This window comes from Hyaena hyaena, unplaced genomic scaffold (assembly GCF_003009895.1).
Source record: "Hyaena hyaena isolate Hyena2069 unplaced genomic scaffold, ASM300989v1 scaffold_1152, whole genome shotgun sequence".
Lineage (NCBI taxonomy): Eukaryota > Metazoa > Chordata > Mammalia > Carnivora > Hyaenidae > Hyaena > Hyaena hyaena.
Genome location: NW_024081780.1, coordinates 479,884 through 551,972, shown reverse-complemented (window position 1 = coordinate 551,972; position 72,089 = coordinate 479,884). Strand labels below are relative to the sequence as shown.

The window sequence follows — 72,089 nt, the reverse complement described above, 5'->3', positions numbered from 1 at the left end:
CGATCAATCTACATGAAGAAAATCTGGCCTCACACTGATATATAGTTGAAAAAAGAGAAGTATGTAAAGCAACTTTCAGATTCATTGTGGATATCATTCTTTGACACTAAACCACAACTTGGCAAGTTATTCTTTCGTAAAGGTCATTTGCAGTGTGGAATCTGAAGCCATATTAATGAACTTTTCTTACCATATCACATTCAAATCTGTCAGTCAATCTTACACTTTGGATTTTTAAACATAACATTATGTTTCAATGATTTGGAAAATACTGGTTCACGGAGTTACATAGATCTTTTAAATATCTACACATTTCATTATATACTGTAAAAAATTGTACTCAATATCACCACCGATCTAAACAGAAAAATCTTTCAAAATTGGGAAGTGGATTTACGTTTTCTGAAACCTACTCTTTGCTTGAAAGCACGCGGTCTTATTGGCAACAAACACCGTCAATGGTTTTCATTGAAGCGACAGACTCCCTTTGTTCATGATTCAGCAAATGTCTGCCAAGTCTGAGTAACTCTCTTTTATCTCCCCATTGTTGTCACACGTCAAAATGATGTTCCATGGGGCGGCTAGTGCAGTCCCCAACTCAAATCTTTAAGCAAGTGCTTTTCCTTGAGACAATACGGCGCTCCCACACATAACAAGTGTTCCTGTCTGCTTCCCATTCATTGCACGTGATGTTGAAAAGTTGCACTCAGGACCGAGATGTAATCAAATCAATCATTTATACTCATCAGGGACATTTTATTTATTTATTTAAAAAAATTTTTTAATGTTTTATTTATTTTTGAGAGAGATAGAGAGACAGCATGAGCAGAGGAGGGTCAGAGAGAGACACAGAATCAGAAGCAGGTTCCAGGCTCTGAGTTAGCTGTCAGCACAGAGCCCGACACGGGGTTCGAACCCACAAACTGAGAGATTGTGACCTGAGCCGAAGTCGGACACTTAACTGAATGAGCCCCACAGGTGCCCCAGGGATATTTTAAAATAAACAAAAAAAAAAAGTTTTAAACCCCTTAGTACCTATGTGGAAGTGAAGAATACAGTGACCCCTGGTAGGGTTTGGTGCCATGAAGTTGTTTTGTGCTGAGGCAGCAGCAGTTTTGGTACTGGCATCATCTGTTCCAAGTTCAATGGTGCTGTTAGGGATCTAGTTTTGACCTTACAGACTCTGTGAGAACAGCCGCATTGAGGGATTCATGCTGAGCCCCTCTAGGAGGTGGAGTGCGGGCTCCCAGAAGATGCTTCTGCTCCAACAGAGAAGCAGGAAAGCCTCTAACTGAGGAAGAGGCCCAATGCTGAAGGAGCTTGATGGCAGAGGCAAGATTGCAGACTCGTGTTTTACTGAAAGAATTCAAACTCATGAAAGTGAAAGGCAAAACCAGAAGTATTAGACTGTATACAAGTCAGAAATGAAACTAAAGCCTAACAAAGCACACCTTTTTTTTTTTTCATTTCAGAGAGAGAGAGAAAGAGAGAGAGAGAGAGTGCATGCGCAAGTGGGGGTGAGGGGCAGAGAGAGACATAATCTTAAGCAGGGTCCATGCCCAGTGCGGAACCCAATTTAGAGGTCGATCCCACGAACCTGGGATCACAATCTGAGCTGAAATCAAGAGTCCCACGCTCGACCAACTGAGCCACCCAGGAGCCCCATTACAAAGCACAGCTCTTGACAAATCCACTTAGAAAAGAGAGGTGTGACAATATTAGCAGGAGGCAGAGAAAGATTATTATGAAGTATCTCTATACTACTGCTAGAAATGTAATTTTTGGCATTTTTTTTACAGTAACCAATTCACATAAAGTTTTGGCTTAAGATCTCAATGCCCATTATCCACATGCTTTTAACTTTTTCCTGGTTTGGTTAAAGGCGAGAGTGACTCTTGCTTCCTTTGGCTAATTGGCATTGGTATGGTTGTTGTACTTGAGTTCAGTGTTATTGACACGTTCCCTTTTTAATTATCTGTATCAGAGTGGTAAAATGCCAAGAATGCCTTTGGTGAATTTTCATGGAGAATGTCACATGTCTTTTGCTTGAGTGCCATCTGTGGCTGAGGCTTGTCTCTTGCTGAATTCCCAAGAACATTGTTGTGCATAGTGAAGAAGGATCTTCTGCTTCTTAAGAAGTGGGGATGGAAGGTCCTTGTGAATTTGGAAATCCTTCACCAACAGTCTCCATCGGGCAGCTGGCACAAACAGATGATATTCACTGTCCTTGTCTGCCAGATTGCCTAGTCATCATGAATAAAATTAAGTAGAGTTAGAACTGCATTTGTTTGAGAGAACATTGTTTGTGCTCAGATCCCTAGATTGCGTTCATGACCCTAAGCGTTGCTCGTGTGTAAGAGAAGAAACGATGCTGGCCTTTTGGGGTGGTTACTAAGGTCTGCTGCCTCTAATAGAGTATTTTGGTATATCTTCGCTTTTACAAGTTGCATTTTATAGAATATTTAAGTTATATGTAGTATGCCTTCTCTTTTCATTTCCTTCTTGACTTTTTCCATGTATCACCCCTCCCCCATGACATTCTCCTGCCCCCACCCCCATCTTGTGTCCTTTCTTTCCTTGAGGTGATGGCCTCTGTGTAGCTGGGAGAGGGAATGATGAAATAGCTCAATTCTGCTTGCTCTTGTCCTCTCAAGCTGTGGTACGTTTCATACGATCTGCTATCTACCTGTTTGCTTGCATGCTGAGCCACCTGTCATGGCTTCTCCACACTTGCAGGGTCTGTATCCATGGTGGTTAGTGGTCCTGATGCTTGGAGCAGGATCAGAGGACTATTGTATCTAGGACTAGAGGAGATTTAGGGCATCACCTAATCTACCCTTCCCCAGGTTTGCAAGAGAGGAAATTGAGGATCAGGTTGGTGAGGTGATTGGTACAAGTTCACAAAACAAATAGCAAACCCCGATGCCCTGCATGAAGGAATGAGGAACCACCATCTACTGTGTGGCTTCTGTGTTTCAGCTGCTGTGTGATTGTGCCCTCATGTCAGCATGGGAAGCACCCCCTACTTTTGTAAATAGCAAAATTGAGGCTCTGAAGACATCTTCCCGACCCTAAACCACAAAAACACCGGTTGGCTGGACTGTGAATTCTGCATCTGCTCTCCTATTTCCTAGATGTCCTGCTTTCAACAGGACCAAGTAGCAATGTGTCCCATTCATTTATGGGAGGTCTATTTTTTTTAATGTTTATTTATTTTAGAGAGACAGAGTATGAGCAAGGGAAGGGCAGAGAGAGAGGGAGACAGAATCTGAAGCAGGCTCTAGGCTGCTCCCCGATGTGGGGCTCCAACTCATGAACTGTGAGATCATGACCTGAGGTGACGTCAGATGCTTAAGTGACTGACCAACACCCCAAGAGATATTAAAATACTATTTAAAAAGTAGCAGAACTCTGTTCCTTTAAGACTTAGAAAACTGATCTGTAAAAATACGCTTTCTTGGAGACCTCATGCACAACCTGGAAGTTGATTAAAAGTATCTTTGGTACCACCCCACTTATCCGGGTTTGTGCTGTAGAAGAAAAATTTAAGTATAAAATTTATGCATCGGGATTTTAATCAAGTCAGAAACCTCCTTGGCTGCTCAACATGGGAGTTAAAAATCTGCATTTAAATTGTGGTTCTAAAATATAAATCCCAAGGACCCAAGAGGCCTGTCCCAGAGGAACAGTATACAGAGAGTATGAACTTTTTGCTTATCTTTGATTCTGCCAGCTCTCAGAAAGTTCAGGGATGAGCTGGAAGGAGGAACAGCTTTAGGAAATAACAAGAAAATGCCTAGGGATTTGGTATAGAACTTCATTTAATGATAAAATTTGTCCAGTTATTCATAAGGGCTGAATCGACATGATCTGACATGAATTATGGTGTGGGACTGCTAATAGGCAATTTATTCAACAGCTGTAGGAAGGATTATTGCTTTCTGTCAACAGTACCACATATTTGTTTTGTGGTGACGCCGAACAGCTGCTGGAGAAGGAGTAGGGTCCCTTAAGTGATGTGCACATGGGCTTTTCACTCAGGCTTTGCACGCAGGAGTGGAGCCTGGTGTGATTCTCATCCCAGAGTAGAGGAAACCTCAGTTTAGGAATAGCTTTCATTGTAAAGAAAAATCGTGGGGCATATATGCATGAGAGAGAGAGGAAAATTGCCTTGTTACCCCACCAATTTACCCCCAAGGTCCTGCCGAGTCTCAAACTTCTCCACTTGTGTACCATCTATACATCTGATCAGATTCATTTTTTAAAATTTTATTAGGGGGGGGAGGACAGGGGCAGAGAGAGAGAGAGAGAGAGAGAGAGAGAGAGAGAGACTCCCAAGCAGGTCTTATGCTAAGTGTGGAGCCTGATGCGGGGCCTCGATCTCATGAACCATGAAATAATGACCTGAGTCAAAATCAAGTTGGATGCTCAATTGACTGAGCCATGCAGGTGCCCCAGATTAGTTTTCTTAAAGTCACCTCTGAAGGCGTGTGGTTAGCGTGCACACATGTACTCACTCACCTGACATTGCCTGGCATTCCTCTACAACAGGGACCTCACCTACCTTTCCATCTTGATCTCCTCGTTCTTCTCTGGGTAACCGATGCTCATCCAAATCAAACAACTCTTTTCAAGTGTACCTTGTCTTCTTTGGCTTCTGCCATTGTCCGTACGGACTCCTCTCTCTTTGTCTTCCTCTCCTCCTCCTTCCTCTCCATTGGCACTGCCATAACCTTGAACGGACTCTTGCAAAAAACGAATCGTTCAATGATGGCTGTGAATTAAATATCTCACTTTGTGATTCAGTTTCCTCATTGGGATTGTGATTAAGATCAAAGGATATATGTGGAAATGCTTTGCCACTGTAATAAAAGCACGGATTTTGTTTTGATGCTTTTGATGGTGAGGGTGGTGGGTAAGAAGGCAATGAGAAGCCAAGGTTGGACCTTAGTTTTCAGCATGGACTAGGGTGGCCAAATGTTTCATTGGGAGTGCAGTCAGTAGGAGGCAGTGCTATCTTCCTCTCTTCTGTCATCCCCTCTGTTCAAAAGGGACATTCAAAGCTATTGGGAAATGTTGACACAACTTTTGGGGCTAGTCAGATCCCCCCAGAAGTGGGGGACTGATAACTAATCAGATGGGAAATGCTGATCTCCCCACTTCCTAGTTAATTGCCGTCATCACAGACGCCTGTGCTTTATTACCACTCTTTCCCAAACCTCATTTCATCTACTGCTTTGTGTCTTTTGTTCTTTTTTAAACACTTCACAGAGCTGCTACCACAGAAGCTTCTTTCCTGCGCTTATTCAGAACACTACAGATTTCACTTTGCAGGTGAATATAAAGATTTTATCTGGCAGCACAATAGGTCCTTTCAGTCCAGGGTTCACATTAGTTAGGTGTTTATTACACCTGCTAGGGATCGTAAGCAGCTCCTTGACTGGTCGGTTAAGTTTAATATTGGTCCCTCCCCGTCCTTGCTTTCATCTCCTGCAGGAACTAAGTCCTTGGAAGCTGACCTGGTTACTACGCCTTGATTAATTCCGCACTGCAGCCCTGCCTCGCTGTAATTGCGGCATGCCAAAGCAAAAATCTTAATGATTTACACCAAAATCAGATGCTGGAAAATTGCTTTCGACATTGCTGTTGAAGACGATTTCTCAGGGGCTCTGTTTGTGGTAAACATTACTTAAATGTATCAGAATGTGTGATCTGGGTTTAGGAACGTCAAGAAAGTGATGACTGGAAAAGTTGGCTGAACCGTTTACAGGGGATAGGGTAACACTTTTTGTTTTGCGTTGTTGCGTATGTGTGGTGTGTGTGGTGTGCTTACATATCTTCTAATGTATCAGGTTCAGTTTTAGGTTTTGCTTCACATAACATTAGAAACTGATATGAAAGTCTTGAACAATACAGACATTATTTCTTTCTTCTATGAAACGAGATAAATAGTAAGTAGCATAGGCCTGGTATATGGCCCCATGAAGTCCTCAGGGACTAAGGTTTCTTCTAGGACTGACCAGCCTCAGGTTGTGTGTTTCAGCCCCAGAGACAAAGATGGCTGCTAAGGCTTTGAGCTACACAAATGAGTATTGGTACAGGATGGAAGAAGAGGAGGGTGTGCCGCCTTCTGTTTACAGAGCCTTGCTGTAGTCCACGTGACACTTCAGATAACATTCCACTAGCCAAAACAGAACTCTACTGGATGCGCTTACCTTCTAGAAAGGATGGGAATGTAATCTCGTAGCGAGACAGCAAGGAGACCAGCCAAACTCAGAGTTCTGTTATGAAGGAAGAAGGGGGTGATGGAAGTTAGGAAACAACTAACAGTTTCTTTCACACCAGTCGCTATTTCCCATCATTACCTCAGTTCAACTTACCTCTTTAATCAACTTGTCTCCTGAACCCGTTTGCATCTCCCCACTTTTCCTTTGCTCCTGTGGTGTTTTCTCCACTTGGAAGGTATGTCCCGTGCTGCCTCCAGGTGTGGCAATCACTTTTCCATGAATCTTTCCCTGTGTGCTCCCCTGAAAGAAAGCTCTGCCATCTTGAGATTCCTACAACCTTGTTTTCTTAACCATTTAAATAGTATTCACCACAGCTTACCCTCTGTGACAATCATTTGTATACCCTTATTATATGTTTTTTATTGGTAGATGGTTATCACAGTCTATACACTAGACTCCACAGATCTGAGGGTCTATTTTAGGCGTGATTGCATCCTCCAATCTGTAAAACTTTGCTTAGATCAGAGTCACTCTGATCTAACAAATTTGATCTAACAAATTTTTGTTGTAATTTTTGCTGTTTTGTTTTGCTGAATGATTCCCACATGCCAGGATCCTGTGACAGGAGGGATTGGAATGGCTTTGAGGGGAGGCAGGCCAAGACGCAATTGCAATGGAGTATTTCCTCAATAAAGGACTTGTCAAAGAAATCAATGAGTCTTAACCTCTTGCTTCACTTATTTCATAGTTCTAACTGGAAAAATGTAAGAAAATTTAGAACAAACACATTTTTGGAAAACCTCAGTGCTGGGTTCTGAATAACTTGAAGTAACGTGATAGCCCTGTTTGTGAGAATGTCATTTGTAGTCAGTAGATTCTACAAAGTCTTCAGAGAAGATGGAAAAGTTGAGCTCCAGTTGCTCTAGAGCACTTTCTCCTACTTTCTTCCTTTTTCCTCATCTTTTTCTTTCTCTTTCCTTGTTCCTATAAAGGATGTGGGGCAACTTATAAAAAATATAGATAGCTTGGGGCGCCTGGGTGGCTTAGTCGGTTAAGCGTACGACTTTCGCTTAGGTCATGATCTCGCGGTTCGTGGGTTCCAGCCCCGCGTCGGACTCTGTGCTGACTGCCGGCTCAGAGCCTGGAGCCTGTTTCAGAATCTGTGACTCCCTCTCTCTCTGACCCTCCCCTGCTCACGCTGTCTCTCTCTCTCTCCTAGAAATAAATAAAAAAATTAAAAATTTTAAAAAAATATATATAGATAGCCTGGAACAAGATAAAGTGTAACTGAGTAAAAGAGACTAGAACAGTTACATTAAAAGAAAAATTGGGACAAAAGATGACATCAGAAATGAGGTTGGTAAATAGAATTAAGCGATAAATGCTTTTTTAACTTTATTTTACTTTATTTTTTAAGTTTACATCCAAGGTAGTTAGCATATAGTGCAGCAGTGATTTCAGGGGTGGATTCCTTAATGCTCCTTACCCTTTAGCCCATCCCCCCTCCCACAACTCCTCCTCTGTTTGTTCTCCATTTTTAAGAGTCTCTTGTGTTTTGTCCCCCTCCCTGTTTTCATATTATTTTTTCTTCCCTTCCCTTATGTTCATCTGTTTGGTATCTTAAATTGCTCCTAGGAGTGAAGTCATATGATATTTGTCTTTCTCTAATTTTGCTTAGCATGATATCCTCTAGTTCCATCCATGTAGCTGCAAATGGCAAGATTTCTTTTTTTTTTTTTTTTTTTGATTGCTGAGCCACACCCCATTGTATACACATACCACACCTTCTTTATCCATACATCCATCGATAGACATTTGGGCTCTTTCCATACTTTGGCTATTGTTGATAATGCTGCTATAACCACTGGGGTGCACGTGCCCCTTCGAAACAGTATACTTTATCTCGGGGATAAATACCCAGTAGGTTGATTCGTGGAGTCATATGATATTTGTCTTTCTCCAATATTGCTGCTTAGCATATCCTCTAGTTCCATCCATGTAGTAGCAAAAAGCGGCATTTTTTTTTTTTTTTTTTTTTTTGATTGCTGAGCCACACCCCATTGTATACACATACCACACCTTCTTTATCCATACATCCATCGATAGACATTTGGGCTCTTTCCATACTTTGGCTATTGTTGATAATGCTGCTATAACCACTGGGGTGCACGTGCCCCTTCGAAACAGTATACCTGTACCCCTTGGATAAATTCCTAGAAGTGTGTTTGTAGAGTCATAGGTAGCTCTAGTTTTAACTTTTGGAAGAACCTCCATACTGTTTTCCAGAGTGGCTGCACCAGTTTGCATTCCCACCAACAGTGCAAAAAAGATCCTCTTTCTCTGCATCCTTGCCAACATCTGTTGTTACCTGAGTTGTTACTGTTAGCCATTCTGACTGGTGTGAGGTGGTATCTCATTGTGGTTTTATTTTATTTCCCTGATGATGAGTGATGTTGAGCATTTTTTCATGTGTCTGTTGGTCATCTGGATGTCTTCTTCGGAGAAGTGTCTATTTCTGTGTTTGGCCCATTTCTTCACTGGATTATTTGTTTTGTAAACTGATAAATGTTTTAAGGAGCTTGTAAGTTTTGCTAAGAGCATACTCTAAATTTATGCTTAAACATTTTAGCAGCCAATACAGGGAATAGCATGATCAGTTACATGATGTTCTGTCTGTTCTTAGATATCATGAGTAGATGAAAAGTCTGATGAAAGCATCTAACAGCTAACTGTCAGTTTATAATTACCTGTAAGGACTGTGGAGGGTCACTGCTGATTACTGTTATTGTTGTTTTTTTTAATTGTTGTAGTTGTGTTCCAGCTTTGGTTTGTTGGACATGCAGATGACTTGAAGTATCTGTTGGTAGAGGCATATTCCTCAGAGCTCCCTCCGGACTGAGATTCTTTGGTCCACTGTCCCCTGCCCCAAACTGTCTAAACCAAGTTCATTGTTTCAGGTTGCCCTTTAGGGCAACTCTGCCTTCAGACAGTTGCAGACATTCCTATGACTGCTGTTTTAGTTGGAGTGGAAGCCAGGGTCATTGTTTCATTGGTGTTTGATGAGCCTGCCTCAATGATAAGTGTAACAGGAAGTGGAGGAGGGTGGCCTTCTCTTGTATTGTGGCTTTTCAGAGAGAAGAAAAATCATAGTATGAATATAAGCCATGAAAACTGAAAAATGTTTATTAAAACATAAAACTAAGCCTATTACTACCATATCCAATAAACCTTAAGTTTCCATTAGTTGGTGGTTTTTTATGAGTATAATTGACAAGTAGGTTAACTGTACTCGAGAAAAGTGGTTCACAATTCTAGATTTGCATCAATAGCTCCTTTATGGCTTTTTAAAAAGTGCATATGTATTTGGAGATTCTGATTCAATAGGGCCAGATCTGGGAATCTGCATTTTAATAATATTCAACAAGAAGCTTCTATAAACTGCCAGGGTGGAGATGTGCTGTCCTGGACCTCACTAGATGTCCCTGACATATTTCTTAGGATGCCAAGGAGATTGGCAACCAACCCAGTTGGTTTTAATCTTTTCTTTTACTCCAGGAAACAAAGTCCTGGGGTATGTGGGCCATTGATTTAAATCCCTCAATCTTCTTGGAGAATCAGTGCATCAAATGGGACTTAGTACCTTAATTTATGGAAAGGCTTCAGCTTTATGACCCTGTGCAAAGTTGTGTCTAGAAAAGGGTTAGGTGAGTTTCCTGCTTGGGCAGATGGTAGAACCCGAGAGACTTTAGGTTGTCAAAATAATTATTATTTAAGATCTATCATGATATTTTCTTGAAAACACATTGGCTTCCATCATTTTTAGTTCTGGAAAAACTCATTGATTATTAATTTAGCGGAGAGTCAACCTTTTTGACCTAGGTCTCCTTAAATTTACATAGTTAGATATAAATTAGCCTTAAAAGTTATGCTTTGCCAATAATTGAACATTTCATCAGATTTCAAAATTAATGGACCAAAGCCTTTTCTTCTAGAATTTATTTTAAAAAGAGTCATATCCATAGAACAAGAGCTTGTTTTTCTCCCCTGCATTTTCTTCCTAAGGAAACCAGGTAATTCATTGAGTGTCTATAATGGTTACCAGCTGATCAGTAAAAATGAGGCAGATTGGTAGACCTGAGTGCTGTCACACGTCTGCTCATCTGGTTTGTGTTAAAAACATCATTTACAAAGGCATTTTACTAATGAGTTCACTTGATCATATCTCAGGGACAGGGCAGAATCGAAGGACTGGGTTAATCAACTTTAGTAAGGATTCCTGAACGTGATTCGTGTGTATTTGTGTTTTAGGAGCCCGAGGGAGCCTTGAGATACAGGTTTTGGGAGGTTTTCTATCTGTTATCAAAGCTGAATATTCAGGAACTGGCTTACATAAATATTTTCTTTTCTTGAATTTGGCCTATATGTAAATTTGGAATGTGTGTGTGTGTGTGTGTGTGTGCTGATGAATAATTTTTTTTTCAATCTGTTTGTGAGGAATCTGCTGTTGTGAAAGAATGAGAGAAATGTACTTCCTTTTCAGTGCAGCAGATAGACCTCCCCATTAGCAATGGAGAATTGGAATTCTCTTGGAAACATTTTTCCATGATAGACTTTTGGTCATGCCTGAATTCTGTCACTTGGAATTGCAATGATTAATAGCCCATTGTTAATGAGATAGGTAGCTATGACTAGAGTTTCAGGTCTGCTCACAGAACAGAGGAGCTACGACTGCCTGGTATTTTTAAAAAATGTTTATTCAGTTTTGAAAGGGTGTGAGCAGGGGAGGAGCAGAAAGAGAGGGGGAAGGGCAGAGAAAGAGGGGGACAGAAGATCTGAAGTGGGCTCTGTGCTGACAGCAGCCAGCCTGATGTGGGTCTTGAATTCATGAACCATGAGGTCACGACCTGAGTTGAAGTTGGACGCTTACCTGACCGAGCCACCCAGGCACCCCCACCTGGTATTCTTAACCTCATTATTACCATGCCAAAAAGTGTATCTACTGGCCGGGTCATTTCTGTACCCAAATAAAAAATGGATTCAAAATATACATCAAAAAACCTTTGGGACTATGAATTGATGGAAGCATGGTTTCCTAGGGGGTGTCTGCAAAGGCCGGTCACCTTTCTTACTAACGGTGGTGGTTCTATCACTGGCTGACCTTGGGATCAGAGGAACTAAGGGAGGGCTGGGACTAGCAATAGGACAGGGTCAGAGGTCATGGCCAAGGAGAATGTGAGGGAAGAAGGGTAAAACCTAACTCCTGGATAAGGCCAAGATGCAGCATTAGAACAACTGCATCCCTCCTTGTGTCCAAGGAATTGAAGATTTTGCATTGGAAGGAATCTTGCCGATCATACTCTAAGCCCCTCACTTTCCAATGGAGGAATTAGAGCTCCAGATGGGTAAGGCACTTTCCCTAAATCAGATATCTAGTCACGGCAGAGCTGTGACCAGAACACGGTCCCCAGTCATCCACCTCACCAACGCCTTTTCCACTGATGTTATCATCCCTGGACACTCTGTCTCTGTATGACAGGTTGCTCAGTGAAAAACTGTTCCATAGAAAACCAAAAGCCTCCACATTCAGTAGGTATCTATTGAGTGCTGTCTGGGTGCCACGCTACTCTAGGCACTGATGTTTTTATAGTGACTTATTCATATTCTTCATCTTCCTCTGTGACTGTTTTTTCTTGGGATGCTTTAAAATTGGTTTCAATGTTTATTTATTTTTGAGAGAGAGAATGAGAGAGAGAAAAAAAGCTAGCAGGGGAAGGGCAGAGATGGAGAATCCGAAGCAGGCTCCTCTCTATCAGCATAGACCCTGACATGGGACTCGAACTCACGAACTGTGAGGTTGTAATCTGAGTCAAAGTTAGATGCTCAAAATGACTGAACCCATGTGCCCTGGGACACTTTTCTTTCATCAGCTCCCATCTGAGACTCCTTTTCACTGCATTTAGTTTCCTGTTAGTTCTTCGGTCATAGCGGTGGTAGGTGCCAAGGACAGTTTTAGGGGTGGTGGTGTCTGAGGTCTATCAGAAGTGATTGCTTATAACTTTGAATTAAAAATGTCCAGAATACCCACAAAGGCTTGTTTTCTTGAGTCTTTTAGAACATCAAACGGGCATAATAGATTTTCACTGAGGAAGGAGAACCTATGAATCTTGCTTGCAAAGACTGTTTTCTCAATAAGAATTTGCATCTAGATTTCTTAAGAAATTTTAAAAAGGAAAAGAGTTTGGGAATGAGCTTGGAATAGAGTTAACTTTTATATTGCAAAAAGTAGATAGATGATTATTTCCTCCATACAGTAAATATGATGCTATTTATTTTTCAAGGAGTCTCGTAAAATCCCATGTGGAAGATTATTTTAACACTTCACAAATGACCAGACATAAGCATTCATCATTTCTACCTGCTGCAGAAGAAATATGGATCTCTACTACTTCAAACTGAAGAATATAAATTTGCATTGATAGGGTTATGGCAGACATTTAGTTGATATAGAAGTAAGTCACTTCCATAGCCGAGAATTTGAAATGAGAATGATCTTAACATTTTGAAAAAATTTCCCATAGATGAGATAATTACCTACCATTCAGATCAACCCAGGACTCATTTCACAGTCAATGAACACTCTTTAATTTTCCATCTTCAGGAGAATTCTACAAGTAATATTGTGATTGTTAATTCTACATAGATTTAGCCTTCATAGAAGACCCAATTGGATCCAGGATTAGTTGTTTTGTTGTTAGAAATTGCATTAACCAACACAAAATTTTAGGGACAGGTTTTTGCAAGGAGAGCTTTAATCTTGGCCATCCAACCAACATCTCTTGCAGAGAAGAAAATCATGCAGAGAAGGAGAGGTGTGGTGTGGCTCACTGTAATTTTGTTTATCCTATCTGATACACTTATACTTAATTTATTTTTTACACTCTTCAAATATTTTTGAGTCTATCTTCATGACTTACCCTAGGTTAAGGAAGAATCATTGCTATTGGTGGACATGGCATATAGCACACCATGGTATATAGGATTATATATATGCCACACCCCCATCACCCCAAACCTGTGAATATTTTACCTTATTTGGCAAATGGGAATTCACAGTTATGATTAAGTTAAGAACCTTGAACCTTAAGAACCTTGGGCAGATTATCCTGGATATTCTGGAGAGGAGGGGTGCCCCATATAGGTCCGACAATATAGGTCCTAAAAAGAGGAGATCCTTTCTCAGCTCTGATGAGAAGGACACGTGGTGATGGGGATGCTGTGTTACTGGCTTTGAAGATGGAGGAAGTGAGCCATGAACCATGAAGTGTGGGCGGCCTCTACAGCTGGAAAAGGCAAGAAAATGGGTCACCAATTAGAGTCTACACAAGGTAACATAGTCCTGCTGACATCTTAATTTTCATCTGCCGAGACCCGTGTCTGACTTCTGATCTCCACAACTGTAAATAATACACATGTGATGTTTATTAAACAAAAGTCACCAAAATTTGCGGCAATTTGTTATAGCTATGAGGAAAACCAATATGAGGAAGATCTGATTTAATAAGAGAAAATGGGGGGCAGCGGTCATTTTGATGGAGAAGGTTGTAACATGGGACCGTAGGGATTAGTAGTGGGACACGAACTTGTAAAAGTAAGGTTTTGGGGGCATCTGGGTGGCCTCTTTCATTAAGCGTCTGACTCTTGATTTTGGCCCAAGTCATTATCTCACAGTTGGTGAGACCCAGCCCCGTGTTGGGATCCATGCTGACAGAGTGGAGCCTGCTTGAGATTCTCCTTTTTCCTCTCTCTCTGTCCCTCCCTTGCTTGCTCTCTCTCTCAAAAAAAAAAAATTAAAAGTAAGGGTTTTATAGATAATTCAGAATTAGGACAACACAGTGAAACTCCAATTTCCTTATACTTATGTTCTTTTCTAGCTAGTGAAACGTTGATCTTGGCAAAAGTGGGAGATGCGCTTCTGGGTGGGTAAGGGGCAGACAATACCATGAGCAGAAAGTGACCCAAGGTAGGTCGTGATAATAACCTTCAATTATATGCTTTATGAACGTCTTTCAGCTTCTGACCTGGTCTCTTTAATACAGATTTTGAATCTAGCTACCAAGTGTTTCCACGGCAACCTGCACAAAAGACTTTTACATGAATCTTAGTCACTGTATGCCTCCCACACCGGTAATCGATGCAGAAGAGCAGTGGGCAGTTGTCTTCTCCATAGGGACACAACCCTTTTGGCTGGAAGGAAACTAGAGGAAGAGAGAGATCCTGTACTCAAGAAAGGCCGACATGACTCTCCCCAGAATAAACCCTGTGGGGAAAGAAAGAAATAGATCTCCCTCCAGGGCTGTGCCACTGAACATGGGGTAAGAAGACATTTAGGGGTGAGTGGCCGATTCCACGAAGTGTAGAAAGCTACAGGAATGTTGTGGAACCTCTTCCTGGAAGTCAATGAATGGAATTGTTTTTGGAAAAGCATTTTGTTTTAAATGTGAAGCAATAAATTATGACACGGGGGGTATAATTTGTACTAGTGTTCAAAGTAAAGACCTCAATGGGATTTCACGTGGCCGCAGACCACAGAGGCTCACTCTGCTCCTAGAGAGATGGCAAGACATAGGACGACTGGTGTAAGGCACCTCCTCTTTGACATCCCTTCCGTGGGGAGTGTCGAATGACTGGGATTTTCTGGATATTTCCTTCTAAATTATAACCCAAAGTATATTTTATGAACCAGTCCATCTTGCATGTTTAACTATAGTGTGTGTGTAATAAATACTCTTTTCAAGCTTGCCTGAATCTCTCTCCAGACTACCCTCCCCCCTTTATTGTTCCCCTTGTGTTCTAGAAAACTGTTCTTTATTCATTCTCAAGACACTGTCCTATGCTGGGATTCCAGGAAAGCTGACTTGAGGTGGGAGATTAGTGTGTAGGAGGTTAATTCAGGAATGTTCTCTGGGATTTGTGACTAATCCAGGGAAGGGAGCAGGACTGGGCAGAGAGAAAAGCCGGGCTGGGATGCATTCTCTATGGCAAACCCAACTCTGAAACTAGAATAGCACTCTGTGTTGGAGTGAGGATGCTGGGCCCTTCTCTCTCTGTGTAGAACAATTACTGGGTTCTGGCTGCCTGGGAATATGATTGTTAGATTTAGCAAATAAAAATACAACATGCCCATGGGAGCCTGGGTGGCTCAGTCAGTTGAGCATGTGACTCTGGGTTTTGGTTCAGATCATGATCCCAGGGTCGTGGGATTGAGCCCTATGTCTGGCTCTGTGCTGAGTGTGGAGCCTGCTTAATGTTCTCTCTCTCCCCCTCTGTCCCTCCCCCCACTCACTCTCTGTCTCTCTCTAGAATAAAAAAAAAAAAAAAACTACAACATGCCCAGTTAAATTTGCATTTCAGATTGGCAATGAATAGTTTTTTTAGTACATATGTGTCTCGTGCAACATTTGGGACATAACTTTACTAAAAATATTTGTTGTTAATCTGAAATGTGAGTTTAACCGGATATCCTGTTATTATATCTAGCAGTCCTGTCAGAGAAGGGAGCAGGGCCATTCAGAGAAGGAAGGAACATTGCTGGGGAATCTGGAAAGGCCTCCAGAAGAAGACGATATTTGAGCAGGGTCCCTGATGGGCAGGCTAGATTTAGATGTGCAGAGGTGGACAGCTGTGGAGAGTTCTCCGAGGATGCGTGCATGAGGGTCATTGTGCATTTGGGCCAGGTACAAGTTTTCTCAGCAGAAGCCATTCCCAAAGTGGCTGACAGGTGAAGACTGAATGTGGGCAGCAGCCCCAGCAGTTGGGGACAGGAATATTCTAGTTCTCCTGGGGGATCTGTGCTGAGCATCAGCTCTAGGCACCCATCACATCCCATTTTGTATCGCCATGAGATGTCAAGGTGAGAGTCAGGTAGGTGTGCCTGGGCTTTTGTGAATCAAATAATAGTACTTGGTGGGACTGAACCAGGGAGGTTTTGTGGTTCTTTGCTCTCACTTAAAAAAAGAAAAATGGTATCACTTCAAGATAACCTGGGTGAATGACCTCCCCTTCCCCAAACTCCAAGGGAAAGAAAAAGATCTTCTCCTAGATGCCAAATATAATTGTCAGCAGCTGGGACTGATTGAAATGACAGCTGATTCTGTTGGATAATAGTTTTAGAAAGAGTTGCTGCAGAGCAACTGTAATCAACCTAAAGTTCTCATAGTTGTGTATGTCTCTGGATAGTTAAGTCCTGTATGGAAAATATCTCTATCCAGGAAATAAACTTATTTGCTTACGTGTATATCCCGCAATTACAAGATACTCTAAGTGCCTGTTCCTTTATTGGACACTTACTAAGATGGTTTGTGGTTCAGACGGGCAACTGGGTATCCTGTGTGAAGTGTTTCCTAGGCTAAAAACTCAACAGCTATTAAACTATAGCATAAGCATTTGAGACCATCATCATCGAATTGTCTTTATGTTAACACGGACACCTAATCATTTTCTGCTCTGGCTGGGGATTATCCCTTGGCCTGTCCCTGTGGGCACCAAACCTATTTTCAGTTCAGGCATATGTTATGTTTCAAACTCCAGCTTAGCTGAACCAAGCCGTAGAGCTGTGTGCTTTGCAGAGATCTGGAACACCTCTTCTCTAAGCTCTTTCAGGAAATCCAACCCCAGTTTGCAGCTTCATTGCAGTGATCAAACCTGTATTTATAAAGGATCACCCAAAACTACAGTTGATTCCTTTAGATGTCATAATAATCCTATCTTGACTACTGAAAGCTGCGTTCTTATACTACATTGTTGTGACTTTCACAGAATTGCCTTTTTAAATTTTAACTTCTTTTAATTTTACCTTTACCCTGAAGAATATTATATAAAAGAGTTCTGTGAGTCCTGATAATACTATCTTAATAATAATAATGATAATTATTTATTGTATGATGGTAATTCCTGAAGTTCACTCATTCTTTCAATAAATATATAGTGAGCAATTTTCACATGCTTGATATTCTTTTAAATTCTGGGAATGCAGATGAATGAGGGAGACAAAATCTCTGCCTTCGTTGAATTTATATTTTAGTGGGGGAGGGGGAGACAGTGCAAAAGAAATATAATAGGGGCGCCTGGGTGACTCAGTCGGTTGAGCATCTGACTCTTGATTTTGACTTAGGTGGTGATCTTATGTTGCGTGGGATGGAGCCTCGTATGGGGCTCTGTGCTGAGAGCATGGAGCCTGCTTGGGAGTCACTCTCTGCCTCCCCCCCCCCCACTCATGCACATACTCTCTCTCTCAAAATAAATAAATAGTTTAAAAAAAGAGATAAAGGGGAACTTGGGTGGCTGTCGGTTAAGCGTCCGACTTCGGCTCAGGTCATGACCCTGTGGTCTTGTGAGTCTCAGCCCCGTGTCGGGCTCTGTGCTGACAGCCCTGAGCCTGGAGCCTGCTTCGGACTGTGTGTCTCCCTCTCTCTCTGCCCCTCCCCTGCTCACACTCTGTCTCTCAAAAATAAATAAATGTTAAAAAAATTTTAAAAAGAGAGAAATTGATAGCAAGTGCTACGGAACCAACAGAGCTGGGAAGGGGGATGGGGAGTGGTGACCTTACGTACGTGACCGTTGAAGACTTCTCCAGTGATGGGTAGGATGACTCAGGTACTCCGCTGAATACTTTATATCAGAATGTTGCTCATTGTTATTATTAATTTTTTAATGTTTTTAAAGTAGGCTCTCTGCCCAGCATGGAGTCCAACGTGGGGCTGAAACTCACAGCCCTGAGATCAAGACCTGAGCTGAGATCAAGAGCCCAACGCTTAACTGACTGAGCCACCCAGGTGCTCCTATTATTATTATTTTTTTAATGGAACACTACACGAATTTGCATGTCAGCCTCATGCAGGGTCCAGGCTAATCTCTGCATCGTTCCAATCTGAGTATTTGTACTGCCAGAGAGAGCACAGGATTTGTTCATTATTTAATCCCGTGAAGATGATGTTCATTATATCACACAGTGTCTTCTTCATGAGGACCCATGGGGGAAACTTTCTCTTTGGTGGTAGAACTAGCAATAGTTGGGCTTCTCCTGAGTAACTGGTTTCTTTTTATCTTCTGGGCCATAACACTCATGTAACAGATCATGTTTACCTCTTTATTTAGGCTACAAGGAAACTTAAAGCTTTGGCATAAACTGAGAGTATTGACCTTACTCTTGGCTTGGTCTTACTTTTTCTACCTCATTTTGGCCTTTGTCCCAGTTGACTCACTCACTTAGGTTAAATTTTATGTTATGTTGTTCTACTTATTTTGCTAAGCTTCCTCAATTTGTTTTTTGAGCAAGGGAAAGCTTGAATAAAAATACTCAAATGCTCACATGCACACACACACATACATGTATACAGACAGAAATAAACAAATTGTCCTGGGAAGGTGTAGTACCTTGTTCTCATTGTCCTGTACCTTGGACTAGGAAATTCTTTTTTTTTTTTTAATGTTTTATTTATTTCTAGGAGAGAGAGAGAGAGACAGCGTGAGCAGGGGAGGTTCAAAGAGAGAGGGAGTCACAGACTGAAACAGGCTCCAGGCTCTGAGCTGGCAGTCAGCACAGAGCCTGACGCGGGGCTCGAACCCATGAACCGCGAGATCATGACCTAAGCGAAAGTAGGAAACTTAACTGACTAAGCCACCCAGGTGCCCCTGGACTAGGAAATTCTTATCTGAAGAAAGTTTTCATGCTTCTGGTTCCTTGTTTGTACAGTTGCTCTATAGATATTTATACAATAACCATTTTAGTGGCAGTTATAATTTAAATGAGAAAGATGTTCATGAGTATCTTAGGAGTTTCTCCATGTGAATGTCAAACAAGTAAAAGTTTGCTGGTTTAGTTTTTAAAATAATGATATTTAAACTATCAATGTTTTAAATATAAATGTGTGCGGGCAAATCTGGAACGTGATGGATATGTTACTATGACTCTTTTAAATCACTTTCTAAAAATTTTTAATTCATGGGTTTTAGTAATTCCGAGATGATGAAGCCCTTTGAAAACTTATTCTCTCTCCTGATAAATTCAGTGACACAAAAGATAATGTACAACTTTAGTGGAGTCATGGACAAGCTGGAGCCCATCCATCAACCAACCCCAGATTATGAATGCTTGTTGAGTATTTTTTTTTTCTTTTCTTTTTTTTCTTTTCTTTTCTTTTCTTTTTTTAAAGATAGAACAAGTGGGGGAAGGGGCAGAGAGAGCGGGGAGACACAGAATCTGAAGCAGGCTCTAGGCTCCGAGCTGTCAACACAGAGCCCAATGCTCTGAACTTGCCAATAGTAAGATCATGGACCTGACTGAGCTGAAGTTGGACACTTAACTGACTGAGCCATTCAGGTTCCCTGAGTATTTTTCTTTTTAAGTAATACGACATGTTCTTAAATTTTTAGTAGACAAAAGCAGAAAGAAGCAGAGAAATTACCTTCAACTCCAGCACCAAGAGATTGTTTTTTTCCTAACATTTGGACATATTTAACTTTGATCCTTAGATTTTCATTTTAAGAAATGTATTGAGTTTACATTATTGATATTATTTTATATCCTGATTTTTTTTTGCTTAACAGTACATAGTAAGTAGTTACAAATGAAAGGTAAAACTCTTTATACATATCATTTTTTGAAAAGTTTGGATTTTTTATTTTGAGAGAGGGAAAGCACACAAGCAGGTGAAGGGCAGAGAGGAGGAGAGAGACAATCTCAAGCAGGCTCTGCACCATCAACACAGAGCCCGATGCAGGGCTTGAACTCACGAACTGTGAGATTATGACCTGAACCAAGATCAAGAGTTGGACATTTAACCAACTGAACCACCCAGGCGACCCTATATACATCATTTTTAATTCTAAATAAATACATATATGTGTAAATATATACACTGAAATAATATTATACAACCACTAAAAATGAGGTCCCAAAATACAATGTACTTAAGCATTTTTCTAATGTTGGAGACTTAGGCATTTTCCCTCTCCCCTTTTATTTGGTGTAAAGTTGCTATGAACCTCTTGGAACACAACCCTCATTGATAGATCCAAAAATTTACTAAGAATTTCTACAAGAAGAATTGCTAGATGTAGTGGCTTCTGGGTGGCTTAGTCGGTTCAGCTTAGGCTGCTTCTGACTCTTGATCTTTGCTCAGGTCTTGATCTCAAGGTCATGAGTTTGAGCCCTGCTTTGGGGCCCCAAGCTGGGCATGAAATCCACTTACAAAAAAAAAGAATTACCAGGTGCAAATGAGTATTATAACTAAAACTAATGATACACCCATCCAAAATTTTTTTTTCAGAAAGAGGGTTTTGATTACACCAGCATTGCAGGGTATAAATGCTGTTTGAACAAAGTATCTATTTTATCTCACTCTTGACAGTACTGAGTTGCAGTAACATTAAAAACAGAAAATTAATCAGACAAACAGAAAATCTCCTTTCATTTACTAAGTGAAAAGTGGCATCAGTATTACTCTAATCTGCATTTCTTTGATTGCTAATAAAGTTTACTTTAAAAAATACATTTTCAGAGTTTGCCTCCTGTCTTTAATGAGTGATAACGTGTTTGGTTCACTAATATGTTGCTTTGTATTTCTGATTTTTTATGTGCTTTTGATATACAAAGTCTTCTAGTGAAGGTTAGTTCTTTTTCATGTAAACCCACATTTCTAAAGTTTATCCTGGTATTACTTTGTTTTTTGTTTTTGTTGTTGTAATGTGCCGGAATCCAGCTCTGGCCAGGCCCAGGGCTCCCTGAAGGATGGACAGTGTCGGTGAGGCAGGGAGTGAGAGAGCCCTGAGATTCTTTCTGATCACCAGGCAGGCATCTCTGCACTGTCGGTTTTGGTGTCTTTATTTATAGGTCAAATGTTAACATGGCATCAGAAGATGGAATTTTTACAATGGATACTCCTCTGTGATAAGATGTTTTTGGAAAATGTACAGAAACCGGTTTTACAGAAGTCTTCTTGCAGAACTGCCCCAATTATAGTGAGATTGAGTAACTAAGAAAATAACAGGGTGTTCACATTATAATAACACTAAGATCAAGTCATAGGTTTGTAGATACTCTTATCCATCCTCATCACAGCTGCCAGGGTAGGGGAAGGTGTTTGTGGAATGTAGGCCTTAGGGAAGGGGCTGCTATATATCACCAGTTAGCACAGGTATATGTGGTAACTTATGTTCTGCTCTTATCTGTTCCTTCTCTCTAAGTTAGGCTCTTTGTCTCTGGGTAAGACTTGATTTTCCAGTTATATGCTTTATGGCGCCAAAGAGCCAGCCATACCTTTAAAGAATTTAGCTCATTTCCAATACATAGAACAGCCTTTTCGAGTGATTTACCTTTGTGTCTAGTTTTGTGATTTCTTGAATAGCTAGGGCATGAGAGACATTTTTGGTTAGCTGATTTACATGTTGAGCTGTATGATCATCTTGGATTAACGCAACTGTAGAAACAGAAATGTACATGTAAAGGTCAATCTTTTATGAGTAAGGGTCATTAGCCTGTTCATAGCTCAAGGGAAAGCATGGAGGGAAATGGGACCTGTTGGAGACACGATGTCTGTTCCCATAATCAAAAGAAGAAGTTCCCACAATAAGTTCCTTCACAAGGTGCAATCATCATACCAGGGCCAGAATAAAGGGACAAGTCACTCCCGATATTGATCAACAAGGTACCTTGGGGGGTTGGTGCTCAAGCAGAAATAAGTGAATGGGGGTGGATATCGGTTATCATCTGATTGGCAAGAGACCATGCAAACTTGCTTTAACCTCACCAGCAGTTTTCTCGACTAGTGGCCTCAGAATGGCTCCCAATAGTAATGCAAAGGGAAATTTTCTGTTACTGTATTTCTCACTGGTTATTACTGCCATACACAAAGGTGATAGATTCTTAAGTTCCAATGGATTTTCTGTTGATCCTCTTGGAATTTTTGGGTATATTCCCATTTCCTGTCTGCAGAGAGGCTCCTCTTTTCTAAGATTTATGCCTCTTATTCTGTTCTATGTGTTATACTGGTGAAATCTTCTAGAATGTCAACTAATGGTGATGATATTGGATATCATGTACTTTGCTTCTTATTTTAATGGGGATATATCTAATATTTCATTGTTAAGTGTAGTAGCTCTAGGCCAAGGATAGATCATTAGGGATGAACTTGGAATTTATTAAATGCTCATTCTGCATATATTATGATCTTATGTTTTATTTCCTACTGGCTTATTGATTTGATACTTTTTATTTTCTTTTTTTTAAAATTGATAATGTTTATTATTTTTGAGAGACAATGTGTGAGCAGGGGAGGGGTAGAGAGAGAGGGAGACACAAATCCTAAGCAGGCCTCAGGCTCTGAGCTGTCAGCACACAGCCTGATGTGGGGCTTGAACTCACAAACTGTGACATCATGACCTGAGCCAAAGTTGGAAGCTTAACCGACCGAGCCACCAAAGTGCCCCTAATGCTTTTTATTTTCTAATATTGAACTATGTTTGCATTTGTATTTTTTTATCATGACAGATTATTCTTTTAAAGTTTGATTGAATTAAATTTACTAGCATTTATTTGGAGTTAGCATCCTAAAAATGAGTCTAGTACACAATTTTCTTGTTTAAAATGATTTTTGTCAGTTGTGGGGTCAGAGTTGGTTATGTTTGGTTCGCAAAATGAATTGGGTCACTTTTAATCTTTTCCTATGCCCTGAAAAAAAATGTAGGCTGGGAATTGTTACTTCAAGTACGTGGATATGTAGTCATAAAATATTTTAACATAGGCCTGTTATGGAAAACAATTATTTGATAACTTTTTCCTTTTTTTTTTTTTTTTCTGTGGTTAGTGACCTCTCCAGGCTAATATTTTTAGAATCAGTTTTGGAAGATTATATTTCCTCCACCTCCTTTTTTCCCCCTCAGATCTGTGATACTCTATTTAATCAGTTAGGTTCATGTCTGTTAAGTGTTCTTGTGAGTTACAGTCTAATTGATGTAAAATGATACATAGTCCAATTTAATGAGCTTCTGCCTTGATTGTTTCTACTTTGGTGATTGCATGCTTCACCTGCTTACTTGTGTCTTATTCCCCCCCCCCCCCCCCCCCCCCGCCTCCTTTTTTTCTTAGTTTTCTTCCTTATTCTTCTGTCTCTTACCTTTTGGGACTTTTCTGATACAGCAGCAACTGGCTTATTTACATCAGTGAAATGGTTGGGACATGGGTAAGAACAGCTTAGTTTAGGTTTATGCCTTCAAATGTGTCCTACTTACTTCTCCTCCTCACTCCTCAGTATCTTGGACCAAAATGACTGTTCCAGTCTAAGGCAAAATTCTAATTTCTCATCCATTTGCAGCATCCCCAGGCACTTACTACCTGAGGCCCGGGACATTGATGGACAGGCAGGGTCTAATTTTCCCTCTACTTTCCCTCCCTCTTCCCTCTTCCTTTAGTGGCTTTTCTGGAGCGTATCAGAGATACATAGAGAAGAAGCAATACGAGAAAATGCAAAAACCTGATTTTGTTGTTGTTGGTTTAAATTTAGCTGATCTCGTGTTGTACTCAGCTCTTGGTTAACACCCCCTGGCCTTAGATACTTTCTGTGTGGCAGGACACCATATCGGTCAGGATTCTCCAGAGAAACAGAGCCGGTAGGATGTATCTGTGCATGTATGCACATAGAGCGAGCGAGCAAGAGATTGGTTTTAAAGCATTGGCTCACGTGATTTGTGCAGGCTGGCAGCCCAAAGTCTGCAGGGCAGACCTGGAGACCCAGGAAAGAGCTGATGTCGCAGCTTGAGTCCCAGAGCAGTCGGCTGGCAGAATTCCTTCTTCCTTGTTTCCTCTTAAGGCCGTCAACTGATCAGACCAGGCCACCTACATTATGGACGATGATCTGCTTTACTAACGCCCGCTGATGTAAATGTTGATCTCATCTAAAAATATCTTTACAGGAACGTGTAGAATAGTGTTTGGCCAGAGATCTGGGTACCATGCCCTACCCGGGTGTCCAACTTGACACATGAGGGTCACGTGACCCTGTGCGCAGCTCTTACCCCGGTAGTACATGTCTCTCTGCTGAGTTTCCTGCCCCTCCCCCCCCCTCAGGCCTCTGTGGAGGGGCATCTTCAAGAATGCTCAAGCCTGCCCGTCTTCCCTGCATCCTGTTCCGCCACATGAAACTCTCCCACTGCCTCCCACCACGCTGTTGCCTCACTTTCTCCTTCTCATTCTGTGCCACTCTGGCCAGACTCCAGCTTTCAGACTTCTCCAGGGGAGCACCAGACACTTGTGTCTATATTTATAGAAGTCCCCAAACTCCCAGGGATGCACATTAAGCTTCAAAAGAACTTAGCACATGCCCCTCTGCTCTCAGGGCAACACCAGGGCGGGTTTGCAAGCTTCTGCAGGTCAGCACAGGAGCCTGGGATGCAGGTGTCTCGTCTTAAAGGCACCCTGAGCTCTCTAAGTTGCTTTCATGGAGCTGGGGGAGGGGGCACGCTCTGTCCCTCCTATGCAAGGGGAGAGAACATCTCAGCACACTTGCTTAGGGAGATCTATTCTAACATCTCTCCCAATTCAATCAAACTTCCTTTGAGTTGTTCAATTTTCCTTATGCAAGCATGGTGTTGGGGGCCTTTTATAAGCCCTGGAAGGTGCATGAGAGCTACTTAGTTCCCTCTTCAGAATTTGGCAATACGTGGCCTCCAATATACTCAGCTCGGGGGCTCTAAACAAAATTCTGAGATGATAGGAAAAGTCCAACTCAACATCAAGCATTTATCACTGCTGTTTCTTTCACTTTTTATCTTTCTTTGTCGTGTTCGGCTTACTATAGCTTATAAACATAGATTTATATTTTAAAATATTCTAATTTGAGGGTACCTGGGTGGCTCAGTCAGCTGAGCATCCCACTCTTGATTCTGGCTCAGGTCATGATCCTAGGGTAGTGAGATCAAGCCCCATGTGGGGCTCTGCACTGAACGTGAAACTTGCTTAAGATTCTCTCTCCCTCTCCCTCTGCCCCTCCGGGCTCACGTGCATGCAGGTGTGCGCCCTCTCTTTCTCTCTACCTTCAGGGGCACCTGGGTGGCTCAGTTGGTTAAGCATCTGACTTCAGCTCAAGTCATGATCTCATAGCTTGTGAGTTCAAGCCCAGTGTTGGGCTCTGTGCTGACAGCTCAGAGCCTGGAGCCTGCTTTGGATTCTGTGTCTTCCTCTCTCTCTGCTCGTCCCCCAGTCTGTCTGTCTTTCTCTCTCTCTCTCTCTCAAAAATAAACATAACAAAAATTCTAACTTGAAAAAATAATCCCTTTAAAAAAAAAAGAGCAGGTTATTCTTACCCCTTCAGCATCCCACCTGTATTTGGTTTCCTTGCTGCTTCCATTACGCTTTCTATTTTCCTGTCTTTCTTACTTCATGCTTCCCATTGCTTTCTGTCTTTGACTACACATGTTAAGTATTTGCTTTGTCTTCCACAGTGCTTTTGAAATTAAGCATTTATTGGTACTAGTGCTTGCCTTTCAGATGACTGGATATCTAAGTAATTCATATTTCTCCCTTTACTGAAGTCAAGAACAGAATGAGAACTTTTGACTCATTTCTATGGAATTCCTAAGGAATGACAGTCAGCCAGTCCAACCAGTATGTCTATGCCTTTAAGTCTCCACACTTCCCTTTCTCCACTTTGAAGACTTGTTACTTTAAGTTGATATAAAGGAACCATATTTTTATTAAATATTAATTATTATTTTAATCATGGAAACTATCTTTTAAAACTTATGGGCATCTTGGACTTTGAATCGAATGTTTCAACATTTTAAGCAAAGGTTATCACTGCTTGTGCTCACACTAGTCTATTTATGTCATAGCTCTTTTGCATTCATATTTTGATCACTTGTTCATATATATGAATTGTGTTTTGGTGCCAAAAATTTTTTTTGGAAGGCTACTTATATTTCCACAATCTTTGTATAGGTAGGGAGGTTTGTTGTTTTCACACCTGGATTAAGTTTTTATGTATTTTGAATTCTTGAGTCAAAACAAGAATTCCCTCAGAATTCTATTTAGCATTGTTTAACTGTATACTAGTATTTAGTATTTCCAAGTATTCTAAGGTCACCTTGGCATGTAATTGGATCTTTCTGTCTGAAAGTTTCAAGTATTTTTTTGTTCCTTTGACATATAAAACTTTCATTAGGTTAGGCCTAAGTGTAAGTCTTTTAAAATAATCTTCTTAAGGGGCACCTAGGTGGCTCAGTCGGTTAAGTGTTTGACTTCGGCTCAGGTCATGATCTCGTGGTCTCACAAGTTCCAGCCCCGTGTCGGGCTCTGCACTGACAGCCCAGAGCCTGGAGCTTGCTTTGGATTCTGTGTCTCCCTCTCTCTGCCCCTCCCCTGCTCATGCTCTGTCTCTCTCTCCTTCAAAAATAAATAAACATTTTAAAAATTCTAAATTTGTTTTAGTCAAGAATACATTTCTAAAAAATTCCCGTTGATTCTGCAACTAGTGCAAATGGCCCTAGTTTTGCCAAGTTTTCTTGAAAGGTGGGAAACACCTTTCTTTGCATGATCTGCAGGTAGGATGAGTATAGTATAGTGACTTAGAAGAGACTCATGTTAGAATCTGAGGTGCAGACTAACACTGGAAGCAATGAGAAAGTCAAATGTCCAGACAGGAAAGTGAGGTGGTATTAAGCTGTGTGGCAGGGATGTGTGGATAACTGTTGGTGTTGAGTGCTCCAATTTGGGCTGGAGGGCATAGGCAGGAACCAGAGAACAGAGCCTGTGTTGTTATGGACCCTGAATAAGATGTGCATGCAAAAGAACATGGAAATGTACAAAAAAAGTCTAGGGATTGTTGTTAATGCTATTGTCATTATTGTAGGGCAACTGCCTGATCTCTTTTCCTTGTTTAGAGGAAAATGGGAGGAATTTTAGAAAATATGCCAAGTCGTGTGTGATGAAGTTGATCAGAATCCAAGCAGAGCTTGTAAGTACCACAGAAACCAGAAGAGGCAGGTACAGCTGAGACATTTTAAGTGGTACTTAAGAGGTTCCCACTACAGTGGGAAATTACAACCTTGGCAAGAGGTGGACCAAGGCAATGTCTAAACCTCCCACTACAAATACACAGAAATACTAGATAAGATAATTTGGAATACATAGTTCTGGTCACAAGAAAGAAATATTAGGTACCAGAAATGAGGAAAGAACTAAAATTAGAATGTTTGGAATACTGATGTACCTGCCCTTGATATGGGTGTACACTGGGGTGAGAGTTTCTGTCTTGGTGTAAGACTGAGTGAAATGATGTTGTAAATGAGACCCTTGCATTGAGCAAAATCCTTCAAAGAACTATCCTCTGATGGGTGAGAAATCGTTCACCATTGCTGTGAGATAAAGAGGAAATTCTCTGTCTTGGCTCAAGCTCTAGATTAAAAGAAAAAAAAGTCTCCTCAGAAGAACCTATAACTCAGGCTTGTATCTCACATGTTTGGATTCCTAAAAATGATGTAGGTATTCCCCAAATCCCTAAATTGAAAAAAATAAAGTTCATTACCGTGCATTGATAGCCTCCAGGGCAACTCGCAGTAGCAAATGCAAAACTACTTTGAAACTAAATCTCCATAAATAGGCCCATGTGTTTCTCAGAGAAAGACCAAAGCACTTTTTTATCTCACGTTAAAAATCATAAATTATGAGAGAAAATAGTCGAGAGAGAGAAGGCAAGCACAATGTATAGAGAGGATAGAGTCCCTGAACTCCATGAAATAATGTGAATGAGAACCCAAAATAAGTATTTGTAAGGATTAAAGAGATTTTTTAATGCTTTTTTAGGATTTATTTATTTAGAGAGAGTGAGAGAGGGAGGGAGAGAGAGAGAGAGTGCGCATGCACGAGCATGTGCCAGAGGGGGAGGGACAGAGAGAGAGAGAGAGAGAGAGAGAGAATCCCAAGCAGGCTCCACACACTGTCAGCACAGAGCTTGACATGGGGCTTGAACCCACAACCTGTGGGATCAGGACCCAAGCCCAAATCAAGAGTTGGATGTTTAACCAACTGAGCCAGGTGCCCCAGGATTAAAGAGATTTAAAAAATCTATATAAATAAGTTGCATTACACTGAAAAAATAAGATAAATGTTTGAAAAGGAACCAAATAGAACTCCCAGAAATGAAATTCTAGCCAATGAAGATAAGCTCGGCGCATGGGTAAAACATCTGATTTAAATACCGCTGAAGTGGTGACTACTTACCTGGAAGGCAGAGCAGAAGAAATTAATTCGATGCAACCCTGAAAATGCAGAGATGGAAATGTCTGAAAGAGAAGTTAAGAAGCACATTGTATATAATGAGAAGATACAGAATGTACCTGGCAGGATTTCCAAAAGGAAAGAATAAATAGAAGGGGAAGAAATATTTGAAGAGGTAATGGCTCAACACTTTTTAGAATTGATGAAAGATACTCATCTTCATATTTTATAATAAGATCCTAACATTCGTTTTGAAGAATCCTGGACAAGATGAATAAGAAACAGATCTCTATAGCAATACACGGATAGAGTATCAAAGGAACAAGAAAAATGATAGAAGAAGCCAGAGAGAAACAAGACTTAGGCTCAGTGAAACAAATTTATCACACACAAGTTTTCTCAGAAGTACTGATAAACAGGCAACAGAATAATATTTTTAATGCTGCCCTGGGAAAATAATAAAATATGGAAGTAGAGGGTCAACCCTCCATGTTTGTCCAGGACTGTCCTGGTTTTAGTGCTAAAAGCCCCCCCATGGGGGTAGGCCCCCGGTCCAAAGCACACTGGGGCAGTTGGTTGCCCTACATGCAATTAAACTCATCACAGAATGAGGGTAACAAAATGACATGTGACAGAGACCGAAAAAGCTCGTGTCTCGCAGACCACTGTTGACACAATGTGTTAGAGTCATTGAAGGGCAGTCCATGAGGGACACAGCGGAGCAAAAAAGAGGACTGGATCCAGGTAGAGAGAGTGGATATTAAAAGCAAAGGGGGACAAATGAGTGAGGGAAAGTATTGATCGATATCAACAAGCATTGACTCTACAAAGTCATAAATAAGAGAGCTATGAACTTTGGAGATATAAAAACGGAGGGTGAAAAAGCCATGCCAGTAACAACATGGAAGATACAGGGTTGGGAGACAGAGAGGTGACAAGGGGTGAACTCTCTAAAGCCCTTGAGTTGAGTAGGGTGAAGGTAGGAATTTGGGCTAACTTTATATATATGAAGGGTGTACATTGAAAATCTCTGGTGCCCTCTCTCCTTCCCTGCTTCTTCCTAAATAATCCCATCAAAGCTATCAGGGAAAGATAGACATTGTGCTTGCGTGGACAGGTGGCCCAGAGTGGAGTGACGGCCCAAGCAGGAGAAGGCAAGCATCCTCACCATGGGCGGCTTGGTGCTGGGTGCGGAAGCTCGAGTGGGGTGAGGAGGGTGTCCAGGCAGCAGGAGAAGGGTATGAGGAGGGCATTTATAGGGGGCTGCCTGGCAAGGAGGGTCAGGGCCAGGCTAGGGAAGGAGGAAGTCCATGTAGGGTGGAGATGACCGTCTGGCACGGTGCTGGTGTGAGGAGGCTGTCCATATGAGGAAGTAAGTTACATAAAGGGGTGTTGTTTAGATAAATAAATGTATTAAAGAAAATTGGGACCTAGACATCCCAATTTCAGAAAGAGGGGGAGACTTACAAAGTAGAAACGGACAGATCTCTGAAGAATTCTGTAGTGGTTGGATTGGAATTGGAGTTATGTGTGTGAAGTGAAGTTCTCAGTAGAGAGGCGCCTGGGTGACTCAGTCAGTTGAGTGTCCGACTTCAGCTCAGGTCATGATCTCATAGTTCATGAGTTCGAACCCCATATCAGGCTCACTGCTGTCAGCCCTGAACCCACTTCAGATCCTCTGTCCCCTTCTTTCTGCCCCTTCCCTGCCTGCACTCTCCTAAAAATAAATAAATATTTGAAGTTCTAGATATAGATAGGTAGAATAAATGTAGATTTAAATGTATGTTGTATTTCATGCATACATATATATTTTAGCCCACTACACTCAGCTGGCCCAGGAGCATCACATGGAACATCACATGGAGCGAGCATCACATGGGGACAACTGTCACATCAACTAGTGTTAGTAATAGTCTACAACACAATGCATGTATGTGAACAGAGGTCACCAAATGAATACACTGAAATTTTGATGAGCAAGGGGAAATTTACATGATTTAAAAATTCCCACAAAATACTTATTAATTACAAAACAAAAAAAGAGGTACTGCAGTGGAGTGGCCTGGAGGACACAGTCTCATCAAGTGAACAAAATTGGACCTCATCAGTACTGAGACGCTAAAATTGTGTGCCATCTGGAAAAACGCAATAATAATAATGCGGCCTCGCTTCTAGGATATTCCTGCCAAGGATGCATAATCATCAGACAAACCCAAACTGAGGAGAATTTTACAAAACAACTAGCCTTTAATCATCGAAGTTGTCAAGGCAAGAAAGGAACTGTTCCAGATTAAAAGAGCATAAAAAGCAAATGACTCTTAAGCGGATCCTTTTCCCATGAAGGACGTTATCAGTACAACTGGAAAAATTTGAGCAGAGTCTGGAGACTAGGGTATCATTGTTAATTTCTTGATTTTGATGGTTATATGAGGTTTCCTAAGAGAATTATCCCCATTTCTACCACAGGAAACACAGACTAAAACATGTGGGGATAAGCATCATGCTGGCAACTTATTTTTTTTAATGTCTCAAGTTTTTATTTAAATTTTAGTTAACATATAGTGTGATATTGGTTTCAATAGTAGAATTTAGTAATTCTTCACTTACGTATAACACCCAGCGCTCATCACAAGTTCCCTCCTTTATACCCGTCACCCATGTAGCCTGTTCCCCACCCACCTTCCCTCCAGCAACTCTCTGTTCTCTAGAGTTAAAAATCTCTTTTATGGTTTGCTTCCTTCTCTCTTATTTTTCTTTCCCTTATGTTCATCTGGTTTGCTTCTTAAATTCTGCATACAGTGAAATCATATGGTATTTGTCTTTCTCTGACTGACTTATTTCACTTAGTTTCATCCATGTTGTTGCAAATGGCAAGATTTCATTCTTTTTGCTAGCTGAGTAATATTCAATTTTATGTGTGTGTGTGTGTGTGTGTTTATATATATATATTTTTTTATATATATATATATGATAAATACAATACATATATATGGATAAAGAAAATGTGGTATATATATGTATATATTACTGTTCCATTCAATACTTCTACACACTTCTATCTATCTGTATATACCACATCTTTAAAAAGATTTTATTAATGTTCTTTTTATTTATTTCTGAGAGAGAGACAGCATGAGCAGGGGAGGGTCAGAGAGAGAGGGAGACAGAATCTGAAGCAGGCTCCAGGCTCTGAGCTAGCTGTCAGCACAGAGCCCGATGCAGGGCTCGAACCCATGAGCTGTGGGATCATGACCTGAGCCGAAGTCAGACGCTTAACTGACTGAGCCACCCAGGCATCCCATGCCACATCTTCTTTATCCATTCATCAGTCGATGGACTTTTGGGCCCTTTCCGTAGTTAGGCTATTGCTGATTACGCTGCTCTAAACAGGGTGCATGTGTCCTTCCGAATCAGTATTTTTATATCCTTTGAGTAAATACCCAGTGTAATTGCTGGGTCACAGGGTAGTTCTATTTTTAACTTTTTGAGGAACGACCATGAGTGGCTGCACCAGTTTGCATTCCCCCAACAGTGTAAGAGGGTTTACCTTTCTCTGCATCCTGAGTATCTGTTGTTTCCCATGTTGTTAATATTAGCTATTCTGTCAGGTGTGAGGTGGTATCTCATGCTGGCAATTTATCTTAAATAATTCTGGAAAAATCTTATAGCACTCACAACTTTTTTTAGGAGTGTGCTTATTTAAAATTTTTTAAAAAAATATTTAAAAAATATCCTCCAAAATGTTTTTGCAGGAAACACTGTGGACTAGATATCACAAGAGAACCTTCCAGGTCAAGATACTTAAAAATGTTGAATATCAAACAAAAGGAAACCACTTCTTAAAAACATGCAGTAAAAAAAAAAAGGAGAAACATTTAGAGACCAGAGATGTCCAGAAGGCATGGTTCCCCAGGAGTGAGTGAGCCATGGTGCTCTGGGTTTCCCAGAGTTCACCTTGCACCTTAGAGCCTCAGCTTTCTTTGGTCACTTCTGGGAAAGGAAACAGAGTTAGCCCAGCACCAGAAAGGAGAGAGGTCCACTGAGCAACTCAATCCTGTTCAGTGTGAAAGAAAATATCCCCACTGAATGAGATTTACCAATCTTCCAGTCTTGGAGAAGTGTTGAATGGAACAGTAATTTTTAAAATCTGAGAATTCCAGAGGTGCCTGGATGGCTCAGTAGGTTAAACATCCGACTTCAGCTCAGATCATGACCTGGTGGTTTATGGGTTTGAGCCCCACATCGGCCTCTGTGCTGACAGCTAAAAGCCTGGAGCCTGCTTTGGTTTCTGAGTCTCCTTTCTTTCTGCCCCTCCCATACTCATGCTCACTCTCTCTCTCTCTCAAAATGAAAACATTAAAAACAATTTGAGAATTCTTGGGGTGCCTGGGTGGCTCAATTGGTTAAGCATTCGACTCTTGATCTCTGCTCAGGTCTTGATCTCAGGGTCTTGAGTTCAAGCCCTGTGTTGGGCTCCAGGCCCAGCATGGAGCCTACTTAAAAGAACATCTGAGAATTCTTAATCATCAGCTTACAGTGTGTGGGTTTGGGGCTTCAATCCATAGCATCGATGTGATCTGAAACCTTTCCAGGTAACCATTGAGTTTATAGTGATCCTGGGAAGTGCTGTGCAGTTAGCCAGGTTTTCTAAAACACAGGTCCTGACCCTGGGATTGAAAGTGCTGAGGCTTTATTTGGGAAGTGAAGACCCAGGGCAGCTGGAAGGAGGGAGAGAGAACAGAGGTAGGGGGAGATGTGGAGCAGGGTAAGTAGGACTTACTACACTGGCCTTTGCTTATACCGAAGGCTACAGAGCCTTCGAGGGTGCTCAGCGATCAGGCTGCCTCACAGCAGTCAATGGGATGGAAGGAGGGACATTGGGCCCTCTGGCTCCTCCCATCTCCTGCTCAACTTCTAGGCTGAGTCATCTGAACTCCCAGTAGGCGTTTGGGATGCCAGATCTACGTTCCACACTGGGGTGTTTCTTTTGCATCTGGAAGTGGTGGGGGAAGCCAGAAACTACATATGTGTGGCTCACGGTCTGGGCCACGTGACAGTGTGAAGGGGAGGTCCAGGCACACACAGGACAAGTTCATGTCAGCCGCCAGATGTGGCAGCATGATCCGGGAAGCAGGCAAGGGAATCTGAGATGTGCCCGATTCAGATCCAACGCAGTCTCCTCCTTGTGACCACTCAGTTCTAAACATGTCCTTCCCTTATTTTAGGCTCCATTAGTATAATATAGAGTTTCCATTTTTTATTTTTATAAGAATATGCTATTCTAATTTCTTCTCAGAGAAGAACAAGTCCTCTGCAAAGTGGAGTTTGCAGCCAGTTGTGATGTCTTGAAAGATATAAGGTAAGAAGAGGTCAGTGATTCTTGCCTGATGGTCCCACTGGTAGAGTGGGTCTTGATGCCCTACTTTATACCCTCAGTCTTCTCTTTTCCACCACCTTTCCTGGATTCCGCTCCTGCTTGGTCAGCAATTAAGCTGGTTTGTGTTGCTTGCCTGGTGTAGTGGCCCAAATCTTTACCTAAACTCTTTACCGTGTGGCCCTTACTGGCTTGGTTTGTGCAGATGGTGTGTGTTCTGCTTATGTGCCCTCAGAGCTCACCTCTACAGACTGAAGACTGCTTGCTGGGAACACCTGCAAACTCTCTGAGGAGCCCACCCGCCATGAGAAAACCAGAAGAGTGGGACAGCGAATCCCCTGGAATCAGCCCTCAACCACTGACGACCTGGAGACCCAACACCAGGTGGCGCTCTGAGCTCCTCAAGGAAAAATAGTAGAATGGGCCCCCATTAGTCTCTGAGAGCTGGCATTCAGCAGGGGTCATGATTAGTACAGGCTGATGCAGTCTCCCTGCTTTGGCTTACCCATTAACAACAAGTTCATCGTAGCCCTTTCTATTATTTGGACAGGAGTTGGGCCCAGTCCACTGTGCCCTGTATACTACAGAAGTCACAAATTAAGCCCTTCCATTCTACTCAATGGATTGAGGGGAGAAGCGCATACCTACTTCTCCCTTGATGGGCGTTCACAGGCAAGGACGGGACTTACAAGAAATTCTCATCACAAATTCTCTTTCCATCCTCAGCAACCTGACCTTTTTTTTTTTTCTTTTATTCAACTTGATTGGAAGGTGAGAATAGCGCCACCACTTTTTAGATAGTGCCATGATGGTCAGGCATCTCACTTTGATAACAAATGTCTATCATCTTAGGATCTTGGGCAAAGCTTCTAATTTTAAGATTCTGTAAAATTTTAGCGTAGTGTCATAGCACTTCAGCGTAGAGAAACTTTCCCATATGGCTAAGAAGACATGTACAAGGAACTTCCTTGTGACCTTGCTTGTAAAAGAAAGGTTAGAAGGAAACAATCTAACCCTAAATAAAGGAATGGGCGAATACACCCTAGTTATTCAAACAATGGGTACTTTATAGCAGTTAAAATGAATAAATCTCTAAAGCATAATATTGAGTACAATAAGCAAGTTGGGTCCATACATTCTAATATCATTTATTTATTAGAAACCCCACAGAAAACAATATATGGTGGTTTTGAATGCACACATATTTAAAAATATTAAACAAAAACATAAAAATACCATATGTTAATCCCCAGGAAAGAAGAGAGGGATAAAGAAGAGGTAAAAAAAAAAAAAAATCTTACCCTTTAGAGAAGACAGAAAGTGATTTTTAAAAAAAAACATGACAAAATATTTATATTTAATAATTTAATTTACATTTAAATTTAATAAATTGATAATATAACATAATTATTATTATACAATTAATAATATAATGTAATTAATTAATTTACATGTAATAAAATATACACTTAATCCTGATGGCATTTTATTTATTTATTTTTTTTAAAATGTTTTGCTTTTTTCTAGGAGAGACAGAGAGCGTGAGCAGGGAAGGGTCAGAGAGAGAGGGAGTCACAGACTGAAACAGGCTCCAGGCTCTGAGCTGGCAGTCAGCACAGAGCCTGACGCAGGGCTCGAACCCACGAACCGTGAGATCATAACCTGAGCGAAAGTCGGATGCTTAACCGACTGAGCCACCCGGGCGCCCCCTTATGGCATTTTAAAAAAGGATTGTATAGTACTTTTGAAATTACTCACCATTAAATTTTAAAATTTTAGAGAAAATAATGAAGTGGACGTTGTAAAAATTTATAAAGTATTAGTTCCTAAATATTTTAGCATGAGGCAACTTCTTAGCATAAAATTTGCATATCTTATTAATTATAACAATGCCCCTATGCATTTGCATAATGCGTATGTGGTATGATGTGATATTTATTTCATTTCTTAAATTTTTTTTTAAATGTTTATTTTTATTTTTGAGAGAGAGAAAAAGAGAGAGAAAGCGCATGAGCGGACAAGGGGCTGAGAGAGATGGAGACACAGAATCTGAAACAGGCTCCAGGCTCTGAGCTGTCAGCACAGAGCCAGATGCAGGGCTCCAACCCACGAACTGTGAGATCATGACCTGAGCCGAAGTCAGGCACTCAACCAACAGAGCCATCCAGGCGCCACTATTTATTCCATTTCTGAACAATGAATCATGTTCTCAGATTGGGAGCCATTTCTCCCAGAAATGGCAACTATTTAGCCTTTTCTGTAGGTACCAATGGTTTTTCTAAGCTGGCCCTATGTGGAGTTCTCCTTACAATGATAAATTTCTATCCAGAGTTTATCCTAAGTCATTCCATCCGTAATGAGTCTGCCACCAGCTCCTTTAAGAGTCAAGCCCTGGGAAGTGTGGGTTATGGGACCCCATGTGTTCCTCCCTCACGTGGCTGAGCAGCGGGGACACTGGGTGGCTGCCAACTGCCTTCTTTTCACAGCACTGGTGTCTGCTATCACCTGGGGTCCTCTGTGGCTCCCACCAGGAGACTGAGGCAGTACATTCCTCTGTTTGTTCACATGTGTCTACTGGTCTTCACTCCCCTGAAAGCAAACAGGGCAGATTTTAGTTCAAACTGTGAATTTGGCAAAAATTGTTCATCAGAGTCTCCTACGGCTTCCTCTTCATACATGTCAGATGAATCAGTCAGAAAGACAAACATTTATTGAATATCTATTAAGTACCAGGAATTTTGCCAGGTCTTGGCAGTAAAAAAAAAAAAAAAAGATGATAAGATATAACTCTAGCCTTCAGGACCGGAGTCTGGTGACTAACGACCTGTTTGTGAATCCTCTCTGAACTTTGAGAACAGGAAAGATCTGATTCTGGTCTTGTCTTCTCTGCTGTGCCCAGAGCTCATATTTTTGGCTGCTTGGTAAATCTTTCCCCTAGATATTTCGTGGTAACCTCAAACTAAACATGTGAAAATTGTTTCCTCTTAGTTTCAAACTCTTTCTCTTCCTGGCTTCCAGGTCCCTCTCTGACCAGCCTTGAAATCTCAACTTCCAAACCTCTCCCCTTTTCCTTCAATAACTTGTTTGTCTCCAATATTATAGTTCGTTTCTGTTCCTGGCGCTCTCACCACCTCAGTTCTGAACTACCCTAATTGCCTCTTTTTTTTTTTTAATGTTTTATTTATTTCTAGGAGAGAGAGAGAGAGACAGCGTGAGCAGGGGAGGGTCAGAGAGAGAGGGAGTCACAGACTGAAACAGGCTCCAGGCTCTGAGCTGGCAGTCAGCACAGAGCCCGACGCGGGGCTCGAACCCATGAACCGCGAGATCATGACCTAAAACCCATGAACCGCGAGATCATGACCTAACCGACTAAGCCACCCAGGCACCCCCCTAATTGCCTCTTAATTGGTCTTCCTGACTCTATTTTCTCCCTTTCTGATCTATCTTATTATTGTTAGCAGCCAGTCTTCCTAAAACATCCCCTTCATCAATCATGTCACATCACTGCACCTAAGCCTTCAGTGACCCCTTAGTGTCCATAATCCTGCTGTGGCATTCACCGCCCTTCGCTACATGGCCCTGGTCCACTCTCCCAGCCTTAATTCTGTCCTTTTGCTTTCTTGAAACCCACCCTCAGGGAAACTCATTGCTACTATTTATAGGTATATGACACGCAAGGGAGACTTTATGGCAAATTTTATTTGATTACATCTTGGAACTGTTCATGTTTGGGAGTCAACACTTCTTGCCTTTGGACCACATTCATCTGCACACATTCAGCATAATTACAGTACAGCAGTGGTTCCCAGTGTACCGTGTGCAGTGAAGTCACCCGGGGTCTTTAGAGGCTATCCAAGCTTGCTCCCCATTCCCAGAGATAAATTGGTCTGGGGCTCAGGATTTGAAACGTTCCCTGGTGAACCTCACATGCCGTCCAGATAGAGAACCTGTGGCTTCTAGGGAAGGCTGCTGAGCCCCATGCTTTGCCAGGGATGTAGCATAGGACAAACAACAGTAATAACAACCACACAAAACAAGTTGGGGAGATAGTTGGCGGCCATTGCAGCTTAGAGAGTGACGTGGTGTTAGGGGAAACTTGATAGATTGTGGGCTGGGGATTCTTACTGATAACTTCCTTCATTAGTGCACCATTTCAGGGAAAAAAATCTAGACCTACGAAAATATCCGTCATCCTTCTGATTCAGACGCTGCATTTTTTCTTTTTACCTCCATAGGAAGTCATTAAAAAAAACACAAATAGGGACTCTCACATGACTATCATGGGCAAATGAATCATGAGTCGTGTTCTAATTGCGTATTATCTTTTTTAAAAAAATTTTAATGTTTTTTTTTTAAATTTATTCCTGAGAGAGAGAGGGGGGGAGAGAGAGAGAGAGAGAGAGAGAGAGAGAAAGAGCGAGCATGAGCAGGGGAGGGTCAGAGAGAGAGGGAGACACAGAAGCTGAAGCAGGCTCCAGGCGGGGCGTGAACCCACAAACCATGAGATCATAACCTAAGCTGAAGTCGGACACTTAACCGACTGAGCCACCCAGGTGCCCCTCTAATTGCGTATTATCAACAGCATGGCTACAAGTATGTCAGAAAAGCTAAGAAAATTATTTACCATAGGTAAACAAAAGCTTTTAATCTTTTATGTTTATTTTTATTTATTTATTTATTATTTTTTAATGTTTATTTATTTTTGAGAGAGAGAGAGGCAGAGTATGAGCAGGGGAGGGGCAGATAGAGAGGGAGACACAGAATCTGAAACAGGCTCCAGGCTTTGAGCTGTCAGCACAGAGTCTGATGTGGGGCTCAAACTCACAGACCATGAGATCATGATGTGAGCTGAAGTTGGATGCCCAACCAACTGAGCCACCCAGGCACCCCTTTTTATGTTTAGTTTTAGACAAATAAGCCCATTTGATGTTTGTAACCGACTTGGTGCCAGAAATATTTTAGCACTCACTCACTTTTCTATGTGTCAGATTAAGCCAGACTATAAAATTCCCAAGATGACATATTTAAAATAAAAGAATGTCCCAGGGATGCCACACCCTGAGAGATGAACTGAAACTTAACAAGTGGCCAGTTTTACTCATGCGCAGAAGATATCAGGCTTACCATTAACACAGAATTTCTTTCTGGCTTATAGATCAATTAAGATGACTTCCAACAACGTCTGGGTAAAATTGGCAAGAGATGTGTTTGGAAAGATAGTTTAGAACACTTGTCTAGGGTAAAGCAGTGTTGTTGTTCTTAAAGATTTGGAATAGCTTTGTCATTGCAGGTCTCAAGTGATTGACTCCATTCTGTGCAACTGGAAAGAACTTGTGATTCTCAATTTCCCAGTCCCTGTGGATGAAATAAGCTTATAGGAATAAAGAATGGTGTGGTAAGTCATGCTGCTGTTTGTGTACATGCTGTTCTCATTGTCTCTAACTGTTAAGTTATTGTATCAAAAAGTATTGCCATGAGGTGCTTGAGTGGCTCAGTGGGTTGGGCCATTGACTCTTGATTTTGGCTCAGGTAGCTCCTAAGGAGCTAGGGAAGCCAGATCTAGAAGAGAGAGGGAGGAGGGAAGTTATTTTTTTAATTTGTATTTTAAAATGTTTTGTTTTATTCTTGAGGGAGAGAGAGAGAGAGAGAGAGTGCATTAACAGGGCAGGGGCAGAGAGAGAGGGAGACACAGAATACAAAGTAGGCTCCAGGTTCCTAACGGTCAGCACAGAGCCCGATGTGGCACTTGAACTCACAAACTGCGAGATCATGACCTGAACCGATGTTGGATGCTTACTGACTGAGCCACCCAGGCGCCCTCCCTCCTTTTTTTTTTTTTTTTTTTTTTTACAAAGAGAAGTTATTTGAGAGCCAAACACATGATCACTCTTCACTCCAGGACTATGGGTTTTGTGATCTTGAGGAAGTGGAGATGAACAATTTGCAATCAGCGAAGATACTAGAGATTTTAATAGGAGAAATATTAATAATCAAAGGTGACTGGCAAGCTATGGAATGAACCAAGATGTCATTGCTAGGAAGTAGGAGAGAGTGATTGGCAAAGCCTAATGGAAAGAAGGATTTGAAAAATAATAATTTCATGTTAATAATCCCATTAAGTTGAAACTCCTTGGTAAGCTGTCTACATATGAAATGTTGGAATGCTCTTAGTAACATTGGACCTGAGTTTGGGATTTGTGGGGACCGGGACAAAGGAAGATCAGAAGCTCCCTATGTCTGTTTTTCAATGAAAGTAGCTGGAGTGAGATCTGGAGGCATGAAGGAGAACATTGCCTTTACTTGGAACCCTAATGCCGTAGGATGCCCAAGGCAAGGGTGGGAGCTGAGGGACAAGATGAGAGCCAGTCTGGAGAAGAGGTCACTGTATAAGAGGAGAGGAACTCGAGCAGGAAGGCAGGATGAGCGGGAGTAGCACACAGAACCTGCTAGGGTGAGGGAAGGGGGTCCTATTCAGGAGTGGATGCTTTTATTTCGCTTTTATTCCTGTCTTCCGGTGTCTTAACTTGCTATTGGTGAGGACTGAGGGCAGAGATTTGAAGGGTGGAAGATGCTTTCTTTTCCCAACCATTAGCGAGTGAGAATCATATAATTGTTCAAAGTCAGAGCTGGAAGCATTAAGGGAGGACATCTGATACCCTCTTTTTATATAATCCTTGTTTTGCTAGTACCTGGTATAGGATCACGGCCCCTGCTCTTTCCCTTCCCTACCCAGGCATTTCTGAGGCTCCATACGCTGAAAAGCAAGCGTGTGATCAAGGTTCTGGGCAGTGGCCATATGGCTCCATGCTCTTCCACTCCTGTTGCCCTGGCCCCAGCTCCGTTGCTTGGAAGCTACTACGAGGTGCCTCAGGAGCTCACCACTGAACACCACATCCCACTCTGCCACCAGGCATTTGTCCCTGCTGCTGGGAACCGCCATCACTTCTGCTGTTTCTGAGCAGGCATGGCCACTACTGCCCATGCCCAGGACACTTTGAGGATCCAAGACTCTTTTTTTTTTTTTTTTTAAATGAGAGCAAGACTATGACTCGCTGCCTTGAACTCTCTTGCTATCTGCCCTCTCCCCAGAAGTGCTTGCTTAGTCTTTGTTTTCCCAATTACTTTTTGGTAAGTCCCCCATGAAGTTTGTCAGACATGCCAATACATATCTGAGTTTAGTCGTGAATATAGTGTAGGCTCAAGCTGGGATGCCCTTCTTCAAACCATGAAGAAATGTAAATTGAGGAGACATAAAAGTTGTTCATCCTCGAGCCATGTGGTATGTGTGACTAACATGTCTGGTGAGCAGTTGCCTTCTACGTTTAGAGGGACAAGGGGAGAGACAGAGTGAGGAGGAAGAAGTAGACCCTAGTCTGCTTTCTGGAGCCATAAGGAGGTGGTGTGTGGCCTGATGGCTGACTGAGGCACTCTGGGGAACATCTCTGAGGGACTCTCCATATTTTTATTTCATGACTATTATTTTCCCCAAAATGTTCACATTTTTCCAAGTGTTCACACTTGAAATGGTCACATTTTGGGGAAAATACTGAAGATTAATTTTTAACATTGAGTAAACCTGGATATTAATGATCTCAGATCCCTTTTGTATTAAATGCAGTCATGGGTTTGTACTTTATTAAATCTTACTTATGAATCTTACTTATGACCCAAAGCTGGATGCCTAGTGATATCTGGAGCTGCAAAATGATGGTCTTGGTTTAGATTTTGAATGAAGCACTGAATACCGTTTACAACTCTGAACACTTTATTTTGGTTGGACAGACTTACCGTTTCAGGGAATCATTTCCTGGAGCTGCTGTGGGGCAATTGTGATGACGGTGTTTGTGGCAGACTGACTCAAGAAGGTGTTCTTGAGTCTATTAGTGATGAAATTCTACTCTTCCAATGTACTTCTTGGCCACTTAGTTGGACAAATTTCTTTTTTTAAGGTTAAAGGACAGAGTCTAGGAGGTGTGGTACCAGGTGCTTACCACTCTGGAAAATTCTAAATCAAATATAGAAGAAACATTGTCTCCTTATTTGATCAACATCCTTCTAGAATTGTTCCAGATTATATGTTCTCTTCAACCCCGAAGTGAGACATAATTGGTAGCCTCTGACCTTAGTTCTTTCAACTGTGGTGAGGAGAGCAGGAAACAAATGTTTAAAGAGTTCTTAATTCCTGAAGTGGGAGAGGGGAGCAGTCAATGGTCTCTGGTGCCACAACCCTCCATAAGTGTGCCCAGGAAGGGTCATTGAGTCCCTCAATCATGCCATCATTGTAATACACAGGGTGGTTTGTTTATATTAAGGTTTAATGGTAAAGGGATGCATTGGATAAGTCACTTACAAAACGAAAAACTGAAGAGCTTGGCCCTTGAAGTTGGTTGGAGTAGAATTTGATTCCTGGATCTTCTCTGACTAGCTGTTTGAACTTTTGTGTATTTATTGGTGTCGCTGAGCCTCAGTTTCTTCATTGGTGAGTTATTTTTTGTCTGTTACAAGAAATAAGTGATGAGTGAGTAGAACCCAGCCTAGTGAGTGACATACATTTGCTGGCTTAACGATCAAGCATCTGCTCCTTTGGCAACAGTGTATAATTTCCCCTTTTGAGAACCATCTTCTTCCTTCCATCAGAGTAAATGCTGCCAGTGGAGCCGATCCCACCACCAGCTTCAGGAGTATAATATGTAACTCAGAACTGGCCAAGTAGCATAAATCTACCCCCAGCTGTAGTGACTCCTTCAGGGATCACCGTAACTCAGGCAGATCAAAGTACAATCCTACATAGGACCTACTAGGGAGAGAGATCCTTTTCCCCTCTGAACTTGAAACAGGAAAGGACTGAAGCTGTTGGCAGCCATGTTGGGCCCATGGAGCCTTAGAATTAAGCCAATATGTGGTAAAGAGCAAAGCCATAAAATTTAAGACATAAGTCAAATCACTGATCCCCAAATGTCTCAGGTAAATTAACCAATATATACTCATTGTACTTGTTATTTATTTGCCATCAAATGAGTCCTGATTGATGAAAAGAACATAATAAATTTTAGTCATTCTCCACCCTGCAAGTGCCCCCTCCCCCATTCCAGGAACCAGAAACTGGCAAAGGAAACAAATGCAACTAAGATTTCTCCTAGAATTCCCACAAGTGACAGATAATGCAAGAAAGTGCTTTCCAGGCTCTGCAATTTCATATACATAAACAGCTTCCAGAATATATTTTTATCAGAAAACAAAATTTGTGGAATGCCAACAAGTCCCATATACTCTAATTTCTCATAAAAGAGAATTTTTAATATTCTAAAATAAATAGAGATTATAATAAAAGTTGGTGTTTTAAATGGGATAAATCCAGCTTATACGAAAAATGCACAGCCCTGTCCTTATTTCTTTCATTTTACCACAGAGCAGTGAAAACATCAGTGGTTTTATAAGTTCTAGGTCTGAAATATCATTTCCCAGAATCCAGTCCTGGCTTGACTACTCACTAGCTGTCCCTTCATTACTCTGAGTTTCGGTCTCCTCATCTGTAAATTAGAAATAATGATGATCTCTCTCTCATAAGGTTTTGGTAAGGATTAAAGGAATTAATGCATGCAAAACTTTTAGAATAGTGTCTGGCACACACGTAGGGAGTACTCAGTAAACATTATCATTACTGTTCCTGTTATCATAATTATCATTCCTCACCAGCACTCCGTGTGTCTGGGCCAGAGTTCAGATTCTAACGTCAACCTTGACACGAACTAGTTCTGTGACCTTGGGCTGGCCAGGTCAGCTCTCTGGGCTTCGGAGTGTTTATGGGGAGAATGTAGGGATTTGACTAATCCCCAGAGTTCCTTCAAGTGTAACCCTCTGGGAATGCAGGAAACCACATTCTTGGACTCTGCTCTTCCGTGGGGGGGGGGTGAGGCACCATCACTGGCCATCCAGTGCTCACACAAGACCAGATGGGCCACGGGAGAGGAGGCCAGCAATCTGTCCCGGCCCACAGCGTTCCCATCAGGTGGACACTTTCCTTTCTAGGTGATCAGCAGACACAGGAGAGAAGCCTGTTGGAGGAGAGAGTGCAGGGATTCGGGGTAGGAAGTTTCTGTACACGAAGCTGGGAAGATTCCAATGATGTCAGACACAATGGGCCTCAGTTTTGGAGGCTCAGGGGATGTGGCCAGTTCCCAACATTTCACTGCCCTCTGCTGGCACCGCCTGGTGACTGGTGAGAAAAATCTCCATGTTGGGTGTCCTGCTCATCTGTGAGGGCAAACCTACCCTTGAAGGAAAGATGGGTGACATCCTTCCTTCTGGGTGAAAGGAAAGATGATGTAGCGACATGTGGATGCTTGAATGTTAACTTTCTAAGGAAAGAATCGTTGGGCAACTCAGATAGAGGGTGAAGACTGTATTTAGCTGCATCAGGGAGCACCCCGATGCATTAGTGCATCAGGGAGCACTTCACAGAACAACTCCCTGAGCTGAAACCGCATTGGAGTTTTCATAGAGTGGCGGTGGGGGAGAGTCGGGCATGTGACCGCCATCTTGTCTCAGGTTGCAGTTTTCGCTGAACCGCTTTAAAACGATTGGAACCATTTCATGTCTTTGCAGCTCTTTCTGGAAACTTGGTCCAGTCTTACATTAGCGGCTGTAGGAACCATTCTTCAGAGAGCCATCTACCTGGTGCATTGTTTGTCTATTGTCACATAAGCTTTGGGACAAGGGGAGCTATAAGAGGTGGAAAAAGGAAGGGAGGAAAAGAAGAAAGAAAATAAAAAAGCAAAGCATGCAATGTAAAAGCAGGCAGCCAGAGCCCGTTTTAACTTTTTCAACTCAAAAAGGAAACTTTCCCCAATCTTAAAATACATGTATTTTTTCCCTTCGCACTTACTGCTTTCATTCATATTTCCCAAATAATCTAATAAATGTTTTTAAAAATTCCATTAAGGGAGGAAGAAAGCTAACTTATGCAGACCAGTGTCTTATTCTTTAAACTGTACACATATATGAACATTTCATATACTTCTTTATGCATGATATATTCCACAAGAAAAAAAATCAAAATAGAGAGAACGAAGGAGAAATATCTAAGCACAGAAATACCTTAAGAGCTGGAAGGAAAACAAAATCCATATTTTACAATAACTCAACACATCTTCATTTAGGTCCATTGTATGTGTTTATGCTAAGTGTCAAATAGGGGAGGGAAGGAGAGGAAGCGGTAAAGAACATCAAATTCTGGGAATCATTCTGCAGGAGCTTGCTCTAAGATTCTGTTTATATATAGCTAGTTTTTGCAGTTTATGAAGCTAATGAACTTCCATCAAACACTGGTGAGGTACGGTTAGGAAGTACATCAAAGAGCAAAGTGGTTCCAGTACTAAGATGTAACATTTTACTGATGATCGGGCTTTATTTATGCTTATGGGTCAAATCCACATTAACAAACACACATGGCTCCTTGCTGCAAACTGCTCTGTCATTCTCTTTCAAGATGTGCACTTATTGTGTTGCTTACATAAGTCATGAACAGATGCTTTCTTGAGAAACCTGCCCCATAGGTGTATCTTAACGAAAATGAATTGAACTGGAGATTTTAAATCTCTACTTTTCAGGCCCAACTGATAATAATCTGACAGAGATCTTGAACTGGAAGCCTAGTATAAAGGAGAGTGCTGAGGTAGTGAGGAAAGAGCCAGTAAGCCTGTCTTCTGCTTTTGCCCAGGCTTGAAACCCAAATAGGAATGTGTTGTAGACTATTGTCTGTGATCCCCAAATTCATCTGTTGCAAGCTGAATCTCCCAAATGCTAGTATTAGGAGGTGGGGACTTTGGGAGGTGATGAGATCATGAGGGTAGAGTTCTTGTAAGTGAGACTAGTGCTCTTAAAAAAGAGGCCTCAGAGAGCTCCCTCACTGTTTCATTCATGTGAAGACATTGTGAGAAGATGGCCATCTACAAACCAGGAAGGGGGCCACATCAGAAATCCATCTTTAGGTTGGATTTCCCAGCCTCCACAGAAATAACCGTTTGTTGTCTAAGCCAGCCAGTCTATGGTATATTTGTCCCAGTGGCCCAAAGGGACTAAGACAGAATGAAAAAGACTAACATCTGGCACAAGCTTATTTCTGGTGTCCCTCCAGTGTCCCTGAATCTCTGCATGTTCTTATTTTCCTCTGCTCTGGTTCAGCTCTTTTTTTGTGTTTATCACCTGTCTGAGATTCCACAAGCATCCCATCCCATCCCATTCCCCCTCTACCCCAATTTTCTTCTTCTCTCCCTCTCTTTCTCTAGTTATACATATCAAGCTTCTCCAGAACCAGCCACCATAAGAGGACATAGCTAGTGAGAAGGTTCAAGTTTAGCAGCACAGAAGACATTGTCTGTTTATTAGCTTTGGTGTTCACATTTCAGGTCACTTACATCCAATCAACATCTTTGAGGATTCCAGATGTGTAGCTACAGGGAATACCATGGCCTCTGTCCCCCAAAGCACAAACAGCATGCCTATTATTATTGACAAGTCTTTGAAGTAGAGTGACTTCTGTGTAAACTTTGGATTGTTGAGTCCACTTTTGATAATATCACTGATGACAGCTGTTAGTAACATTTGTTTGGGAAAAGAAAAAGGCTGGATATTTTAATTACTACTTTCTCCTAGGAAAGGCAAGTGTGTTATAGAGACCTGGCCATGGAAAGTAGATCTTGAAGGATTTGACGATGGGAGAGGTGGACGGCAAAGAGCCGCTGACCAGACGGTATGGTGTTTGTGCACATAGCAGTGCGGCTGCTTAGAAACTCAGACCCTTTTCCCAAGGGCCCCCAAGTACTAATGGGAAATGAGAAGGAAGGGAAAAAGTAATGTCTTACCTTATACAGACTTAATTCTCAACAAGGAAATAAAAAATGGATTTTGTTCCAAAGAGTTGATGTATGGCTAATTCAAGCCTATCTCTTTTTTCCCTTGTTTTGGAAAATGGAATTGTTCACCACATAAATCTCCTTCCCATAAATACTGAGCGGCGTGATACATAATGCAAATGGCTGAATCTTCTACTCTTACATGGCTATTTAACCAAACTTCAGCTATCGAGAAATGAAAAATAATCCAATTTGCAAAATCTATTTAACTTTCATAGTTTGTCTTTGATATAATGACTTTATTCATTTTCATTCCAATGCTTAGCCGAAAAGAAAACAGTTCAGTTAATTGAAGCAACTTCAGAATTCTGAAAAATCAACCATGCTAAGGTAACAGATTAAACTTACTTTTGATCTAGAAGTTGGCACGTGGCAAACCTTAACATCAGATTTCTGGGTTTGAAGTCCAGCTCCACCATTTATATTACCCTGTCAAGTTTCTTTAACCTCTCCATGCCTTATTTTATTTATCTATAAAATGGAGATATTAATATCACTTATTTTACAGCATTGTTGAGAGGATTAAATGAGTTCCTTAAAACATCTAGAAAAGTGCCTGATACAGAGTGTCCTTTGTGAGTATGTTACCATCAGCAGCAGCAGCAGCAGCAGCAGCATATCCTGGCAGGTTGACTGACTTAGCCTCAAACATATTCTCGGTGGTGAAGAGTGAATTTGCATTATTTATTCTGCAGAGAAGTTCAATCAACATCGTCTGTGATGAGACACCCATAGCCTGTGGGTACAGTCATCGTACAAATGTTCAATTCATGCTGTTCGTCATTTAATGCGTGCTCCTTACTTACTATTTCACAACCATTTAATTCACAGATGACTCAAATGACTAAAGGAACATTCTTCCTTCTGTCTCCTTATTTGCTCAGGGCTGAAGCAAGTAGTAGCTGTCTTTTAAAAGGAGAAGTGGGCAAATGGGTTTATTTTAGATGCATTCTGCTATGTGCTCTTCCTGGCTTTACAGGGTAAAACAATTAAATCCCTCATGGGAGGGACAGAAGGAAGCCTCACTCTGACTCTCATCTAGTGCCTCTCCTTTGGCCAGACTCCAGAGCCGGGGACATTTAAATTCATTCCAGAAGAAATGGCTTAGAGATCGGCTGTAGAAAAGGCAAAAATAATTGGATTTATTTAATGCGGACTAAAGACCATAGTCTTTAAGTAACACAACAAATATGTGGAGAATGCTGTAACCATGTATTTCTTTACCTATTGAAGACAGAAAAGAATATTTGTTGGGTTGTTGGGAATAAAATTTTATGTAGTTAGTATGAGCTGAGCGAATTCTAGAAAAGGGCTTCTTTGGACTAAGACACTTGCCCTCTTGTGGATAGAATCCATGTTTCTTATTTCTATTTGTTAAAAGACTTCTTCCTGAAATGCCTTCTCTGTCCATTACTCCCTAACACCCATCCCCTGCCTATCTCACGGTTGCTAATTAATAAGCTACTCTGTGCTGCCTGTGATTTCCTTCCTCTCCTAATCCGGCCCGGGGGTGAAAACCATTGACAAAGTTTTCACTGTCTTTAAAATGGCCTGTGGGCATATCTACTGCCTGCAATGTCTCTATTTGAGCTGTCATGGACTTGAGAGGGTTCAACTACAGGTTCGTTCATGAGAGGACCTGGCGGGCCAAATCGCAGAAGCTTTATCTGGAGCCTCGGTGAACCAAAGGCATGCTGGATTCTGTGCAGAAGTAGATCTTTCCACCTGTACTGTAAGATTGTTCCCCCGTCCCCAAGCAGAGCTACTGCTTACCCGATGTCGTATGGCATTGTTAGTGAACGGTATTGCATTTGCTTTGGCCTCTGATCCTCCTGCTTCCTGGGATGCTGAGCACAGGTCTAGGAGACATGAACTAGAAGGCAATCCGAGCCAGAGATTCCATGCTGAAATCAGAATGGTATCTCCCCTCCAAAGCCCGAGGCTCTGCTATTGGACCAGGTCTCTGTCTGACATCTTGGGATGAGTTTTTCTCAGGCTTCTGACAGGATCCATCCATGTCCAGGGGAAACAACTGCCTTGGCTCAGGCTGGACTTAAGCTTTGAGGACTCTGATGAAACTCAGTAGCACTTCATTTGTGTCTTGCTCATCAGGGTGGTTGTTAAGTTGGGGAATAATCAAGGCTTTAAAATATCATGGGGGCACCTGGGTGGCTCAGTCGGTTAAGCATCTGACTTTTGATCTTTTGCTCAGGTCGTGGTCTCATGGTTCATGGGGTCGAGTCCCCCATCAGTGCAGAAACTGCTTGGGATTCTCTCTCTCTCTGCCCCTACTCTATTCACGCTCTCTCTCAAAGTAAAGAAATACACTTAAAAAATTAAAAATATCATGAAAGACTGATAGTCAAGGAAATTTAAATGACAATGTCAACATATAACCACTGTTACCCTCTAGTATGCACGTTCATATACCCGCACACTCTGGGTGCCTGGGTGGCTCAGTCTGTTAAGCATATACTTGCGCACATTTGCAGATGGGAAGGAAATGTACTCACCTATAGCCCTGATTATCTCTGGGGTTGTGGGATTGTGGCTGATTTTCATTTTCTTTTTACAATGTTATATATTCTACTTTATCTACAATTACTATACATACTTTTCATGTTCACAAAAATATTAACTTCATTTTCAAAGAGAATAAATATCAGTAATAGAAGGCTCAAAGAGAATAAATATCAGTAATATAAGGCTAGCCAGCCATGAGAGAGGGGGAACTGATGGATATAATACAAAGATCACATCCAAAATTACTAAATGCTTTTATATTAGTTCCTTGGTCTGTTTTCACTCACACTGAGAAAATTAAGGCAGCTCGGCAAGCCTAATAAGAATGGCTATGTTTCAACTTCATTGGATGAATTTAGATTTCCTTTGGTATTGTCAAGGTCTCAGAATATCCAGGCAAAGATGAAAAACAGTTGGTCACCCACCACTTACATATAATGTTTATAGCCCACATATCCAGGTGATTGTAGCTTTGGCTTTCTGTTCAATTGCTTTGATATTTTATAGGTAGAGGGAGAAGGAGGGGGAGTTTAAGGGAAATAATATTGCATATGAATAAAACCTGCATCTCTTTTCTTCCTATTAATTAGGACTAAGTGGCCATCTGGAGGAAGACCTCTAGGGAAGGAACAGGGACAAATATTCTCTGTCCCATAGAATTCTGTTGAAGAAATAAATCTTTAATTTAGGCCAAAGCAGTGAGACTAAAATAGAGTTGACCTTGCTTCATGTTAAGTGTTTATCGCATACTAGTCCTTAAGGTAACCCTGTATTAGAATAAACCTAAGAGTTTGCACTCCTAGTGTTTTAGAAACAATGAAAAGTATTAGCAGGAGAGAACTTAGAAGCATCCAGAAATGAAAATGTTATGTTGTCTCAAAAATAAACTGCTTTTCAGTGTAAGGCTCCTCAGGCAAGTTAATCTTCCACAGTTCTGGTCTACTTCCTTTGTTTTGAAAACTTCACTGACTCCTGTTGAGTCATTTTGGTTTTTGGTGGTGTGTTTTTGGGTTTTTCTTGGTATGACAAATCTTTTGTTTAAACAAAATCTTAGTAGAATGGGGTATCTAGAGAATCTAGGGAAACAACAAATATGTAGCAAGATGTTGACTGCAAGTGTTTGTACATTTTAAGAATTGTGTCAGATCCATCCTAGAAGAAGGAATATTCAAATGTAGTTAACTGATCTTTTAGCTTCTTATGTAGCAGATGTGGGATGTAAGAGGCCAAGGACCTGGGAATGAATGGGTTTGTAAGGCTGAAGCTCCCCTTGCCCACGCTCCTCCCCAACTTTAGAAGCAGTGGTAGTGCTTTGGAGTTTTGTTTTCCTTTTTTATGATTTCATTTCCTTAAGATATCCTCAGAGTTCAGTAAAGTTGATGAATTTAACAATCTAATCCCTGTCTTGTTTGCAAACAGCCTTGGGAAATGCAGGCTGCTTACTGTGTCCTCCCCACCCCCACCCCCACCCCCAGGTAGATGACTGCTCATGGAGAGGACAGCTCATGGAGAGGCAGGAGAGCTCCAACCAGTTACATTCCAAGGAGACAAGACATCATCTATGACATGTAAGCACTCCCAGAGAAGTCCCAGAAATATTTAGAAAATGACTATTTTCCTGTCCACAAGATTGAAGTTTGGCCTAATTTATTTTTATGTTAAGAAAAGGGCATGCTTAAAAGTCTGGATAATTTGGAAGCACTCAGATTCTACATGAAATGGATAAAAAGTAGAGATAGTCTGGTCAGAGGGGGACTCCTGGCTTCCATGAAGGGGTTCTCTGAGCCCATGGAATATTAGCGCTGTTCCTGGTAGTTTCCAGATGACCAATAAAAATGGGCTAGAAAGATGCACCTGGATAGCTCAGTCAGTTAAGCATCTGACTTGGTTTTGGCTCTGGTCATGATCTCACAGTTTCCTGAGTTGGAGCCCTGCATTGGGCTCCATGATGACAGCTCAGATCCTGGAGCCTGCTTCAGATTCTGTGTCTCCTTCTCTCTCAACCCTGCTCATGCTCTGTGTCTCTCTCAAAAATAAAATAAACATTTAAATTTTTTTTTTAAAAACTGAAAAAACAAGTTGGCTGGATGAAGGATTAAAGAAATGAATGTCTAGCGACCAACCACGTGAGGTCCTCTGTTTAAAGAAGCCTGGGGGCACCTGGGTGGTTCAGTCAATTGAGCATCTGACTTCGGCTCAGGTCGTGATCTCATGGTTCGTGGGTCAAGCCCTACATCGGGCTCTGTGTTGACAGTTCAGAGCCAGGAGCCTGCTTCTGATTCTGTGTCTCCCTCTCTCTCTGCCTCTTGCCTGCCCATACTCGGTCTCCCTTTCTCTCAAAAATAAATAAACATTAAAAAAAAAAAGATGAAGATGGAAAGAGATTTATCAGAGCCAACGAAATATGTAGACAACTGTGCCATTAGACAAGGTGTCTGGGTACAAAGAAAAAAACATTTTTTCCAGATAATGCCCAAATAATCACCCTATTTCAGCGTTATGAAAACATATCAAGCTGGCTATGTTATCTAGAAAATTGATCAATTGGTAATCTGAATATTTTTCTTTATACCAAGTAAATAGGATTATAAAAACTTATCATCTCATTTTTAAATTTGCTGAGAAAATGAGTTGTCCCCTTCAGTATGTTTGACTGAATAAATAGAACCATGTTCTTTTAGACACGTTATCTATTAAATCACATGGTTAAAAAATTATGTATGCATGTGTCTATTTATTATGGGAACAAAAGAGAGGAACTGGAATGGATAGGTACAATGTACATCTAAAAAGTTGGAAGACAGATTTGTATGGGTTTACTAGAGATGCTTATTTTTACTTTAGGATAAGTAAAAGAAGGCCATGTCAGAATTAAAGTTCATGAGTGTTGTTTTTTGTGAAGACAATAGTAAATAGTCCTGGAGGATGTAGGCAGGCAATGCCAACTTAAGGAGCCCCAGATGTGGCTTCTTGGGAAGAAGGCCATGTGACAGCGTTAGGGTTGATCTGTAGGACTCTGGGCAGCGTTTTCATCGATCTAGGCCTTGGTGTCTATGGTATAAACCTAGAGAATATGAAAAGAAAGAATTGGTTCTTTGATCATTTATCAGAACTCTAAATATCCTTCTCTCCAGATCTAAGATTTGAAACTTCTATTTAATTCACTATTTATTGACACCCTACTGTGTGCCAGGCATGGTGTTGGGAATGTGCATGGGGATACAACAGTGAACCAAGTGCATATTTTCTGCCCTCGGGGCATAAACGAGAAAGATGCAATCAGTACATACATACAGAACTACAAACTATGAAGTGCGTGACGTTCTAAGAAAGTATTGTGTGTGGGCATTGGGTTTCTTGAGGGATGGGGTATGGTAGTCAGAGAAGTCTTTTTTGAAAAGACCTGAGATCTTAAGGGCAACTGCCTTCATTTTAAAGAATTTACCATATGATCAAGCCATCTTCCTTCTGAGTATATTTCTGACAGAAATGACAACAGGATATTGAAGAGCTGTCTATACCCCCATGTTCACTGCTGTATTATTTACAATAGCCAATACCTGAAAACAACTTAACTGCCCAACAACTGATGAATGGATAAGGAAGAGTGATATGTATGTACGATGGAATCTTGTTCATCCATGAGACAGAAGGAACCCTGTCATTTGTGACAGCGTGGATGGGTCATGAGGGCATTATGCTAAGTGAGATAAATCAGACAGAGACAGACAAGGACTGTATGGTGTCACTTCTCTGTGGAATCTTCGAAGAAAAGAAAAAGGTCAGACTCCTAGTAGAAAAGTAGTTGGATGGTAAGGGAAATAGGGAGAGATTGGTAAGAGGGTACAAACTTGTAGGTATAAGATGAATGCATTCTGAGGGTATAATGCAAAACAAGGTGACTATAGTGAATAACCCTATATTGTATAATTGAAATTTGCTCCGAGAATAGAATTTAAATGTTCTGACCAAAAAAAAAGTTAAATATATAAGATGATGAATATATTAATAACTAGAAGGTGGGAATCCTCCAAAATGTATATGTACAGCCAATCAGCACAATGCATGCTTAAATATCTTACAATCTTGTCAATTACACCTCAATAAAGGTAAAAAAAATCCTTGATTTTTTTTTTTTTTGGTTAAAAAAATTTGTTGCCTTCTAATATGGCAATCTAAGTGGTAAAGTGCCCTTTTTATGGATGGGAACATCAAAGTACCCCTAGGAAAACTGATTGAGTTAACACCAAACAATAAGTAGTTTTTGTGGTATAAAAATCCCATCTCTTAATTCATAGTCTCGTTAATTCTCACTAGGGAAAGCAAACTGCCTCAATAAATATCAATCGCTTACTTACATTAAAACTCCAGGTAGACCCATTTCTGGGGATGTTATCGTTGTACAGATGCTTTCAGGCAAAAAACAGAAGTCGATTTTAATTTTCACATTAGTAGCATTGAATTCATAAAGATGGGGCTGGATTGCTTTATGAAGATTATTTCTTGGTAGGTAGAGCGTATCACCAGGATGGGACAAGGTTATTTTCACATTTCGTTTTAGTAGCTCCTACTGGTTTTAAACTCCGCCTGGACTTTGTTTCTGTTTCCAAAGTCTGTGATTGACTAAAACCAGTCTGACGGCCCCGGTAATGACTCTGAGGTCTTTATTATTCCTTCCCAGTGTTTTCATTCTCCCCACGCATGCCATTCTCATTTTGCACTGAGATATTTTAATGAGTTTCTGAATGATTGTTTTCCACTTTTCCTAATATCCCTGCTCAGGTCACTAAATTAGAGGAAAGCATTTTAGCAAATGGGAACGAAACCCAAAGTATCATTAGCAGGAGGGCTGCCCAAGTCACAGCTATTAGGGATGTGAAATGTCTCTTGACTAGAGAAGTGTGGAAAAGACACTGCCAGATGGAAGGGTTAATTACTAGATGCTGGCTTCAAACGAAGACAGGGCAACTTAGAAGATCCATTTGTCAACAGTGGTAAAGAACACATTTCTTCTGCTGTCACGTTCTGCTGTGACTAAATGCCCTCTTTGGGATGCGTTAGGCGTGAGAACAGTTGCCTAGGCCTCGATTTTCTGACTTTCCTGTGGGCTTTCATCAACAATAGATGAGGAATTGAGCTACTGGAAACAAAATGCCGGAGTTTTCATGTTTAAAAGGGGAACTAAGTAGCAAATATCATGACATGTTTCCGTTTCTCTTCCTGAGTCCACTCACAGCCTCTGAATTTCTTCCCACTCAAGGGTTGGAAAACCTTCATGAAAATTACTAGAAAGTGAATCTAGCTTTTCAAATGAAAACTTTAAACTTTTCTGAGCACAAAGCATCAACCTGAAAAAGGATGTCTGATCATGAAAACGTACCAAATTCTAATTTTTAGGTGCTTTTTTTCCCCATCCATTTCCATGGCACCATGGCAGGAATTGGGTTCTGAAGAAGTGACATTGTTCTTGCCAATCACAGATAGCATTAGGGAAACAACTTTTGTTGCTTATAAATTCTCTGTGGGACTGGTGAGCATATTACGAGGTGTTGAATATTCATTTGATTCACCAAATTGGTTTCTTTGGCAGCTCATAGTTAACCCCTATGTCTTTTTTTAAAATTTATCTTATTTTTGTAATGTTTATTTATTTTTGAGAGAGAGAGAGAGAAAGAGACAGAGTGTGAGTGAGAGATGGGTAGAGAGAGGGAGACACAGAATCTGAAGCAGAATCCAGACTCTGAGATGTCAGCAGTGTGGGGCTCGAACTCAGGAACCGTGAGATCATGACCTGATCCAAAGTTGAATGCTTAATTGACTGAGCTACCCAGATACCCTTTTTAAATTTATTTCAGAGAGAAAGAGTGAGGGAGAAGGGCAGGGGAAAGAGAATCTTACACAGGCTCCATGCTCGTCACCAAACCTGATACCAGGCTCAATCCCATGACCCTGGGATCACAACCTGAACTGAAATCAAGAGTCAGATGCTCGACTGACTGAGCCACCCAGGTGCCCCTAACCCCTGTGTCTCATGCACAGCAGGCATTCAATAGATGTTTAAAAAGTTGAATTCATTTGTTTGGGGAAGTCTCTAAACAAAACTGTGAATGGAGACTGAGAGAGAAAGGACTCCTGTATTTCCACTTGCAGCTTTATCTCTGACAGTGGAACAAAATGGCTTCTTTCCAATTTAAAAAATGTCAACATTGATTGATGACAGAAAAAGAGGAGCCTCGATGAAACCTATAAATGTATAAGTAGGTAGCTACTCACACACTGTATACAATAAACCCTACTTAAATTCTATACACCGCTGGGTTTCTTTCCACCTTCCTGTATGAGAATGACTATTCTGAATGTCTGATCATTTGTATGTGTATAAGCTAGTTGTTTCATTTAGATATGGAGGCGACTCTTGCCCAGGATGCAGTAACAGATATTGACAAGTGGAGATCCTTGGAAAGAAGTAATTAGAACATGTAGAAATTAGGCCAATATCGTGAAAGCGTAACCTTGGATGTCATGCTAGAAGAATTAAGGTGTTTGAAACAAGCCTTATTTTAATTATAAGGGTCTATATCTCCACAGGCAGAACAACAAGCAGATCAATGAGTTCACTATCAGGACTCCCGGGTCTGCTCTGAAGTCTTACTTTCAATCTTTTATTTGGTAGCTTTTTTTTTTTTTTTTTTTTTTAGAAAAAAACCCCACATTTGTTGACAATGTCCAATAAAGTCCAGGGGTTCTTTGCATAGATTTCGCCTAGAGATCCTTTCATAATATAACTCCATTATAATTACATATTTGACCCTTCCACTGGCTATAAATCTTTGAAGATAAGAACTATGTCAACTTCCTTCAGCTCCCTACCTTCAGAGCCCAGCACAGTGTATTTGGTGCACTTCTATTCATGTTACTGTATTATCAGTCATGAGGAGTCTTGCACAAAATAGAACCTTTGCCTTCAAGTGAAGTTATTTGCTGCACTGTACAATGTGATTTCATTGTCTCCATGCCCAGTTTTTTCTTCACAGTAGAAAATATTTCAGTTTTCAAAATAGAAGTCAAAGGGCAATACGGTGAGCATGTCTTTTAGAACACTTTGACTCTGTGTCTGAAAACAAAAATGGATTAAAGTGATGGGGCATCCGTAATGGCGCAATTTCTTATCTGAGTCATTGGCAGTGTGTGACTTGTCCTCAAAGGATCAAGTTGGAGATCCGTATCCTAGAGAGATACATACCAAAAATATTATTTTCGCAAGTTAATTACTGGAATTATTGAAAACCCCAAATTAAGATCTGGAGAACTTTAGTTTTCAAGTCATCGCTGTGCTCTTAGGTGAGCTGGGATAAAAATGTCACAGTGCTTTAGTCTTCACATCTTTTAAACAGGATTAGCAGTGTCTGCACTTAGGATTTGGAATGCAACTGGAACGATAGGTTATCAATTACAGCACTTGTGCCCAGGTAGATAACCCAAATCGAGTGTGACAGTAGTAGAAAGGGTCAGGGACAGCTGTGGGGCAGAGATGAAGCATTCTGTGAGACTGTAGAAAATCAAGTCATCCTTCAAACATTTCTGAAACAGCAGTTATGAATCAAGAGATCTATAAGAAATGAGGAAGGGGAATACAGATGGCATCTCTGTGCTCCTGGACTAGGGTTTTTACGTAAGACCTTGTGAAACAGGATTCAATCCCAGGATGGCCAGACTGTGTTCTGAGGAAGCAGGAAATTGGGAGCATCTGGCTGAGGTGGTAAATGTATGGGGAAGAGAAAATAGAAGCTTCTGGATGACAGATTTTAAGGCACAGGTGCTATCAACTACATTATCACCCAAACCTGAAAATTTAAAGCTGAGTATGTATAGAACTTTGGTACGTGACATATGGTGTTTCAAATATAGAACTTATAGACCATCTGTCAGATCCAGTGGGGCTTGACTCTGGAAGGATCACTGAAGATTGGAGAACTTGCTACACTTTCACACTCAGAAGTGACTAGACAATCAATACATATTAGTTGAGTAGTCAGCCTGGATACAAGCCTAGTTGCCGTAAAGAGTTGCAGACAATGTAGAAAACTTGGTCTTGTCCTTCAGAATCTACCAGAAGACAAAAGCAGGCAGAGTGCTTGGTTTTTGATTGCTTCTAGTTCTTAGACTTCAGTGTCATGGTCCATCATCGTAACTACTCTTGTGCATTCACCGTCAATCCCCTTGCCTTTCTCTGGCTTCTTCTTACTTGCCTGGAAAAGCCACAACCCTGGATAAATACACCGTTTTGGCCTTTCCACACTGGTATCCATGCAACTGAATCTCTCTGGAGAAAAACACACAATTGTGCTGCCTTGACTCACTTTCAATTCTCATTCTCAGGTGATAAACCTTTATTTCACTTTGAAGCTTGAAGCCCTCAGAAGAGAATTTCTAGAAGACCACATCCCATTTACTTCCCTACCAACTTCTGCATCTATGTATCCTGCTTTCTTACCTATTCCTGTGCAAAGCATCTTTGCTTCTCTCCACAGCTCATTGCTTCACTTGTTTGCGAGGCCTCATCCCCTTTTGCCTACTCAAGGATATTGTTCTAGCATTTCCTTATTCTTACCACCTATGCATCATCTGCCCCTGTCTTGACTAGACAGTTCCCCACCCCCAGCCTTTGCCCATACTGTTATGTCTTTTATCTTACACAAAACCAAATCTTCTCCATCTTCACTTGCTCCATCAGCTTCTGCCTTTCTTTACTCTCTTTTGTACAAAACTCATTGTTTTTAATTGCTCTCTTCCCATCCATTGTTAAATCACTCCATCAGCCTTTCATTTTCACATATTCCACCACAACTGCCCTCAGTAGGGCCTTGGGTGACCTGTTGTTAATTCTAAGGGTCTTTCCAAGGACTTCCTCCCATTGGCAGCATTTGGTCCCTCCTTCCACCTTGATGCACTTTGCTCATGTGATGAGTCTTTGACTCTTATGTCAGTGGCTGTTCCCTCTTAGTTCCCTTTGTGGCTTTCTCCTCTTGCCCCAGCCTTTGATGTTGGAGGATCCTGGGGCTCAAACCTTGTTCCCCACTCTTCTCTTCTGTTTGCTTGCTTCCTTGGTAATTTTATTTAGATCCATTGTATTTGGATCTCTATAACATGCATATAGATCCAAATAACATCTATATACTAATGACTTCAGAAAAAATTTTTTACATTTATTTATTTTTGAGAGACTGAGTGAGAAGAGTGGAGGGCCAGAGAGAGAAGGAGACACAGAATCCGAAGCAGGCTTCAGGCTCTGAACAAACATTCAACGCAGAGCCTGATGTGGGCTCAAACCCATGAACCGTGAGATCATAACCTGAGCCGAAGTCGGACACTTAACCGACTGAGCCACCCAGGCACCCCTACTAATGACTTTTAAACTGAACCCCTAGTCCAGAACTCTTTTCTAAATTCTAGACTTGTCTGCCCCGCTACCTCCTCGCCTACTTGGTATTTTTATTTGGGGGTCTTAGAGACCTCTCACACTCAGCTTATGTGAAATTCACTCTTGATTTTTATGCTCCACCCTCAGCTTTCCCAAACTCAACTAATGGTAGTTTGATTCTTCCAGCCAACTTATAAGAAATGTCATCTTAGACTTTTCTCGTTTTCTCATATCCCACCATTTATTTTATCAGAAATCCTTTAAATTATATCCAAAATCCAAGTGTTTCTTAACAATGCACTGTACCACTCTCATTCTGGGCCTCCATCTCTCACCTGGATGACTGAAAGAGCCTCCAAAGTTATCTCTCTTTGACTTTCCTCATTCTTCTACAGACTCTCTTAAGCCCAGCTGCAGAATGACTCTCTGAAAATGCACGTCAGTTCACGACACTTCTCTCCTAGAAACGGCACCCCACTCAGCGCAAAAGCCAAAATCACAAGATCTGATGTTATCTCCCAGCCTCCTCTCTTTCTGCTCTTTCACTTGATCATCCCCTGGAAACACACAGGTCATCTTACTGATGCTCACATTTGTTCTGCCCTCTCAATGCTCTTCCCCTAGACATGCTCTCTGCTCAACTGCACAGCTCTTGCAAGCCTGTCTGTACCTGCCTTTCTTAAAAGCCTGTCTTGACCACTCTCTCTCTCTCTTAATGTTTGTTTTTTTGTTTCTTTGTTTAGTGAGTGAGAGAGAGAGAGAGAGAGCACGAGTGGGGAAGGGGCAGAGAGAGAGGGAGATGCAGAATCCAAAGCAGGTTCCAGGCTCTGAGCTGTCAGCACAGAGCCCAACGGAGGGCTCAAACCCACAAACTGTGAGATCAGGACCTGAGCTGAAGTCTGATGCTTAACTGACTGAGCCACCCAGGCGCCCCCTGACCACTCTCTTTAATACTACAAACTACTCTGATCCCTGCACTCCTGATGCTATTTACCCTGCTTGGCTCTTCTTTTTTAAATAACATGTATCATCTTCTCACATATGATATAGTATAACTCACTTATTAAGCTTATTATTTTTACTGTATGCCTTCCCACTTACCCCATGGGATTCTACGAGGGCAGGGATCTTTGTTCACTGATGTTTCCCAAGCTCCTAGAACTCTACCTGGAAAACAGCATGTGTTTACTAAATATATATTGAATGCACGAATGAACAGTGGTAGCTCTGAAGTCATAAATGCTAAAGTTTACCCCAGTGCCTCTTTGCCTTTCTTCTGTGGTCTGAGCATGTTTTTCAAATCTTCCTGAAAATTAAATAACCATAAATCCCAAATGATTGGTGACGTAGAAAATTATAGATCTCCTATTTCCTGTATAAAAATGTAAATAGAGTCTATGTTTTTTTAATGTGAAATCTTAGATTTCTCTGGTCTTACACTTTTGTATTTGATTCTAACAAATTATCTCGCCTGAAGGCCTTGGAAGTGTGGTCCTTCATAATGAGCAGTTTCTGTAAAGAAAAGAACTCTGCAAATTCATATTCAAAGAGCCAATTGTAAGAAACATTTTGAGTAAAGTTGCATATTGAAAACATTTACAAGACTGAAATTCTGTTGTGCATTTGGTAATTATGAACATGGACTTGAAGGTTTTCTGTTAAAAAAAAAACTCTTTTGAAACATCTGGACATAAAATTTTAGTATGTTGAGTACAAAATGTAGACAGAGTTGTTTCTAAAGGCCCCTCATAGTAATTGATGGTCATGGATAAGGGGATCCAATGGTTAATTGTAACTTTGGAAAACATATTATTGGATTTCTCCTTACAAGAGACACAAGAGTCTTGTCTTCTTTCCCCTTTATCTCCCCCCACCCCACCCTTTGTGCATGAACAGTAAATAAAGAGATGACACTTGTGGATGAGAAATTTATCTTTGACAAACATAAGTAAGAACAAGACTATAATTCCATTCTCCTGTCTTTAGATCAGTGTAGCCCTTCCTACAGGAAGTGAGTTAAGGTGGGAAAAACAAAGGCAACAATAACAACAGGGTGCCTGAGGTTAGGGGACCCTGGGCCATGGTCTAACCTTTCTGTTGCCTTAAGTTGTAATCTTCAGTTCTGCTTGGCTCTTTGAGTCTGAGTCCATTTCTTTAATATGCTTTGAATTTATGATTTATGTCTCAGCTATGTTTATGTTGCTTGGGAAAAAAAAAACAAAACACAACCATCTTATTCCAGATTTAATTAACCCGTAAAGCCAAGGAGATAATTCTTATGACTAAATGTCAGTTGTATTCAAGTAACTTTTCTTTATTGACTGGAAAATGTCAGTATGTATCTTAAAACTTCCTTTGTTTATCCTTTTGAAACTTCAGTGGGTACATTTGGTCTGATTAAAAGTGTGAGCAACATGGCTGTTACTCTTGTCTTCAGCAACCTGAGGACCATTGATTTGTGTTGTTGACATTGGAATCAGCCCCATGAATAATTTGGGTCCTCTTTTCCTTAGGCATCCATTACCTATCTATCAATAAACCTGAGAGGGTGCCACCAAAATTTGATATCTGGAGACCTATTATGAAGGAGCCTCATGTTTCCTTTTCTATATCAAATTGTTAACTTTTGTCTGTTATCTCTGTGGGAACAAAGACTGCCCTCCTCCCTTAACGTATCCCCTTAACCTGCACAGCGCCAGGCAATCAAAGAATGTTGAATGAATGAATGAATGAATGAATGAATGAAGATATGAATGAATAAGTGAATGAAAGAATGAATTTTGTTTAGGTACCTTAACATGAAGAGTGACTTAGACCATGGGCAACTGTAAAACCAGAAAGATAAAGAACTCTAAGGAGAAAATCCACTAATAAGACAAGTACATATTCAGTTTATTTTAAAAGCAGTAGCTCAGTTATGAGCAATGGGGACAGAACTTACTGCGCAGGGAGAGAGCTGGAGCATTCTCCAGGCCACCTTGACTGAGTTGCTGTGCTAAGGATCCTTACATCTAGACTGATTCTAGAGGAGTAAGTGAGATTTGATAACAGAAATTGCTCTCTCCCATCAGACACTTTTCTGTGGTTGGACTTTTCCTTTGTATTTTTATATACTCAGGTATACCTACACTTGGGGATTTATATTTGTATTGTTTCCCTTAATTTTTAATTTCTTATAGACTCTTTTCAAACACTGTGGTCATTTTCATTACACCTAAAAAATTACCTTAGTACTAGTTTTTTGTTTTTTTTTTAAACCTAATTCACCTCTGGCATTACTCAAACCAATTATCAGAACCATCTCAGGATGTTTTGTTCTGGATTTTTCTTCTGCACCTTGCTTGTGTCCAAAACAGAGACAATCAATGACTGCTCATAGAATTAACATACTTAAACGTTTTAGTTTCGAAATGTTAATTTTTGTTTTGAAGGACTTTTCATTGCTAACATTTGTATTTGAGAGCCATTTGTTTAAAATGTGCTTTGAAAAATGTTTTATAAATTAGAAAATTTATTAGAAAATTAGAAAAGTTAATACCCATTGTCTATTCAATTGTTTAACCAACTCTAATCAGGGGTACTGCTGAATTTCAGATGCCCAAAAGATGTCTTTTGGCTATATTGGCTTTATTACGATTCTGGTGATTTAATTTCTATTTATATTACTTTTCAGAGTCTATATTAGGAAATAGTGAAAAATTACTTTTATTTCATGTGTATGGGTACAGAATTTTTTCTATAATGCTTTCCTCTGCTTTCATTTTTTATGTTAAATCTAAAATTCCATACCTAAACATATTTTTCATAAGCATTATTGCTGAGTGTAGTGTAGTTTTAGGGTCATTGAAAACATAGTTTATTATGCCATGTATGCCTTTGCTAAAATTTTGCAACAAATTAAATACTTAATATTAGTTTTTTATTATTCTGTCTTATTTTCTTGCAATGTAATTCCCACAAGATTCACATAAGAGAAGAAAACTGTTTTTTGTCATTTTTAGTATAAATGTCCATATTATTATTCAGAGTACTCGTGCTGTTTAACATTTCATCATTTATGAAATTAAAGTCCTGTCTGGCTGTCTTATATTAAGCATTTATTACCATTTTAAAAATTTGTTATTTCAAACAAGACTGATATGTAGTGACATCATTTTCTTTAATTTTATTTTCATCTATATTTGAATATATTAATTTAATATACATTTAAATAGGTTATTTTATTTGTGCTTCTTGTACATGTAGTATTTATTTCATTTTCCTATTTTTTTTCATCTGGGTAATCTTCCAATTTTGTGATTTACAATCCTTTTGTATTATTTCATACAGTGCAGTTTTTATTCAGTGACTGCACCTTAAATTAAAAAAGAATCATTGTTAAAGCAACATATGCTCATGATATTATAAATTCAAGCAGTATAGGAGATGAAAATCAAAGTTAAAGTCTTTTCCCACATGCCCAAACACTCATTTTCAGATCTCATATTTGTTGTGGATGAGATTACCTTTGTAATACTAAATGATATACTTATACTGGCATTTGTTGATTTATCACATTTAAATATTATCTACTGACTTCCCAATATGGAAGAGGAATTTAGAGTATGTGGAATATTTGCACCATTTTTTCCTTTTTCCTCTCCTTATCCAAAGCATTCCATATATATAATAGTGATTTTACATATGTATAATTTATATTTATATATTGTATGTATATAATTTATAATCTTGAAAAATAAAGGTAAACTATGTCTTGATCCATCACTTTGACATTACTGTTTCCCTCGTGGCTATTTAAGAGGAAATTAGCATTCCTATCTCACTTCTGCCTTGTCCTTCATGAGCTTCCAAACTTCTCTGAGGACATTGTTTACATTTTCATTCTTTTCTATAACTATAATTAAGGCTTCTTTGCTTTGTCTAGCAACTTTAAAGATTGAAAACCAATACATATCTACAGTATTATACTTACCTAAACATTATTCACTGCAAGAACTATAATTGAACCTGAGGGCCAAGCCTGAGTCTCTTCAGGGAAAATGTCCCCTCAGCATCAAGGGCAACTTAACTCCTCTTTTTTTAAGTGCGTCCAAGGATCAGAAGAATGACATATGTTGATTGATTTCCTCTTTTCAATTAACTTATTTTCATTTTATTTATTTATTTGAGATGAGAGAGTACATAAGCTGAGGAGAGGGGCAGAGGGAGAGGGAGAATCTTAAGCAGGCTCCATGCTCAGTACAGCGCCTGATGTAGGGCTCCCTCCCATGACTCTGGGATCATGACCTGAGCTGAAATCAAGAATCAGACGCTCAACTGACTGAGCCACCCAGGTGCCCCGATTTCCTTTTTGAGCTGCAAGTTTTTTTATATAGTCTTTTGTCTACAGATTCTATTTTTTTTTTTTTAATCAGATGTCCTACTCTTCTTTGAATTCTATAGGGACTTGCTAGTTATGTTTTTTTCCCCCTCAGAAATAACACATGTGAGGTAGGCTTTCAGATTTTGCTGGATGGAGGCTTATGGAGAGGAGAACTGTATCGAAGCTAGGAGGTCACATACAAGGTGGGAGGTAGAGACCCAGGTATCTGTATGTACTGACTATAACTCTCAGTTTGCTTTATTCTTGATTCAGATGCTCTGCCTCATTTTTACTGTAGGCCTCTTTTTTTCTTCAAATCTCTACCTCTGCCATTCTCTAGTTTGTAGAGAATAAGTTCTGCCTCTTGTCAGTTCCTTTTGTTCATTGGAGAAAGGTCCTTTGGGCTTCCGATTTTGGGCAATAAGCTACAATCATTAGGTACGGAAACGTAGCTGAAGTAATAGGGTGCATTGAAAGAGCTTTGAGGTTAACCACATGTTCGGGATTCATTAATTTAAGAACTAACTCTTGAGTATACATGATGTCTTTGACCCCATTTTACGTGCTTTGATACAGCAGAAAAGCAGATGGACCAAGTTTGCCACTCACAAGCCTACATTCTAGAGTAGAGTGAAATGCACCAGGGAAGCAAACGAATGAATATGTAAGATAATTTCATCTTGAATCAGTGCTATGAAGCAAAAAATTGTATGATAGGCAGGGACTATCATATCACAGTGACAAATTTAGATTGGGTAGTCTGGGAATAATAAAAGTAGTATAAGGGATATTTTGAATAAACATGACTCATGAAGTAATCAAAATGCAAATTAGTTTTTGTCACCTGCTCTCTTTTAGAAATTTTATTTTGTGAAAGTAATCTTTGTGTGACTCTGGATGAATTCTAGGACAGGTTGGATGACTTTTCTGTTCTCTTTTAGATGATGTCACAAACACAGTCTCAATTCTGTAATTAGAATGTCTACTCTTAGATATAAACCCACCCTTAAATATTCATTCAAAATCATCCTCAAGTATTCATTTCCTCCTTTCTACATGCCATGCATTTGGAGGGAGTGACACAGAGGTAGTGGTGGCTGGCTTTTGTTTTTTATCTTTCCTCATCTTCACCATGCTTAGTTGTACATCATGCATACAGTTTGTGTTGAGCTTGGTCAAGAGGTGGGAGAGGTTGAGAGATGAGAAGAGCTGAAGGTGGCAAGGGGGGTGGTCTTTCCTTGGCTGTTTGGCTTTTCCTTTCTTGGTGCTGGTAGATGATTAAAGCTGACCATGGCTGGGTGCTTTCATGGCTCTTCAGAGATTCCTTCCTGGGCTCCTCTGACTCCAAGTCTTCATGATGCACATTTGTTTTTGGCTGAAGCTCTCCACTCCTCAGATGCATGACCCACTTCCCTTCCATGGGCATCTTTTGCCCAATAAATTCTGAGAAAGTGAGGTAAAGCTAGAATTGGGCATCTCAGGTCTGGTTCTTTCACCCAAGGAGTTAGCACAGCTCCTCTCTTGCCTTTTAAATTTCCCAGGTAGAAATCAGACTTTGTCCATGATGCGCTTGTCTAAGGGGTTGCATACAAAGATCTTCCAGGAGTCCTGAGGCTAACAGTGTAGAGCACCTCTCTTCTCTGTCCCTGAATGGGGAAGGATGGAATTCCCAGCACAACTTTCTCCAAAGAGAATAGCCTCACAAACCTTTCAGCGTCTTCCTTTGATTATTTTATATTTTCAAAGTGGGTAGGATGTCCAAGAGTTGTGAGACTATTTCTCAAGAGGTCTTAAAATAGTGATATCTTCGTCTGATTTCTTACTTGGAATTTTATATCCTCTCCATCTTGTTGTCTTGTCCAAATGTCATCATCATTCTATTGCAATAGTTTATGTTTACTGAGTGCTTACAATGATCCAGTCGCCATTCTGTGTGCTCTACGCACATTCACCCATATAATTCTCACAGCTACTAAAACTATGAATTACTATTAACACTATCATTTCACTGATGAGAGAAGTGAGGCTCACTAAGGGTAAACAACTTTCCCAAGAATACTTGGGCAGTAAATGGCAAAACTAGAATTCAGACACAGGGAATCTGGCTCTAGAGCCCATGGCATGTACCATTCTCAAGCTGGGAAAGCCCATCCACCTAACTCCCACTGAGCTGAGGTCTGAATGCTGAGTAAGTGCCAGCAAATGTAAAGGTCCAGGGGCAGAATGTTCTAAGTAGCAAGCTGTACATCTGTGCTGCTTTTCCTCTCACAGGTCTGTAGCCCATCACCTTGTTTCTGCCTTTCGTTGGTACTTGATTCTCATATAGTGAGCCAACTACCAGCTGACATTTTGGGTCTTCCTGATTTAGCCTTCTAACTACTGTTATCTATCACCTGGGATAAAGGTCTATTCTGGGTATAAATCTGAAGGAAAAGAAATCGGTATCTTAAAGAGATACCTGCAACTTGCATGTTCATGGCAGTATTATTCATAGTAGCCAAGGCATGGAAACAACCTGTGTCCATCAATAGATTAATGAATACAGAAAATGTGGTATATATGTGGAATGTAATAGTGATCAGCTTTAAAAAAGAAAACCCTAATATTGGTAGCAACATACATGAAACTGGAGGACATTATGTTAAGTGAAACAGATCAGACAGAGAAAGACAGATATTGTATCATCTCACTTACATGTGGAATCTAGAACAGTCAAACTCATAAAAGTTGAGAACAGAGTGGTGATTGCCAGGGTCTGTGGGTTGGGGGAAATAATGAGACATGGTCAAGGGGTATAAAATGTTAGTTATAAGATGGACACGTTCTGGAGATCTAATGTACAGCAATTTGGGGCACCTGCATGGCTCAGTCAGTTAAGTGTCCAACTTTGGCTCAGGTTATGATCTCGTGGTTTGTGGGTTTGAGCCCTGGATTGGGCTCTGTGCTGACATCTCAGAGCCTGGAGCCTGCCTCAGATTCTCTCTCTCTCTCTCTCTCTCTCTGCCCCTCCCCCACTCATGTTCTGTTTCTCTCTATCTCAATAAGAAATAAACACACACACACACACAAATTTAATGTATAGCAATTTGACTCTAGATAATAAAACTGTGTTGTATATATATATTTTTTAATGTTTTATTTATTTCTAGGAGAGAGAGAGAGAGACAGCGTGAGCAGGGGAGGGTCAGAGAGAGAGGGAGTCACAGACTGAAACAGGCTCCAGGCTCTGAGCTGGCAGTCAGCACAGAGCCCGACGCGGGGCTCGAACCCACGAACCGCGAGATCATGACCTAAGTGAAAGTCGGACGCTTAACCGACTAAGCCACCCAGGCGCCCCAAAACTGTGTTGTATATTTGAAATTTGCTAAGAGGGTAGATATTTTTTAAAAAAAAAATTTTATTTTTATTATTATTATTTTTTAATGTTTTTATTTATTTCTAGGAGAGAGAGAGAGAGACAGCGTGAGCAGGGGAGGGTCAGAGAGAGAGGGAGTCACAGGCTCTGAAACAGGCTCCAGGCTCCGAGCTGGCAGTCAGCACAGAGCCCGACGCGGGGCTCGAACCCACGAACCGCGAGATCATGACCCAAGAGAAAGTCGGACGCTTAACAGACTAAGCCACCCAGGTGCCCCTAAAAAATTTTTTTTAATGTTTATTTGTTTTTGAGAGAGAGAGACAAAGTGCGAGCAGGGGAAGGTTAGAGAGAGAGGGAGATAGAGACTCTGAAGCAGGTTCCAGGCTCTAAACTGTCAGCATGGAGCCTGATATGGGGCTCGAACTCGCATACCATGAGATCATGACCTGAGTTGAAGTCAGACGCCTAACCGACGGAGCCACCCAGGCACCCCGCTAAGAGGGTAGATCTTAAGTGTTTGCCCAATGTACACAAAAAATGGCAATGTGAGGTGATGGGTATATTAAGCTAGTTGATTATTTTGATCCTTTTATAATGCATACATATATCAAAACAGCATTGTGCATACCATAAATATATACAATTTCTTTTGTCAACTGTACTCCAATAAAGCTGGAAAAATTAGAAAACATAAAACATTCTGAGACAAACTTGGATGATCAAATAAATCTTTGGGTGACTGCAACTTTCTCTTAGGGGGAGGGAATGAAATCAGCAAATTTAGGTTTGTTAAAATTTAACAATTCACTTGGGAGAGACTATCCATGTACAATTTCAAATTTGCTTTGCATTTTTACTTGACCTAGCTTCTAATTGTAGTTTGAAGCAAGAAAGTTTACCTTTATTTAAAAATCAAGGAAGAAGTGCAAATTGCTGGGTCCATGATGCCCTGAATAAGACCAGTTATTCACCAGCAGTTCTCAGCTGGGGTCAGAAAGCACTTTGGGGCATACAGAAACATCCAGGGGCTTTTGGGTTGTGTCCATGCCTGAGAAAGACCCTAGGGTTTAGTTGGTAGGTCCAGAGATTCTTACATGTCCCGAAGTGTACAGTCCCACATAATGAAAAATCTCTTCTACCATATTGCTCCTATGGAGTACTCCTACTGAGAAATGCCATTATAGAGGCAGTTGACATAGTGAAGATGAAACGCTGAGCAAGGGTTTGTTCATGTGTATGGAACTAGTCCTTCATTTCCTTACCTTATTAGTCATGGAAACGCCACTCATTCATCTGTTTGGAAGCAATTACTATCTCGGCTGCTGGAGTAAATAAATGACTTGTCTTTTAAAAATAATTAACCCTTGGGGCACCTGGGTGGCTCAGTCGGTTAAGCGCCCAACTGCGGCTCAGGTCATGATCTCATGGTTTGTGTGTTCGAGCCCCACATCAGGCTCTGTGCTGACAACTGGAGCCTGGAGTCTGCTTTGGATTCTATGTCTCCCTCTCTCTCTGCCCCTTCCCTGCTCACACCCTGTCTCTCTCTCTCTCTCTCAAAATAAATAAACATTAAAACAAAATTTTTAAAATAATTAACCCTTTCTTCTCATGTTGACTGGGAGTGAATTGTGCCAGGTCATATACAATTATGATTTTGTCAAAAGAGATGCTGGCCAGGGTATAGGTGAGGTGCACCCTTTCTAGCATGGTGGCTCTGAGACCAAGATAAAGAATGGGTGCAGTGGTCTACCTGACTACCTCCTTATTTGGCCACAGGCTGGAGAGGTAACCACAAAAGTTCTGCGGAGTGTTTTGTTCCAGAACCCTCCAATTGCCCTCAGGGACACCAAGTTTCTGGCAATCAAGGAAGAACTAGCTCCTTATTTCAAACGTGGGCTACCTCAGGTGAGTGACTAGTTAAGATAAGTTTCTTGACATGGGTTTGCAAGGATAAAAAATTTATTTTTCTGCCGGTCTCTGATATCAAATGACATTCTAGAAAAAAATAACATTAGTTTGTGACTTAAGGTTTGTTTATCACACAATCTTGTAAGTATTGGCAGCAGCTTCATAACTAATTATATCTAATCTGTCCTTCTAATGCTCTTCCCTTCTTTCTTCCAAAATGGCTCTGGAACTTTATGTAACAGATAATGGCTTGTCACTTTTGATTTCCCCTTAATCTGAGGAAAAGGCTTTCTGATAATGTCTGAAAGGCAAGTAGATATAACTTTAGTCAACACTTTATCACTGAAACTCATTATAAAGTAACATTTATCCATTTTTATAAACTTTTAAAGAACAGCATCTCCTTACCTCATAGTGCCGAGTATTTCTCTCTCCATATATTCATTTTAGGTCACTTTGACTCTCTCTGTCTCTATTTCTTGTCATGTAGGTAATAATTGAGTAGAACTTTTAGTTCCACGTGTAAATCATCTTTCTTTTGGTCTGATGAGTTTATCTCCAAAAACTTCCCCTCAGCTTGAGTTACTCAAAGAAATCAGTGAAGGATAATCTGAATTCTCCCCACAACTGGCAGTGCCTCATTTCTCTCAGAGAACTACTGACTTGACATTAGACCTAACTGCTGTCTATGTGACATGCATGAGATGAATGAAGATTGATTGTTCTAGATTATTCTCAGGGCCATCTTATTGTTGCCCTGTGGAAACAAATAATAGAGGGCATCTATGATGAAAAGATGCATGAAATATTTTGGTTGTTGCTGACAGGGCTCTGCCCAGATAGCTCTTGTACTGGTGTCCAAAGGAGGGTGAATGTTGGCAGGAACCATTTGGGAACCATAACAAAAGGGGTTAGGGAGGAAATCAGGCTGAGAACTCACCATGAAGGGTGGCCCTGAGAGAGAAGCCAATTCTTCCTGGTACTGTGGTCAAGATACAGGAACTCAGGCTGGTTGAGGCAAATGTTGCATCTAAGAGGACTAATCCAAGAATGTGGGGCATTGGAGAGAGGGGATCCAGAAATCGGTCAGCGTCCGGAGGTTATTCATTTACTCCCACCTGTGGAGGTGGTAGATGAGAGGGATGGAGAACAGGATCATTTTTTAAGGGAAGGATGGCTAAGAAAAACCAAACAGGGTACTGAGGCGTTCAGTTACAAGTGGGTCAGGTCCAAGGACAGGGATGTCAGAACTGGGGTATTAGATAGGGAGTTAATTTGGAACCCTGACTTTTAGATCCTGATGCAAATAGTGTGGGGAAAAGGAACCTTGTGCCAAATCTCAGCCAAAAAGATGCAAGGGTGTGCCATGTTCGATGGTAAAGGAGAATCAAGGATCCACGCCCTGGATCTGCTAGATCTCGAGCTTTAAAACATTTTTACTCATTTTTTTTGGATTAAGAAAATAATATAAAGGTATTTTAAGTAACTTAGAATATATAGCAAAGTATAAGAGAAACCAAAACCTCTTATAGCCTTCACCAGGGAGTAGCTGTGAACGATTCCCATAGCCTTCCGGTGTTCTCTGTGTTTGATGCATACCAGCACAGAATGCCACCTTCAATAACGTCTCTACTGCAGTGTGATTCTCAAAGGGGCTGGGAGAGGAGACACAGGCTGTGCAGGGGAGGCCCATGGAGGCCCATGGAGCCCGCAAGTGGACTGCAGGAGACAAAACCATCTCAGCTGCCCCATCCTGGCCTGTGTGTGCACTAGGAATTGTGCACCAAGTCACCCAACTTCCTCCACACAGAAGTAGATCTGCCTGGATGAAGGGAAGTAGTTATTTGTTTCACTTTGTTTTGTTTTACATTTAAAAATTGAAGCGTGTGTGTTGATTAAATTCAAACATTTCTTAAATTCATACTTCCAGGTAAGAATGGCTGGAAAGATAGGGTGTCAGCCCAAAGGAACCTCTAATTTGAGACAGTACAGATAAATACATAATTATATTGACTGGCAAAAGATGTTAATCATTAGAGTTAACTTTGGGGGTGAGGAGTTCTGTTATTTTAGGCAAGTCCTTACTGCACAGGAGAAGTGACATTATGTTCCAGGAGGGGGTGGTGAGATTCTCCAAGTTAGCCCGCGATCCTGTAGGGTGGTGAATCTCAGAGCCCAGAGCAGGAAAGACGAGATGTCACTTGTCTGTGTGCACTGGGGCTGGAATTGGGTGAATAGATCAGATCCTATGACATAAAAGATAAGAATAGATATAAGAAAATGTTCCTTGGAGCATTGTTAAAAGCTCAGGGCTCTGACAGAGACTGACAGACCTCCAAGAGAGGTTATATCGTGACCTGGCACAAAGTTGTAACAGGGAGTCAATGTTCGGGTAGAGTCAGGAGCCTCTGACTTGCTTCAATTTTCCCACAATTCTAGGGAATGGTCAGTTAGTGTTAAAGGTAAAATAGTGGTATGATGACACTTGACCAACAAAGGTGACTAGGGAGCAGAAGCTGATGGTGGAGTCTGCTCTCTGCACTCTGCTGAATAGCACGGAGAGTAGGACAGCCAGCCAGTAAGTGCTGAGCTCAGTCCCAGCCCAAGAAAAATGGCCTCTTGGCGCCATATTATCCTGTCAGGAGAGGAGACAAATCTACCTGTCACATCCGGTTGTTATAAATTTGTGTAAAAGTCTTAGGGAGAGATTCAGTGTCATCAAATCTCCATACAATTAC

General features: G+C 40.9%; 1 long non-coding RNA gene and 1 other non-coding gene across 2 annotated transcripts; both read right to left on the bottom strand.

The window, feature by feature from the left end:
• Nucleotides 1-18,078: 18,078 nt before the first annotated feature.
• LOC120224267 lies at nt 18,079-18,182 on the bottom strand. Its single transcript, XR_005526512.1, has one exon. It is a non-coding gene; the product is annotated as a U6 spliceosomal RNA (small nuclear RNA).
• A 23,757-nt stretch (nt 18,183-41,939) lies between these two features.
• Nucleotides 41,940-43,710, bottom strand: LOC120224266. The gene is made up of 2 exons (XR_005526511.1): nt 42,219-43,710; nt 41,940-42,003 (listed from the first exon to the last, which is right to left on the bottom strand). It is a non-coding gene; the product is annotated as an uncharacterized LOC120224266 (long non-coding RNA).
• Between the last annotated feature and the right edge of the window lie 28,379 nt (nt 43,711-72,089).